The sequence below is a fragment of the Chiloscyllium punctatum genome, chromosome 13, assembly GCF_047496795.1.
Source record: "Chiloscyllium punctatum isolate Juve2018m chromosome 13, sChiPun1.3, whole genome shotgun sequence".
Classification (NCBI taxonomy): Eukaryota; Metazoa; Chordata; class Chondrichthyes; order Orectolobiformes; family Hemiscylliidae; genus Chiloscyllium; species Chiloscyllium punctatum.
In genome coordinates this window covers 32,388,129-32,460,217 of record NC_092751.1, presented here as the reverse complement: position 1 = coordinate 32,460,217, position 72,089 = coordinate 32,388,129, and positions in this window count along the sequence as shown.

Below are 72,089 nucleotides of genomic sequence, written 5' to 3'. Positions count from 1 at the left end.
ACACACACAGTGAGGGAGGGGGACACACACATAGCGAGAGGGGGATACACGCACACACACAGCGAGGGAGGGACACGCTCACACACAGCGAGGGAGGGACATGCTCACACACAGCGAGGGAGGGACACGCTCACACACAGCGAGGGAGGGGCACGCTCACACACAGCGAGGGGGGGATACAGGCACACAGTGAGGGGGATACACGCGCGCACACACAGCGAGGGAGGGACACGCTCACACACAGCAAGGGAGGGACACGCTCACACACAGCGAGGGGAGGACACACGCACACAGCGAGGGGGGACACGCACACAGCAAGGGAGGGCAACGCACACACACAGCGAGGGAGGGACACACGCACACACAGCGAAGGAGGGACACTCTCACTCACAGCGAGGGTGGGACACCCTCACACACAGCGAGGGTGGGGACACCCTCACACACAGCGAGGGTGGGGACACACGCACACACAGCGAGGGTGGGGACACACGCACACTGCGAAGGAGCGGTACACATTCACAGTGAAGGAGGGACACGCTCACAGACAGCGAAGGAGGGACACGCTCACACACAGCGAGGGAGGGACACACGCTCAGAGCGAGAGGGGATACGTGCGCACACACACACAGCGAGGGAAGGACACACACACACACACACACACACACAGTGAGGGAGGGACACGCTCACACAAAGCGAGGGAGGGACACACGCACACACAGCGAGGGAGGGACACGCTCACACACAGCGAAGGAGGGACACGCTCACTCTCAGCGAGGGAGGGACACACGCACACAGCGAGAGGGGATATACGTGCACACACACAGCGACGGAGGCACACACACACACAGTGAGGGAGGGGACACACACACAGCGAGGGGGGATACACGCTCACACAGCGAAGGAGGGACACACGCACACAGCGAGAGGGGATTCACGCGCACACACACAGCGAGGAAGGGACACACACACACATACACACACACACAGTGAGGGAGGGGGACACACACATAGAGAGAGGGGGACACACACATAGCGAGAGGGGGATACACGCGCGCACACACAGCGAGGGACGGACACGCTCACACACAGCGAGGGAGGGACACGCTCACACACAGCGAGGGAGGGACACGCTCACACACAGCGAGGGCGGGACACACACAAACAGTGAGGGAGGGGGACACACACACAGCGAAGGAGGGACATGCTCACAGACAGCGAAGGAGGGACACGCTCACACATAGCGAGGGGGACACACGCACACAGCGAGGGGGGGATACACGCTCACACAGAGCGATGGGGGGACACGCTCACAGACAGCGAGGGTGGGACACGCTCACACACAGGGAGGGGAGGACACATGCACACAGCGAGGGAGGGACACGCACACACACAGCGAAGGAGGGGGACATGCACACAGCGAAGGAGGGACACGCTCACACACAGCGAGGGGGGGATACAGGCACACAGTGAGGGGGGAGACACGCGCACACACAGCGAGGGAGGGATACACACACACAAACGGTGAGGGAGGGGAACACACACACAGCGAAGGAGGGACATGCTCACAGACAGCGAAGGAGGGACACGCTCACACACAGCGAGGGGGGACATGCTCACACACAGCGAGGGGGGATACACGCTCACACACAGCGACGGGGGGACATGCTCACAGACAGCGAGGGAGGGACACGCTCACACACAGCGAGGGGGGGACACATGCACACAGCGAGGGAGGGACACGCTCACACACAGCGGGGGGGGGACACGCTCACAGACAGCGAAGGAGGGACACGCTCACACACAGCGAGGGGGGGACACATGCACACAGCGAAGGAGGAACACGCTCACACACAGCGAGGGAGGGGGACACACTCACACACAGCGAGGTGGGGACACATGCACACAGCGAGGGAGGGACACGCACACACGCAGCGAGCGAGGGGGACACGCACACACACAGCGAGGGAGGGACACGCTCACAGACAGCGAGGGAGCGATACGCACACAGACAGCGAGGGGGGACACGCACACACACAGCGAGGGGGGACACGCTCACAGAGCGAGGGGGGGATACACGTACACAGCGAGGGGGGGACACGCGCACACACAGCGAGGGGGGGGACACACGCACACTGCGAAGGAGGGGTACACGCACACAGTGAAGGAGGGACACGCTCACAGACAGCGAAGGAGGGACACGCTCACAGACAGCGAAGGAGGGACACGCTCACACACAGCGAGGGAGGGACACACGCACACACAGCGAAGGAGGGACACACGCACACAGCGAGAGGGGATTCACGCGCACACACACAGCGAGGAAGGGACACACACACACATACACACACACACAGTGAGGGAGGGGGACACACACATAGAGGGAGGGGGACACACACAGCAAGGGGGGGACACGCGCACAGACGGAGAGGGAGGGACATGCCAACACACACAGCGAGGGAGGGACACGCTCACACACAGCGAAGGAGGGACACACTTACACACAGCAAAGGAGGGACACGCACACACAGTGAGGGAGGGACACGCTCACACACAGCGAGGGAGGGACACGCTCACACACAGCGAGGGTGGACACGCTCACACACAGCGAGGGAGGGACACGCTCACACACAGCGAGGGTGGGACACGCTCACACACAGCGAGGGTGTACACGCTCACACACAGAGAGGGTGGACACGCTCACACACACCGAGGGAGGGACACGCTCACACACAGCGAGGGTGGGACACGCTCACACACAGAGAGGGAGGGACACACACTTACACACAGCGAGGGAGGGACACGCACACACACAGCGAGGGAGGGACACACTTACACACAGCGAGGGAGGGACACGCTCACACAGCGAGAGGGGATACACGCGCACACACACAGCGAGGGAGGGGGACACACACACAGCGAGGGGGGATACACGCACACACACAGCGAGGGAGGGACACGCTCACACACAGCGAGGGAGGGACACGCTCACACACAGCGAGGAGGGACACACACACACAGCAAGGGAGGGACATGCACACACAGCGAGGGGGGGACACGCGCACAGACGGAGGGGGCGACACGCTCACACAGCGAGGGGGGAACACGCTCACACCGCGAGGGGGGGGACACGCGCACACAGCGAGGGGGGGACACGCGCACAGAGCGAGGGGGGGACACGCGCACACAGCGAGGGGGGGACACGCGCAGACAGCGAGGGGGGGACACACGCACATAGCGAAGGGGGGACACACGCACACAGCGAGGGGGGGACACACGCACACAGCGCGGGGGGGGACACACGCACACAGCGAGGGAGGGAAACGCTCACAAACAGCGAGGGGGTGCACATGCACACAGCGAGGGGGGGAAACACGCACACACACAGCAAGGGAGGGAGAACACGCTCACAGACAGCGAGGGAGGGATACGCGCAAACACAGCGAAGGAGGGACACGCTCGCACACAGTGAGGGGTGGACAAACGTACACAGTGAGGGGGGACACACTCACACAGCGAGGGAGGGACACGCTCACACACAGCGAGAGGGGACACGCGCACACAGTGAGGGGGGGACACGCACACAGTGAGGGGGGGACACGCACACACACTGCGAGGGAGGGACATGCACACACACAGCGAGGGAGGGACACGCTCACACACAGCGAGGGGTGACACACGCACACACAGCGAGGGAGGGATACGCACACACAGAGTGAGGGAGGGACACGCACACACAGAGCGAGGGAGGGACACGCACACACACAGCGAGGGAGGGACACGCACACACACAGCGAGGGAGGGACACGCACACACACAGCGAGGGAGGGACACGCACACACACAGCGAGGGAGGGACACGTGCACACACAGCGAGGGAGGGACACGCGCACACACAGCGAAGGGAGGGACACGCACACACACAGCGAGGTTGGGACACACGCACACACAGAGGGAGGGACATGCTCACACACAGCGAGGGAGGGACACGCTCACACACAGCGAAGGAGGGACACACACACACACAGAGGGAGGGACATGCTCACACACAGCGAGGGAGGGACACGCTCACACACAGCGAGGGTGTACACGCTCACACACAGCGAGGGAGGGACACGCTCACACACAGAGAGGGAGGGACACGCTCACACGTAGCGAGGGAGGGACACAGTCACACACAGTGAGGGAGGGACACACACACAGCGAGGGAGGGACACTCACACACAGCGAGAGGGGATACACGCGCACACACACAGCGAGGGAGGGAAAACACACACACACACACAGTGAGGGAGGGGGACACACACACAGCAAGGGGGGGATACACGCACACACACAGCGAGGGAGGGACACGTTCACACACAGCGAGGGAGGGACACGATTACAGACAGCGAGTGAGGGACACGCACACACACAGCGAGGGAGGGACACGCACACACACAGCGAGGGAGGGACACGCACACACACAGCGAGGGAGGGACACGCTCACACACGGCGAGGGAGGGACACACGCACACAGCGAGGGAGAGACACGCTCACACACAGCGATGGGGGGACACGCTCACACACAGCAAAGGAGGGACATGCACACATAGCGAGGGAGGGACACGCTCACACACAGCGAAGGAGGGACACGCTCACACACAGCAAAGGAGGGACACGCTCACACACAGAGAGGGAGGCACATGCTCACACACAGCGAGGGAGGGACACACTTACACACAGCAAAGGAGGGACACGCACACACAGCGAGGGAGGGACATGCTCACACACAGCGAGGGGGGGACACGCTCACACACAGAGAGGGAGGGACACGCTCACACACAGCGAGAGGGGATACACGCGCACACACACAGCGAGGGAGGGAAAACACACACACACACACACAGTGAGGGAGGGGGACACACACACAGCGAGGGGGGGGATACACGCGCACACACACAGCGAGGGAGGGACACGCTCACACACAGCGAGGGCGGGACACACTCACACACAGCGAAGGAGGGACACGCTCACACACAGAGAGGGAGGGACATGCTCACACACAGCGAGGGAGGGACACACTTACACACAGCAAAGGAGGGACACGCACACACAGCGAGGGAGGGACACGCTCACACACAGCGAGGGAGGGAGAACACGCTCACAGACAGCGAGGGAGGGACACGTGCAAACACAGCGAGGGAGGGACACGCTCACACACAGCGAGAGGGGACACGCGCACACAGCGAGGGGGGGACACGCACACAGTGAGGGGTGGGACACGCACACACACTGCGAGCGAGGGGGACACGCTCACACACAGCGAGGGGGGGGATACACACGCACACACACAGCGAAGGAGGGACACGCTCACACACAGCGAGGGAGGGACACACTCACACACAGCGAAGGAGGGACACGCTCACACACAGAGAGGGAGGGACATGCTCACACACAGCGAGGGAGGGACACACTTACACACTGCAAAGGAGGGACACGCACACACAGCGAGGGAGGGACACGCTCACACACAGCGAGGGAGGGAGAACACGCTCACAGACAGCGAGGGAGGGACACGCACAAACACAGCGAGGGAGGAACACGCTCACACACAGCGAGAGGGGACACGCGCACACAGCGAGGGGGGGACACGCACACAGTGAGGGGTGGGACACGCACACACATTGCGAGCGAGGGGGACACGCTCACACACAGCGAGGGGGGGACACGCTCACACACAGCGGGGGGGACACGCTCACACACAGCGAGAGGGCACACACGCACACAGCGAGGGGGGACACACGCACACAGCGAGGTGGGGGACACACGTACACAGCAAGGGGGGAGACACGCACACAGCGAGGGGGGACACGCACACAGCGAGGGGGCGCACGCTCACACACAGCGAGGGGGGGACACGCTCACACACAGCGAGGGGGGGACACGCTCACACACAGCGAGGGGGGGACACGCTCACACACAGCGAGGGGGGGACACGCTCACACACAGCGAGGGGGGGACACGCTCACACACAGCGAGAGGGCACACACGCACACAGCGAGGGGGACACACACGCACACACGTACACAGCGAGGGGGGACACACGCACACAGCGAGGGGGGACACGCACACAGCGAGGGGGCGCACGCTCACACACAGCGAGGGGGGACACGCTCACACACAGCGAGGGGGGGACACGCTCACACACAGCGAGGGGGGGACACGCTCACACACAGCGAGGGGGGGACACGCTCACACACAGCGAGGGGGGGACACGCTCACACACAGCGAAGGGGGACACACGCACACAGCGAGGGGGACACACACGCACACAGCGAGGGGGGGACACACGCACACAGCGAGGGGGTGACACACGCACACAGCGAGGGGGGGGACACACGCACACAGCGAGGGGGGGACACGTCACACACAGCGAGGGGGGGACACATCGCACACAGCGAGGGAGGGACACGCTCACACACAGCGAGGGAGGGACACGCACACACACAGCGAGGGAGGGACACGCACACACACAGCGAGGGGGGGACACGCTCACACACAGCGAGGGGGGACACACGCACACACAGCGAGGGAGGGACACGCACACACACAGCGAGGGAGGGACACGCACACACAGAGCGAGGGAGGGACACGCACACACAGAGCGAGGGAGGGACACGCACACACACAGCGAGGGAGGGACATGCACACACAGAGCAAGGGAGGGACACGCACACACACAGCGAGGGAGGGACACACGCACACACACAGCAAAGGGAGGGACACGTACACAGAGCGAGGTTGGGACACACGCACGCACAGCGAAGGGAGCGACACGCACACACACAGCGAAGGGAGGGACACACGCACACAGCAAGGGGGGACAACGCACACACACAGCGAAGGAGGGACACGCTCACACACAGCGAGGGAGGGACACGCTCACACACAGCGAGGGGGGGCACGTTCACACACAGCGAGGGGCGGCATGCTCCCACGTAGCGAGGAGAGACACACGCAAACAGCGAGGGGGAACACACGCACACAGCGAGGGGGGGACACATGAACACAGCGAGGGGGGACACAGGCAAACAGCGAGGGGGAACACATGCACACACACAGCGAGGGAGGGGGACACGCTCACACACAGCGATGGGGGAGCACGCACACAGCGAGGGAGAGACACACACACACAGCGAGGGAGGACACGCTCACACACAGCGAGGGAGGGACACGCTCACACACAGCGAGGAGGGGACACGCTCGCACACAGCAAGGGGGGGCATGCTCACACACAGCGAGGGAGAGACCCGCTCACACACAGCAAGGGGGGACATGCTCACACACAGCGAGGGAGGGACACGCTCACAAACAGCAAGGGGGGGACACGCTCACACTCAGCGAGGGGGGACACACGCACACAGCGAGGGGGGACACACGCACACAGCAAGTGGGGACACACGCACAGAGCGAGGGGGGACACACGCACACACAGCGAGGGAGGGACACGCACACACAGAGCGAGGGAGGGACACGCACACACAGAGCGAGGGAGGGACACGCACACACAGAGCGAGGGAGGGACACGCACACACACAGCGAGGGAGGGACACACGCACACACACAGCGAAGGGAGGGACACGCACACACACAGCGAGGGAGGGACACGCACACACACAGCGAGGGAGGGACACGCACACACACAGCGCGGTTGGGACACACGCACGCACAGCGAAGGGAGCAACACGCGCACACACATCGAAGGGAGGGACACGCACACACACAGCGAGGGAGGGACACACACACACAGCGAAAGGGGATACACGCGCACACACACAGCGAGGGAGGGAAAACACACACACACACACACACACACAGTGAGGGAGGGGGACACACACACAGCGAGGGGGGGATACACGCACACACACAGCGAGGGAGGGACACGCTCACACACAGCGAGGGAGGGACACACGCACACAGCGAGGGGGGGGCACGCACACACACAGCGAGCGAGGGGGACACGCACACAGTGAAGGAGGGACACGCTCACACACAGCGAGGGAGGGGGACACGCTCACAGACAGTGAGGGAGGGACAGGCTCACACACAGCGAGGGAGGGACACGCTCACACACAGCGAGGGAGGGGGACACACACACAGCGAGGGAGGGACAGGCTCACACACAGTGAGGGAGGGACACGCTAACACACAGCGAGGGGTGGACACGCACACACAGCGAGGGAGCGACATGCACACACAGCAAGGGGGGGACACGCGCACAGACGGAGAGGGAGGGACATGCTCACACACAGCGAGGGAGGGACACACTTACACACAGCGAAGGAGGGACACACTTACACACAGCAAAGGAGGGACACGCACACACAGTGAGGGAGGGACACGCTCACACACAGCGAGGGAGGGACACGCTCACACACAGCGAGGGAGGGACACGCTCACACACAGCTAGGGTGTACACGCTCACACACAGAGAGGGTGGACACGCTCACACACACCGAGGGAGGGACACGCTCACACACACCGAGGGAGGGACACGCTCACACACAGCGAGGGTGGGACACGCTCACACACAGAGAGGGAGGGACACACACTTACACACAGCGAGGGAGGGACACGCACACACACAGCGAGGGAGGGACACACTTACACACAGCGAGGGAGGGACACACACACACAGCGAGAGGGGATACACGCGCACACACACAGCGAGGGAGGGGGACACACACACAGCGAGGGGGGATACACGCACACACACAGCGAGGGAGGGACACGCTCACACACAGCGAGGGAGGGACACGCTCACACACAGCGAGGGAGGGACACACGCACTCAGTGAGGGGGGATACACGCGCGCACACACAGCGAGGAGGGACACACACACACAGCAAGGGAGGGACATGCACACACAGCGAGGGGGGGACACGCGCACAGACGGAGGGGGCGACACGCTCACACAGCGAGGGGGGAACACGCTCACACAGCGAGAGGGGGACACGCGCAGACAGCGAGGGGGGCACACACGCACACAGCGAGGGGGGGACACACGCACACAGCGAGGGGGGGACACACGCACACAGCGAGGGGGGGACACACGCACACAGCGAGGGAGGGAAACGCTCACAAACAGCGAGGGGGCGCACATGCACACAGCGAGGGGGGGAAACACGCACACACACAGCGAGGGAGGGAGAACACGCTCACAGACAGCGAGGGAGGGACACGCGCAAACACAGCGAAGGAGGGACACGCTCGCACACAGCGAGGGGGGACACACACAAACAGTGAGGGTAGGACAAACGTACACAGTGAGGGGGGACACACTCACACAGCGAGGGAGGGACACGCTCACACACAGCGAGAGGGGACACGCGCACACAGTGAGGGGGGGACACGCACACAGTGAGGGGGGGACACGCACACACACTGCGAGGGAGGGACATGCACACACACAGCGAGGGAGGGACACGCTCACACACAGCGAGGGGTGACACACGCACAGAGCGAGGGGGGACACACGCACACACAGCGAGGGAGGGACACGCACACACAGAGCGAGGGAGGGACACGCACACACAGAGCGAGGGAGGGACACGCACACACACAGCGAGGGAGGGACACGCACACACACAGCGAGGGAGGGACACGCACACACACAGCGAGGGAGGGACACGCACACACACAGCGAGGGAGGGACACGTGCACACACAGCGAGGGAGGGACACGCGCACACACAGCGAAGGGAGGGACACGCACACACACAGCGAGGTTGGGACACACGCACACACAGAGGGAGGGACATGCTCACACACAGCGAGGGAGGGACACGCTCACACACAGTGAAGGAGGGACACACACACACACAGAGGGAGGGACATGCTCACACACAGCGAGGGAGGGACACGCTCACACACAGCGAGGGTGTACACGCTCACACACAGCGAGGGAGGGACACGCTCACACGTAGCGAGGGAGGGACACAGTCACACACAGTGAGGGAGGGACACACACACAGCGAGGGAGGGACACGCACACACAGCGAGAGGGGATACACGCGCACACACACAGCGAGGGAGGGACACGCACACACACAGCGAGGGAGGGACACGCACACACAGAGCGAGGGAGGGACACGCACACACAGAGCGAGGGAGGGACACGCACACACACAGCGAGGGAGGGACATGCACACACAGAGCGAGGGAGGGACACGCACACACACAGCGAGGGAGGGACACACGCACACACACAGCAAAGGGAGGGACACGTACACACAGCGAGGTTGGGACACACGCACGCACAGCGAAGGGAGCGACACGCACACACACAGCGAAGGGAGGGACACACGCACACAGCAAGGGGGGACAACGCACACACACAGCGAAGGAGGGACACGCTCACACACAGCGAGGGAGGGACACGCTCACACACAGCGAGGGGGGGCACGTTCACACACAGCGAGGGGTGGCATGCTCACACACAGCGAGGGGAGACACACGCAAACAGCGAGGGGGAACACACGCACACAGCGAGGGGGGGACACATGCACACAGCGAGGGGGGACACAGGCAAACAGCGAGGGGGAACACATGCACACACACAGCGAGGGAGGGGGACACGCTCACACACAGCGATGGGGGAACACGCACACAGCGAGGGAGAGACACACACACACAGCGAGGGAGGACACGCTCACACACAGCGAGGGAGGGACACGCTCACACACAGCGAGGAGGGGACATGCTCACACACAGCGAGGGAGGGACACGCTCACAAACAGCAAGGGGGGGACACGCTCACACTCAGCGAGGGGGGACACACGCACACAGCGAGGGGGGACACACGCACACAGCAAGTGGGGACACACGCACAGAGCGAGGGGGGACACACGCACACACAGCGAGGGAGGGACACGCACACACACAGCGAGGGAGGGACACACGCACACACACAGCGAAGGGAGGGACACGCACACACACAGCGAGGGAGGGACACGCACACACACAGCGAGGGAGGAACACGCACACACACAGCGCGGTTGGGACACACGCACGCACAGCGAAGGGAGCAACACGCGCACACACAGCGAAGGGAGGGAAACGCACACACACAGCGAAGGGAGGGACACGCTCACACACAGCGAGGGTGGACACGCTCACACACAGCGAGGGAGGGACACGCTCACACACAGAGAGGGAGGGACACACTTACACGTTGCGAGGGAATGACACGCTCACACACAGCGAGGGAGGGACACACTTACACACAGCGAGGGAGGGACACGCGCACACAGCGAGGGAGGGACACACACATACAGCGAGAGGGGATACACGCGCACACACACAGCGAGGGAGGGAAAACACACACACACACACACACACAGTGAGGGAGGGGGACACACACACAGCGAGGGGGGGATACACGCACACACACAGCGAGGGAGGGACACGCTCACACACAGCGAGGGAGGGACACGCTCACACACAGCGAGGGAGGGACACGCTCACACACAGCGAGGGAGGGACACACGCACTCAGTGAGGGGGGATACACGCGCGCACACACAGCGAGGGAGGGACACACACACACAGCGAGGGGGGGACACGCGCACAGACGGAGGGGGGGACACGCTCACACAGCGAGGGGGGAACACGCTCACACCGCGAGGGGGGGACACGCACACACAGCGAGGGGGTGACACGCGCACACAGCGAGGGGGGGACACACGCACCCAGCGAGGGGGGGACGCGCAGACAGCGAGGGGGGGACAAACGCACACAGCGAGGGGGGGACACACGCACACACACAGCGAAGGGAGGGACACGCACACACACAGCGAGGGGGCGCACACGCACACAGCGAGGGGGGGGAAACACGCACACACACAGCGAGGGAGGGAGAACACGCTCACAGACAGCGAGGGAGGGACACGCGCAAACACAGCGAGGGGGGACACACACAAACAGTGAGGGGGGGACAAACGCACACACACAGCGAGGGAGGGGGACACGCTCACAGACAGCGAAGGAGGGACACGCTCACACACAGCGAGGGGGGGACACGCACACAGCGAGGGAGGGACACGCTCACACACAGCGAGGGGGGGACACGCTCACACAAAGCGAGGGGGGGACACGCTCACACACAGCGAGGGGGGGACACGCTCACACACAGCGAGGGGGGGGGACACGCTCACACACAGCGAGGGAGGGACACGCTCACACACAGCGAGGGGGGGGACACGCTCACACACAGCGAGGGAGTGACACGCTGACACACAGCGAGGGAGGGAGACGCTGACACACAGCGAAAGGAGGGACACGCACACACACAGCTAAGGGAGGGACACACGCACACAGCGAGGGGGGACAACGCACACACACAGCGAGGGAGGGACAAGCTCACACAGAGCGAGGGAGGGACACATGCACACACACAGCGAGGGAGGAACACGCACACACACAGCGAAGGGAGGGACACGCACACACACAGCGAGGGAGGGACATGCACACACACAGCGAAGGGAGGGACACGCACACACACAGCGAGGGAGGGACACACGCACACACACAGCGAAGGTAGGGACACGCACACACACAGCGAAGGGAGGGACATGCACACACACAGCGAAGGGAGGGACATGCACACACACAGCGAAGGGAGGGACACACGCACACAGCGAAGTTGGGACACACGCACACAAGGGAAGGGAGCGACACGCACACACACAGCGAAGGGAGGGACTTGCACACACACAGCGAGGGAGGGACACGCTCACACACAGCGAGGGGGGCACACATGCACACAGCGAGGGAGGGACACGCACAAACACAGCGAGCGAGGGGGACACGCACACAGCGAGGGAGGGACACGCTCACACACAGCGAGGGAGGGGGACACGCTCACACACAGCGAGGGAGGGGGACACGCACAAACACAGCGAGCGAGGGGGACACGCACACTGCGAGGGGGGGATACACGCACACAGCGAGGGGGGGACACGCACACACACAGCGAGCGAGGGGGACACGCACACAGTGAAGGAGGGACACGCTCACACACAGCGAGGGGGGACACAGGCACACAGCGAGGGGGGGACACACGCACACAGCGAGGGGGGGACACGCACACACACAGCGAGCGAGGGGGACACGCACACAGTGAAGGAGGGACACGCTCACACACAGCGAGGGAGGGGGACACGCTCACACACAGCGAGGGAGGGACACGCTCACGCACAGCGAGGGGGGACACACGCACACAGCGAGTGGGGGGGAGACACACGCACACAGCGAGGGGGGACACGCTCACAGACAGTGAGGGAGGGACACGCACACACACAGCGAGGGAGGGACATGCTCACGCACAGCGAGGGAGGGACACGCACACACACAGCGAGGGAGGGACACACGCACACACAGCGAAGGAGGGACACGCACACACACAGCGAAGGAGGGACACACTCACACACAGCGAAGGAGGGACACACTCACACACAGCGAGGGAGGGACACACTTACACACAGCGAGGGAGGGACACGCACACACAGCAAGGGAGGGACACACACACACAGCGAGAGGGGATACACGCGCACACACACAGCGAGGGAGGGAAAACACACACACAGTGAGGGAGGGGGACACACACACAGCGAGGGGGGGATACACACACACACACACACAGCGAGGGAGGGACAGGCTCACACACAGCGAGGGAGGGACACGCTCACACACAGCGAGGGAGGGACACACACACACAGCGAGGGAGGGACAGGCTCACACACAGCGAGGGAGGGACACGCTAACACACAGCGAGGGGTGGACGCGCACACACAGCGAGGGAGGGACATGCACACACAGCAAGGGGGGGACACGCGCACAGACGGAGAGGGAGGGACATGCTCACACACAGCGAGGGAGGGACACACTTACACACAGCGAAGGAGGGACACACTTACACACAGCAAAGGAGGGACACGCACACACAGTGAGGGAGGGACACGCTCACACACAGCGAGGGAGGGACACGCTCACACACAGCGAGGGGTGGACACGCACACACAGCGAGGGAGGGACATGCACACACAGCAAGGGGGGGACACGCGCACAGACGGAGAGGGAGGGACGTGCTCACACACAGCGAAGGAGGGACACACTTACACACAGCAAAGGAGGGACACGCACACACAGCGAGGGAGGGACACGCTCACACACAGCGAGGGTGGACACGCTCACACACAGCGAGGGAGGGACACGCTCACACACAGCGAGGGTGGGACACGCTCACACACAGCGAGGGTGGGACACGCTCACACACAGCTAGGGTGTACACGCTCACACACAGAGAGGGTGGACACGCTCACACACACCGAGGGAGGGACACGCTCACACACAGCGAGGGTGGGACACGCTCACACACAGAGAGGGAGGGACACACTTACACACAGCGAGGGAGGGACACGCACACACACAGCGAGGGAGGGACACACTTACACACAGCGAGGGAGGAACACACACACACAGCGAGAGGGGATACACGCGCACACACACAGCGAGGGAGGGGGACACACACACAGCGAGGGGGGATACACGCACACACACAGCGAGGGAGGGACACGCTCACAGACAGCGAAGGAGGGACACGCTCACACACAGCGATGGCGGAACACGCACACAGCGAGGGGGGACACGGACACAGCGAGGGAGGGACACGCTCACACACAGCGAGGGAGGGACACGCTCACACACAGCGAGGGAGGGACACGCTCACACACAGCGAGGGAGGGACACGCTCACACACAGCGAGAGAGGGACACGCTCACACACAGCAAGGGGGGGCATGCTCACACACAGCGGGGGGGGACAGGCTCACACACAGCGAGGGAGGGACACGCTCACACACAGCGAGGGAGGGACACGCTCACACACAGCGAGGGAGGGACACACGCACTCAGTGAGGGGGGATACACGCGCGCGCACACAGCGAGGAGGGACACACACACACAGCAAGGGAGGGACATGCACACACAGCAAGGGAGGGACACGCGCACAGACGGAGGGGGCGACACGCTCACACAGCGAGGGGGGAACACGCTCACACCGCGAGGGGGGGGACACGCGCACACAGCGAGGGGGGGACACGCGCACACAGCGAGGGGGGGACACGAGCACACAGCGAGTGGGGGACACGCGCACACAGCGAGGGGGGTGACGCGCAGACAGCGAGGGGGGGACACACGCACACAGCGAGGGGGGGACACACGCACACAGCGAGAGGGGGGAAACACGCACACAGCGAGGGGGGGACACACGCACACAGCGAGGGAGGGAAACGCTCACAAACAGCGAGGGGGCGCACATGCACACAGCGAGGGGGGGAAACATGCACACACACAGCGAGGGAGGGAGAACACGCTCACAGACAGCGAGGGAGGGACACGCGCAAACACAGCGAAGGAGGGACACGCTCGCACACAGCGAGGGGGGACACACACAAACAGTGAGGGGTGGACAAACGTACACAGTGAGGGGGGACACACTCACACAGCGAGGGAGGGACAGGCTCACACACAGCGAGAGGGGACACGCGCACACAGTGAGGGGGGGACACGCACACAGTGAGGGGGGGACACGCACACACACTGCGAGGGAGGGACATGCACACACACAGCGAGGGAGGGACACGCTCACACACAGCGAGGGGTGTCACACGCACAGAGCGAGGGGGGACACACGCACACACAGCGAGGGAGGGACACGCACACACAGAGCGAGGGAGGGACACGCACACACACAGCGAGGGAGGGACACGCACACACACAGCGAGGGAGGGACACGCACACACACAGCGAGGGAGGGACACGCACACACACAGCGAGGGAGGGACACGTGCACACACAGCGAGGGAGGGACACGCGCACACACAGCGAAGGGAGGGACACGCACACACACAGCGAGGGAGGGACACGCACACACAGAGCGAGGAAGGGACACGCACACACAGAGCGAGGGAGGGACACGCACACACACAGCGAGGGAGGGACACGCACACACACAGCGAGGGAGGGACACGCACACACAGCGAGGGAGGGACACGTGCACACACAGCGAGGGAGGGACACGCGCACACACAGCGAAGGGAGGGACACGCACACATACAGCAAGGTTGGGACACACGCACACAAGGGAAGGGAGCGACATGCACACACACAGCGAAGGGAGGGACATGCACACACACAGCGAAAGGAGGGACACACGCACACAGCGAGGGTGGACAACGCACACACACAGCGAAGGAGGGACACGCTCATACACAGCGAGGGGTGGGCACGTTCACACACAGCGAGGGGCGGCATGCTCACACACAGCGAGGGGGGACACACGCAAACAGCGAGGGGGAACACACGCACACAGCGAGGGGGGGACACACGCACACACACAGCGAGGGAGGGGGACCCGCTCACAGACAGCGATGGAGGGACACGCTCACACACAGCGATGGCGGAACACGCACACAGCGAGGGGGGACACGGACACAGCGAGGGAGGGACACGCTCACACACAGCGAGGGAGGGACACGCTCACACACAGCGAGGGAGGGACACGCTCACACACAGCGAGGGAGGGACACGCTCACACACAGCGAGAGAGGGACACGCTCACACACAGCAAGGGGGGGCATGCTCACACACAGCGGGGGGGGACAGGCTCACACACAGCGAGGGGGGACACACACGCACACAGCAAGGGGGGGACACGCACACACACAGCGAGCGAGGGGGACACGCACACAGCGAGGGAGGGACACGCTCACACACAGCGGTGGGGGGCACACGCTCACAGACAGCGAAGGAGAGACACACGCACACAGCGAGGGAGGGACACGCTCACACACAGCGACAGGGGGACACGTTCACAGACAGCGAGGGAGGGACACGCTCACACACAGTGAGGGAGGGACACGCTCACACACAGCGAGGGGGGCACACATGCACACAGCGAGGGAGGGACACGCTCACACACAGCGACAGGGGGACACGTTCACAGACAGCGAGGGAGGGACACGCTCACACACAGCGAGGGAGGGACACGCACACACACAGCGAGCGAGGGGGACACGCTCACACACTGCGAGGGGCGCCACGCTCACAGACAGCGAGGGAGGGACACGCTCACACACAGCGAGGGGGGGACACAGGCACACAGCGAGGGGGACACACACGCACACAGCAAGGGGGGGACACGCACACACACAGAGAGCGAGGGGGACACGCACACAGTGAAGTAGGGACACGCTCACACACAGCGAGGGAGGGGGACACGCTCACACACAGCGAGGGGAGACACACGCACACAGCGAGCGGGGGGGAGACACACGCACACAGCGAGGGGGGACACGCTCACAGACAGTGAGGGAGGGACACGCACAGACAGCGAGGGAGTGACACGCTCACAGACAGCGAGGGAGGGACACGCACACACACAGCGAGGGAGGGACACGCTTCCAGCCAGCGAGGGAGGGACACGCTCACACACAGAGAGGGAGGGACACGCTCACACACAGCGAAGGAGGGACACACTCACACACAGAGAGGGAGGGACATGCTCACACACAGCGAGGGAGGGACACGCTCACACACAGCGAAGGAGGGACATGCTCACACACAGCAAAGGAGGGACACGCACACACAGCGAGGGAGGGACACACTCACACACAGCGAGGGAGGGACACGCTCACACACAGCGATGGTGTACACGCTCACACACAGCGAGGGAGGGACACGCTCACACACAGAGAGGGAGGGACACGCTCACACGTAGCGAGGGAGGGACACGCTCACACACAGCGAGGGAGGGACACACACACAGCGAGGGAGGGACACGCTCACACACAGCGAAGGAGGGACACACACACACACAGAGGGAGGGACATGCTCACACACAGCGAGGGAGGGACACGCTCACACACAGCGAGGGTGTACACGCTCACACACAGCGAGGGAGGGACACGCTCACACACAGAGAGGGAGGGACACGCTCACACGTAGCGAGGGAGGGACACAGTCACACACAGTGAGGGTGGGGGACACACACAGCGAGGGAGGGACACGCACACACAGCGAGAGGGGATACACGCGCACACACACAGTGAGGGAGGGAAAACACACACACACACACAGTGAGGGAGGGGGACACACACACAGCAAGGGGGGGATACACGCACACACACAGCGAGGGAGGGACACGTTCACACACAGCGAGGGAGGGACACGATTACAGACAGCGAGTGAGGGACACGCACACACACAGCGAGGGAGGGACACGCACACACACAGCGAGGGAGGGACACGCACACACACAGCGAGGGAGGGACCCGCACACACACAGCGAGGGAGGGACACGCTCACACACGGCGAGGGAGGGACACATGCACACAGCGAGGGAGGGACACGCTCACACACAGCGATGGGGGGACACGCTCACACACAGCAAAGGAGGGACACGCTCACACACAGCAAAGGAGGGACACGCTCACACACAGCGAGGGAGGGACACACTTACACACAGCAAAGGAGGGACATGCACACACAGCGAGGGAGGGACACGCTCACACACAGCAAAGGAGGGACACGCTCACACACAGCAAAGGAGGGACACGCTCACACACAGAGAGGGAGGCACATGCTCACACACAGCGAGGGAGGGACACACTTACACACAGCGAGGGAGGGACACGCACACACAGCAAGGGAGGGACACACACACACAGCGAGAGGGGATACACGCGCACACACACAGCGAGGGAGGGAAAACACACACACAGTGAGGGAGGGGGACACACACACAGCGAGGGGGGGATACACACACACACACACAGCGAGGGAGGGACAGGCTCACACACAGCGAGGGAGGGACACGCTCACACACAGCGAGGGAGGGACACACACACACAGCGAGGGAGGGACAGGCTCACACACAGCGAGGGAGGGACACGCTAACACACAGCGAGGGGTGGACGCTACACACAGCGAGGGAGGGACATGCACACACAGCAAGGGGGGGACACGCGCACAGACGGAGAGGGAGGGACATGCTCACACACAGCGAGGGAGGGACACACTGACACACAGCGAAGGAGGGACACACTTACACACAGCAAAGGAGGGACACGCACACACAGTGAGGGAGGGACACGCTCACACACAGCGAGGGAGGGACACGCTCACACACAGCGAGGGTGGACACGCTCACACACAGCGAGGGAGGGACACGCTCACACACAGCGAGGGAGGGACACACTTACACACAGCGAGGGAGGGACACACACACACAGCGAGAGGGGATACACGCGCACACACACAGCGAGGGAGGGGGACACACACACAGCGAGGGGGGATACACGCACACACACAGCGAGGGAGGGACACGCTCACACACAGCGAGGGAGGGACACGCTCACACACTGCGAGGGAGGGACACACGCACTCAGTGAGGGGGGATACACGCGCGCACACACAGCGAGGAGGGACACGCACACACAGCGAGGAGGGACACACACACACAGCAAGGGAGGGACATGCACACACAGCGAGGGGGGGACACGCGCACAGACGGAGGGGGCGACACGCTCAAACAGCGAGGGGGGAACACGCTCACACCGCGAGGGGGGGTCACGCGCACACAGCGAGGGGGGGACACGCGCACACAGCGAGGGGGGGACACGCGCACACAGCGAGGGGGGGACACGCGCACACAGCGAGGGGGGTGACGCGCAGACAGCGAGGGGGGGACACACGCACACAGCAAGGGGGGGACACACGCACACAGCGAGGGGGGGACACACGCACACAGCGAGGGGGGGACACACGCACACAGCGAGGGAGGGAAACGCTCACAAACAGCGAGGGGGCGCACATGCACACAGCGAGGGGGGAAACACGCACACACACAGCGAGGGAGGGAGAACACGCTCACAGACAGCGAGGGAGGGACACGCGCAAACACAGCGAAGGAGGGACACGCTCGCACACAGCGAGGGGGGACACACACAAACAGTGAGGGGTGGACAAACGTACACAGTGAGGGGGGACACACTCACACAGCGAGGGAGGGACACGCTCACACACAGCGAGAGGGGACACGCGCCCACAGTGAGGGGGGGACACGCACACAGTGAGGGGGGGACACGCACACACACTGCGAGGGAGGGACACGCTCACACACAGCGAGGGGTGACACACGCACAGAGCGAGGGGGGACACACGCACACACAGCGAGGGAGGGACACGCACACACAGAGCGAGGGAGGGACACGCACACACAGAGCGAGGGAGGGACACGCACACACACAGCGAGGGAGGGACACGCACACACACAGCGAGGGAGGGACACGCACACACACAGCGAGGGAGGGACACGCGCACACACAGCGAGGGAGGGACACGTGCACACACAGCGAGGGAGGGACACGTGCACACACAGCGAGGGAGGGACACGCGCACACACAGCGAAGGGAGGGACACGCACACACACAGCGAGGTTGGGACACACGCACACAAGGGAAGGGAGCGACATGCACACACACAGCGAAGGGAGGGACATGCACACACACAGCGAAGGGAGGGACACACACACACAGCGAGGGTGGACAACGCACACACACAGCGAAGGAGGGACACGCTCATACACAGCGAGGGGTGGGCACGTTCACACACAGCGAGGGGCGGCATGCTCACACACAGCGAGGGGGGACACACGCAAACAGCGAGGGGGAACACACGCACACAGCGAGGGGGGGACACATGCACACAGCGAGGGGGGACACACGCAAACAGCGAGGGGGAACACACGCACACAGCGAGGGGGGGACACACGCACACACACAGCGAGGGAGGGGGACACGCTCACAGACAGCGAAGGAGGGACACGCTCACACACAGCGATGGCGGAACACGCACACAGCGAGGGGGGACACGGACACAGCGAGGGAGGGACACGCTCACACACAGCGAGGGAGGGACACGCTCACACACAGCGAGAGAGGGACACGCTCACACACAGCGAGGGGGGACACAGGCACACAGCGAGGGGGGGGCACACGCACACAGCAAGGGGGGGACACGCACACACACAGCGAGCGAGGGGGACACGCACACAGTGAAGGAGGGACACGCTCACACACAGCGAGGGAGGGGGACACGCTCACACACAGCGAGGGGAGACACACGCACACAGCGAGTGGGGGGGAGACACACGCACACAGCGAGGGGGGACACGCTCACAGACAGTGAGGGAGGGACACGCACAGACAGCGAGGGAGTGACACGCTCACAGACAGCGAGGGAGGGACACGCACACACACAGCGAGGGAGGGACACGCTTCCAGACAGCGAGGGAGGGACACGCACACACACAGCGAGGGAGGGACACGCACACACACAGCGAGGGAGGGACACGCACACACACAGCGAGGGAGGGACACGCTCACACACAGCGAAAGAGGGACATGCTCACACACAGCAAAGGAGGGACACACTCACACACAGAGAGGGAGGGACATGCTCACACACAGCGAGGGAGGGACACGCTCACACACAGCGAGGGAGGGACACGCTCACACACAGCGAAGGAGGGACACACTCACACACAGAGAGGGAGGGACATGCTCACACACAGCGAGGGAGGGACACGCTCACACACAGAGAGGGAGGGACACACTTACACACAGCAAAGGAGGGACACGCACACACAGCGAGGGAGGGACACGCTCACACACAGCGAGGGAGGGACACGCTCACACACAGCGATGGTGTACACGCTCACACACAGCGAGGGAGGGACACGCTCACACACAGAGAGGGAGGGACATGCTCACACGTAGCGAGGGAGGGACACGCTCACACACAGCGAGGGAGGGACACACACAGCGAGGGAGGGACACGCTCACACACAGCGAAGGAGGGACACACACACACACAGAGGGAGGGACATGCTCACACACAGCGAGGGAGGTACACGCTCACACACAGCGAGGGTGTACACGCTCACACACAGCGAGGGAGGGACACGCTCACACACAGAGAGGGAGGGACACGCTCACACGTAGCGAGGGAGGGACACAGTCACACACAGTGAGGGAGGGGGACACACACAGCGAGGGAGGGACACGCACACACAGCGAGAGGGGATACACGCGCACACACACAGTGAGGGAGGGAAAACACACACACACACACAGTGAGGGAGGGGGACACACACACAGCAAGGGGGGGATACACGCACACACACAGCGAGGGAGGGACACGTTCACACACAGCGAGGGAGGGACACGATTACAGACAGCGAGTGAGGGACACGCACACACACAGCGAGGGAGGGACACGCACACACACAGCGAGGGAGGGACACGCACACACACAGCGAGGGAGGGACCCGCACACACACAGCGAGGGAGGGACACGCTCACACACGGCGAGGGAGGGACACATGCACACAGCGAGGGAGGGACACGCTCACACACAGCGATGGGGGGACACGCTCACACACAGCAAAGGAGGGACACGCTCACACACAGCAAAGGAGGGACACGCTCACACACAGCAAAGGAGGGACATGCACACACAGCGAGGGAGGGACACGCTAACACACAGCGAAGGAGGGACACGCTCACACACAGCAAAGGAGGGACACGCTCACACACAGCAAAGGAGGGACACACTTACACACAGCAAAGGAGGGACATGCACACACAGCGAGGGAGGGACACGCTCACACACAGCGAAGGAGGGACACGCTCACACACAGCAAAGGAGGGACACGCTCACACACAGAGAGGGAGGCACATGCTCACACACAGCGAGGGAGGGACACACTTACACACAGCAAAGGAGGGACACGCACACACAGCGAGGGAGGGACATGCTCACACACAGCGAGGGGGGGACACGCTCACACACAGAGAGGGAGGGACACGCTCACACACAGCGAGAGGGGATACACGCGCACACACACAGCGAGGGAGGGAAAACACACAAACACACACACAGTGAGGGAGGGGGACACACACACAGCGAGGGGGGGGATACACGCGCACACACACAGCGAGGGAGGGACACGCTCACACACAGCGAGGGAGGGACACACTCACACACAGCGAAGGAGGGACACGCTCACACACAGCGAAGGAGGGACACGCTCACACACAGAGAGGGAGGGACATGCTCACACATAGCGAGGGAGGGACACACTTACACACAGCAAAGGAGGGACACGCACACACAGCGAGGGAGGGACACGCTCACACACAGCGAGGGAGGGAGAACACGCTCACAGACAGCGAGGGAGGGACACGCGCAAACACAGCGAGGGAGGGACACGCTCATACACAGCGAGAGGGGACACGCGCACACAGCGAGGGGGGGACACGCACACAGTGAGGGGTGGGACACGCACACACACTGCGAGCGAGGGGGGTCACGCTCACACACAGCGGGGTGGACACGCTCACACACAGCGAGAGGGCACACACGCACACAGCGAGGGGGGACACACGCACACAGCGAGGTGGGGGACACACGTACACAGCGAGGGGGGACACACGCACACAGCGAGGGGGGACACGCACACAGCGAGGGGACGCACGCTCACACACAGCGAGGGGGGGACACGCTCACACACAGCGAGGGGGGGACACGCTCACACACAGCGAGGGGGGGACACGCTCACACACAGCGAGAGGGCACACACGCACACAGCGAGGGGGACACACACGCACACACGTACACAGCGAGGGGGGACACACGCACACAGCGAGGGGGGACACGCACACAGCGAGGGGGCGCACGCTCACACACAGCGAGGGGGGGACACGCTCACACACAGCGAGGGGGGGACACGCTCACACACAGCGAGGGGGGGACACGCTCACACACAGCGAGGGGGGGACACGCTCACACACAGCGAGGGGGGGACACGCTCACACACAGCGAAAGGGGACACACGCACACAGCGAGGGGGACACACGCACACAGCGAGGGGGGGACACACGCACACAGCGAGGGGGTGACACACGCACACAGCGAGGGGGGGGACACACGCACACAGCGAGGGGGGGACACATCACACACAGCGAGGGGGGGACACATCGCACACAGCGAGGGAGGGACACACTCACACACAGCGAGGGAGGGACACATCACACACAGCGAGGGGGGGACACATCGCACACAGCGAGGGAGGGACATGCACACACACAGCGAGGGGGGGACACGCTCACACACAGCGAGGGGGGACACACGCACACACAGCGAGGGAGTGACACGCACACACACAGCGAGGGAGGGACACGCACACACAGAGCGAGGGAGGGACACGCACACACAGAGCGAGGGAGGGACACGCACACACACAGCGAGGGAGGGACATGCACACACAGAGCGAGGGAGGGACACGCACACACACAGCGAGGGAGGGACACACGCACACACACAGCAAAGGGAGGGACACGTACACACTGCGAGGTTGGAACACACGCACGCACAGCGATGGGAGCGACACGCACACACACAGCGAAGGGAGGGACACACGCACACAGCAAGGGGGGACAACGCACACACACAGCGAAGGAGGGACACGCTCACACACAGCGAGGGAGGGACACGCTCACACACAGCGAGGGGGGGCACGTTCACACACAGCGAGGGGCGGCATGCTCACACACAGCGAGGGGAGACACACGCAAACAGCGAGGGGGAACACACGCACACAGCGAGGGGGGGACACATGAACACAGCGAGGGGGGACACAGGCAAACAGCGAGGAGGAACACATGCACACACACAGCGAGGGAGGGGGACACGCTCACACACAGCGATGGGGGAACACGCACACAGCGAGGGAGAGACACACACACACAGCGAGGGAGGACACGCTCACACACAGCGAGGGAGGGACACGCTCACACACAGCGAGGAGGGGACACGCTCGCACACAGCAAGGGGGGGCATGCTCACACACAGCGAGGGAGAGACCCGCTCACACACAGCAAGGGGGGACATGCTCACACACAGCGAGGGAGGGACACGCTCACAAACAGCAAGGGGGGGACACGCTCACACTCAGCGAGGGGGGACACACGCACACAGCGAGGAGGGACACACGCACACAGCAAGTGGGGACACACGCACAGAGCGAGGGGGGACACACGCACACACAGCGAGGGAGGGACACGCACACACACAGCGAGGGAGGGACACGCACACACAGAGCGAGGGAGGGACACACGCACACACACAGCGAGGGAGGGACACACGCACACACACAGCGAAGGGAGGGACACGCACACACACAGCGAGGGAGGGACACGCACACACACAGCGAGGGAGGGACACGCACACACACAGCGCGGTTGGGACACACGCACGCACAGCGAAGGGAGCAACACGCGCACACACAGCGAAGGGAGGGACACGCACACACACAGCGAAGGGAGGGACACACACACACACATTGAGGGAGGGACACGCACACACACAGCGAAGGAGGGACACGCTCACACACTGCGAGGGGGGGGCACGTTCACACACAGCGAGGGGCGGCAAGTTCACACACAGCGAGGGGGGACACATGCAAACAGCGAGGGGGAACACACGCACACAGCGAGGGGGGGACACATACACACAGCGAGGGGGGACACATGCACACAGCGAGGGGGAACACACGCACAAAGCGAGGGGGGGACACACGCACACACACAGCGAAGGAGGGACACGCTCACACACAGCGATGGGGGAACACGCACACAGCGAGGGGGGTCACGCACACAGCGAGGGGGGGACACACGCACACACAGCGAAGGAGGGACACGCTCACACAGCGAGGGGGACACACACGCACACACAGCGAGGGGGGGACACACGCACACAGCGAGGGAGGGACACGCTCAAACACAGCGAGGGAGGGACACACGCACACAGCGAGGGAGGGACACGCTCAAACACAGCGAGGGAGGGACACACGCACACAGCGAGGGGTGGCACACACGCACACAGCGAGGGGGGGACACATCGCACACAGCGAGGGGGGGACTTGCACACACACAGCTGGGGGGACAAGCACACACACAGCGAGGGGGGACAAACACACACACAGCGAGGGGGAGACACACGCACACAGCGATAGGGGGGACACACAAACACAGCGAGGGGGGGACACACGCACACAGCGAGGGGGGGAACATGCACACAGCGAAGGGGGGGGACATGCTCACACACAGCGAAGGGGGGGACACGCTCACACACAGCGAGGGAGGGACACGCTGACACACAGCGAGGAAGGGACACGCTCGCACACAGCGATGGGGGACACACGCACACAGCGAGGGGGGGGGACACGCACACAGCGAAGGGGGGGGACACACACATACAGCGAAGGGGGGACACGCACACAGCGAGACGGAGACACACGCACACAGCGAGGGAGGGACACGCGTACACAGCGAGGGAGGGACACGCACACAGCGAGGGGCGACACACGTACACAGCGAGGGGGGGACACACGCACACAGCGAGGGGGGACACGTTCACACACAGCGAGCGGAGGACACGCTCACACACAGCGAAGGGACACACACGCACACAGCGGGGGGGGACACACGCACACAGCGAGGGAGGGACACGCACACAGCGAGGGGGGGACACACGCACACACAGCGAGGGGGGGACACACGCACACAGCGAGGGAGGGGGACACGCTCACAGACATCGAAGGAGGGACACTCTCACACACAGCGAGGGAGTGACACGCTCGCACACACAGCGAGGTGGGGACACACGCACACAGCGAGGGAGGGGGACACGCTCACAGACATCGAAGGAGGGACACGCTCTCACACAGCGAGGGAGGGACACACGCACACACAGCGAGGGGGCGACACACGCACACAGCGAAGGAGGGACACGCTCACACAGCGAGGGGGGACAAACGCACACACAGCGAGGGGGGGACACACGCACACAGCGAGGGAGGGACACTCTCAAACACAGCGAGGGAGGGACACACGCACACAGTGAGGGAGGGACACACGCACACAGCGAGGGGTGGCACACAGCGAGGGGGGGACACACGCACACAGCGAGGGTGGGTCACACGCACACAGCGAGGGGGGACACACGCACACAGCAAGTGGGGACACACGCACAGAGCGAGGGGGGACACACGCACAGAGCGAGGGGGGAACACACGCACACACAGCGAGGGAGGGACACGCACACACACAGCGAGGTAGGGACACGCACACACACAGCAAGGGAGGGACACGCTCACACACAGCGAGGGAGGGACACACGCACACAGCGGGGGGGGGACACATGCACACAGCGAGGGGGGACACACGTACACACACAGCGAGGGGAGTCACACGCACCCAGCGAGGCGGGGACACACACACACAGCGAGGGGGGGGACACGCGCACACAGCGAGGGGGGGAAACACGCACACAGCGAGGGAGGGACACGCACACACACAGCGAGGAGGGAGGAACACGCTCACAGACAGCGAAGGAGGGACACGCACACACACAGCGAGGGAGGGACACACGCACACTGCGAGGGGGGGCACACGCACACAGCTAGAGGGGGGACACACGCACACAGCTGGGGGCGGACACACGCACACAGCGAGGGAGGGACACGCACACACACAGCGAGGAGGGAGGAACACGCTCACAGACAGCGAAGGAGGGACACGCACACACACAGCGAGGGAGGGACACACGCACACTGCGAGGGGGGGCACACGCACACAGTGAGGGGGTGACACGCTCACAGACTGCGAAGGAGGGACACGCTCACAAACAGCGAGGGGAGACACATGCACACAGCGAGGGTGGGACACACTCACAGACAGCGAGGGAGGGACACGCTCACAAACAGCGAGGGGGGACACACGCACACAGCGAGGGGGGAAACACGCACAGAGCAAGGGGGGAGACACGCACACAGTGAGGGAGGGACACGCTCACACACAGCGAGGGGGGGACACGCTCACACACAGCGAGGGAGGGATACGCGCACACACAGCGAGGGAGGGACATGCACACACACAGCAAGGGAGGGACACGCTCACACAGCGAGGGAGGGACACGCTCACACACAGCGAGGGAGGGACACACGCACAAAGCGAGGGAGGGACACGCTCACAGACATCGAGGGGGGACACACGCACAAAGCGAGGGAGGGACACGCACACAGCGAGGGGGGACACAAGCACACAGCGAAGGGGGAGACACGCACACAGCGAGGGGGACACACACGCACACAGCGAGGGGGGGACACACGCACACACAGCGTGGGCGGGACACGCACACAGCGAGGGAGGGACACGCTCAAACACAGCGAGGGAGGGACACACGCACACAGCGAGGGGTGGCAAACACGCACACAGCGAGGGAGGGACACACGCACACAGCGAGGGGTGGCACACACACTCACACAGCGAGGGGGGGACACGCACACAGCGAGCGAGGGACACACGCACACAGCGAGGGGGGGACACACGCACACAGCGAGGGTGGGACACACGCACACAGTGAGGGAGGGACACACGCACACAGCGAGGGGTGGCACACAGCGAGGGGGGGACACACGCACACAGCGAGGGTGGGTCACACGCACACAGCGAGGGGGGACACACGCACACAGCAAGTGGGGACACACGCACAGAGCGAGGGGGGACACACGCACAGAGCGAGGGGGGAACACACGCACACACAGCGAGGGAGGGACACGCACACATACAGCGAGGTAGGGACACGCATACACACAGCGAGGGAGGGACACGCTCACACACAGCGAGGGAGGGACACACGCACACAGCGAGGGAGGGACACACGCACACAGCGGGGGGGGGACACATGCACACAGCGAGGGGGGACACACGTACACACACAGCGAGGGGAGTCACACGCACCCAGCGAGGCGGGGACACACACACACAGCGAGGGGGGGGACACGCGCACACAGCGAGGGGGGGGACACACGCACACAGCGAGAGGGGGGACACACGCACACAGCTGGGGGCGGACACACGCACACAGCGAGGGAGGGACACGCACACACACAGCGAGGAGGGAGGAACACGCTCACAGACAGCGAAGGAGGGACACGCACACACACAGCGAGGGAGGGACACACGCACACTGCGAGGGGGGGCACACGCACACAGTGAGGGGGTGACACGCTCACAGACTGCGAAGGAGGGACACGCTCACAAACAGCGAGGGGAGACACATGCACACAGCGAGGGTGGGACACACTCACAGACAGCGAGGGAGGGACACGCTCACAAACAGCGAGGGGGGACACACGCACACAGCGAGGGGGGAAACACGCACACAGCAAGGTGGGAGACACGCACACAGTGAGGGAGGGACACGCTCACACACAGCGAGGGGGGGACACGCTCACACACAGCGAGGGAGGGATATGCGCACACATAGCGAGGGAGGGACATGCACACACACAGCAAGGGAGGGACACGCTCACACACAGCGAGGGAGGGACACGCTCACACACAGCGAGGGAGGGACACACGCACAAAGCGAGGGAGGGACACGCTCACAGACATCGAGGGGGGACACACGCACAAAGCGACGGAGGGACACGCACACAGCGAGGGGGGACACACGCACACAGCGAAGGGGGGGGACACACACATACAGCGAAGGGGGGACACGCACACAGCGATGCGGAGACACACGCACACAGCGAGGGAGGGACACGCACACAGCGAGGGGGGGACACACGTACACAGCGAGGGAGGGACACGCACACAGCGAGGGGCGACACACGTACACAGCAAGGGGGGGACACACGCACATAGCGAGGGGGGACACGTTCACACACAGCGAGCGGAGGACACGCTCACACACAGCGAAGGGACACACACGCACACAGCGGGGGGGGACACACGCACACAGCGAGGGAGGGACACTCACACAGCGAGGGGGGGGCACACGCACTCACAGCGAGGGGGGGACACACGCACACAGCGAGGGAGGGGGACACGCTCACAGACATCGAAGGAGGGACACGCTCACACACAGCGAGGGAGGGACACGCACACAGCGAGGGGGGACACAAGCACACAGCGAAGGGGGAGACACGCACACAGCGAGGGGGACACACACGCACACAGCGGGGGGGGACACACGCACACACAGCGTGGGCGGGACACGCACACAGCGAGGGAGGGACACGCTCAAACACAGCGAGGGAGGGACACATGCACACAGCGAGGGAGGGACATACGCACACAGAGCGAGGGGGGGACACACGCACACAGTGAGGGAGGGACACGCTCAAACACAGCGAGGGAGGGACACACGCACACAGCGAGGGAGGGACACACGCACACAGCGAGGGGTGGCACACACGCACACAGCGAGGGTGGGACACACGCACACAGCAATGGGGGGGATTAACGCACACACAGCGAGGGAGGGACATGCACACACACAGCGAGGGAGGGACACGCTCACACATAGCGGGGGGGGGCACACGCACACACCGAGGGGGACACACACGCACACAGCGAGGGGGGTACTCACACACACACAGCGAGGGAGGGACATGCACACACACAGCGAGGGGGGGCACACGCAAACACCGAGGGGGGGACTCACGCACACAGCGAGGGAGGACACACGTACACACACAGCGAGGGGGGACACACGCACACACACAGCGAGGGGGGACACACGCACCCAGCGAGGGGGGGACACACGCACACAGCCATGGGGGGGACAGGCACACACACAGCGAGGGGGGGACAGACACGCACACAGCGAGGGAGGGGGACATGCTCACAGACAGCGAAGGAGGGACACGCTCACACACAGCGAGGGGGTATACACGCAAACAGCGAGTGGGGTATACAAGCACACAGCGAGTAGGCGGACACACGCACACAGCGGGGGGGGACACACGCTCACAGCGAAGGGGGAGACACGCACACAGCGAGGGGGACACACAGGCACACAGCGAGGGGGACACACAGGCACACAGCGAGGGGGACACACACGCACAAAGCGAGGGGGGGGACACACGCACACAGCGAGGGGGGGACACACGCACACAGCGAGGGGGGACACAAGCACAAAGCGAGGGGGGGACACAAGCACAAAGCGAGGAGGGGGACACACGCAAACAGCGAGGGGGGGACATGCACACACACAGCAAGGGGGAGCAGCACACACACAGCGAGGGGGGGACAAACACACACACAGCGAGGGGGGGACACACGCACACAGCGAGGGGGGACACACGAACACAGCGAGGGGGGGACACATGCACACAGCGAGGGGGGACACACGCACACAGTGAAGGAGGGACACGCACACACACAGCGAGGGGGTACACACACAAACAGCGAGGGGGTTACACATGCACACAGCGAGCGGGGAAACACGTACACAGCGAAGGAGGGACACGCTCACAGACAGCGAAGGAGGGACACGCTCACACACAGCGAGGGAGGGACACGCTCACACACAGCGAGGGAGGGACATACGCACACAGAGCGAGGGGGGGACACACGCACACAGTGAGGGAGGGACACGCTCACACACAGCGAGGGAGGGACACGCTCACACACAGCGAGGGAGGGACACACGCACAAAGAGAGGGAGGGACACGCTCACAGACATCGAGGGGGGACACACGCACAAAGCGACGGAGGGACACGCACACAGCGAGGGGGGACACACGCACACAGCGAAGGGGGGGGACACACACATACAGCGAAGGGGGGACACGCACACAGCGATGCGGAGACACACGCACACAGCGAGGGAGGGACACGCACACAGCGAGGGGGGGGACACACGTACACAGCGAGGGAGGGACACGCACACAGCGAGGGGCGACACACGTACACAGCAAGGGGGGGACACACGCACATAGCGAGGGGGGACACGTTCACACACAGCGAGCGGAGGACACGCTCACACACAGCGAAGGGACACACACGCACACAGCGGGGGGGGACACACGCACACAGCGAGGGAGGGACACGCACACAGCGAGGGGGGGGCACACGCACACACAGCGAGCGGGGAAACACGTACACAGCGAAGGAGGGACACGCTCACAGACAGCGAAGGAGGGACACGCTCACACACAGCGAGGGAGGGACACGCTCACACACAGCGAGGGAGGGACATACGCACACAGAGCGAGGGGGGGACACACGCACACAGTGAGGGAGGGACACGCTCAAACACAGCGAGGGAGGGAAACACGCACACAGCGAGGGAGGGATACACGCACACAGCGAGGGGTGGCACACACGCACACAGCGAGGGGGGACAAACGCACACAGCAAGGGGGGGATTAACGCACACACAGTGAGGGAGGGACATGCACACACACAGCGAGGGAGGGACACGCTCACACACAGCGAAGGAGGGACACGCTCAGACACAGTGAGGGGGTGACACACGCACACAGCGAGGGCGGGGACACACGCACACACCAAGGGAGGGACACGCTCACACACAGCAAGGGGGACACACGCACACAGCAAGGGGGGGCACATGCACACAGCGAAGGGGGGGACACACGCACACAGCGAGGGGGGGAACATGCACACAGTGAAGTGGGGGACACGCTCACACACAGCGAGGGAGGGACACGCTGACACACAGCGAGGAATGGACACGCTCGCACACAGCGAGGGGGGACACACGCACACAGCGAGGGGGGACACACGCACACAGCGAGGGGGGACACACGCACACAGCGAAGGGGGGGGACACACACATACAGCGAAGGGGGGGGACGCACACAGCGATGCGGAGACACACGCACACAGCGAGGGAGGGACACGCACACAGCGAGGGGGGGACACACGTACACAGCGAGGGAGGGACACGCACACAGCGAGGGGCGACACACGTACACAGCGAGGGGGGGACACGCACATAGCGAGGGGGGACACGTTCACACACAGCGAGCGGAGGACACGCTCACACACAGCGAAGGGACACACACGCACACAGCGGGGGGGGACACACGCACACAGCGAGGGAGGGACACGCACACAGCGTGGGGGGGGCACACGCACACACAGCGAGGGGGGGACACACGCACACAGCGAGGGAGGGGGACACGCTCACAGACATCGAAGGAGGGACACGCTCACACACAGCGAGGGAGGGACACGCACACAGCGAGGGGGGACACAAGCACACAGCGAAGGGGGAGACACGCACACAGCGAGGGGGACACACACGCACACAGCGAGGGGGGGACACACGCACACACAGCGTGGGCGGGACACGCACACAGCGAGGGAGGGACACGCTCAAACACAGCGAGGGAGGGACACATGCACACAGCGAGGGGTGGCAAACACGCACACAGCGAGGGAGGGACACACGCACACAGCGAGGGGGGACACACGCACACAGCGAGGGGGGAAACACGCACACAGCAAGGTGGGAGACACGCACACAGTGAGGGAGGGACACGCTCACACACAGCGAGGGGGGGACACGCTCACACACAGCGAGGGAGGGATACGCGCACACACAGCGAGGGAGGGACATGCACACACACACAGCAAGGGAGGGACACGCTCACACACAGCGAGGGAGGGACACGCTAACACACAGCGAGGGAGGGACACACGCACAAAGCGAGGGAGGGACACGCTCACAGACATCGAGGGGGGACACACGCACAAAGCGACGGAGGGACACGCACACACGCACACAGCGAAGTGGGGGGACACACACATACAGCGAAGGGGGGACACGCACACAGCGATGCGGAGACACACGCACACAGCGAGGGAGGGACACGCACACAGCGAGGGGGGGACACACGTACACAGCGAGGGAGGGACACGCACACAGCGAGGGGCGACACACGTACACAGCGAGGGGGGGACACACGCACATAGCGAGGGGGGACACGTTCACACACAGCGAGCGGAGGACACGCTCACACACAGCGAAGGGACACACACGCACACAGCGGGGGGGGACACACGCACACAGCGAGGGAGGGACACGCACACAGCGAGGGGGGGCACACGCACACACAGCGAGGGGGGGACACACGCACACAGCGAGGGAGGGGGACACGCTCACAGACATCGAAGGAGGGACACGCTCACACACAGCGAGGGAGGGACACGCACACAGCGAGGGGGGACACAAGCACACAGCGAGGGGGACACACACGCACACAGCGAGGGGGGGACACACGCACACACAGCGTGGGCGGGACACGCACACAGCGAGGGAGGGACACGCTCAAACACAGCGAGGGAGGGACACATGCACACAGCGAGGGAGGGACACGCTCGCACACAGCGAGGGGGGACACACGTACACAGCGAAGGAGGGACACGCTCACACACAGCGAGGGAGGGACACGCTCAACACAGCGAGGGAGGGACACGCTCACACACAGCGAGGGAGGGACATACGCACACAGAGCGAGGGGGGGACACACGCACACAGTGAGGGAGGGACACGCTCAAACACAGCGAGGGAGGGACACACGCACACAGCGAGGGAGGGACACACGCACACAGCGAGGGAGGGACACACGCACACAGCGGGGGGGGGACACACGCACACAGCAATGGGGGGGATTAACGCACACACAGCGAGGGAGGGACATGCACACACACAGCGAGGGAGGTACACGCTCACACATAGCGGGGGGGGCACACGCACACACCGAGGGGGACACACACGCACACAGCGAGGGGGGGACTCACACACACACAGCGAGGGAGGGACATGCACACACACAGCGAGGGGGGGCACACGCAAACACCGAGGGGGGGTACACACGCACACAGCGAGGGGGGGGACAGGCACACACACAGCGAGGGGGGGACAGGCACGCACACAGCGAGGGAGGGGGACATGCTCACAGACAGCGAAGGAGGGACACGCTCACACACAGCGAGGGGGTATACACGCAAACAGCGAGTGGGGTATACAAGCACACAGCGAGTAGGCGGACACACGCACACAGCGGGGGGGGACACACGCTCACAGCGAAGGGGGAGACACGCACACAGCGAGGGGGACACACAGGCACACAGCGAGGGGGACACACAGGCACACAGCGAGGGGGACACACACGCACAAAGCGAGGGGGGGGACACACGCACACAGCGAGGGGGGGACACACGCACACAGCGAGGGGGGACACAAGCACAAAGCGAGGGGGGGACACAAGCACAAAGCGAGGAGGGGGACACACGCACACAGCGAGGGGGGGACATGCACACACACAGCAAGGGGGAGCAGCACACACACAGCGAGGGGGGGACAAACACACACACAGCGAGGGGGGGACACACGCACACAGCGAGGGGGGGACACGAACACAGCGAGGGGGGGGGACACATGCACACAGCGAGGGGGGACACACGCACACAGTGAGGGAGGGACACGCACACACACAGCGAGGGGGTACACACACAAACAGCGAGGGGGTTACACATGCACACAGCGAGCGGGGAAACACGTACACAGCGAAGGAGGGACACGCTCACAGACAGCGAAGGAGGGACACGCTCACACACAGCGAGGGAGGGACACGCTCACACACAGCGAGGGAGGGACATACGCACACAGAGCGAGGGGGGGACACACGCACACAGTGAGGGAGGGACACGCTCAAACACAGCGAGGGAGGGAAACACGCACACAGCGAGGGAGGGATACACGCACACAGCGAGGGGTGGCACACACGCACACAGCGAGGGGGGGACACACGCACACAGCAAGGGGGGGATTAACGCACACACAGTGAGGGAGGGACATGCACACACACAGCGAGGGAGGGACACGCTCACACACAGCGAAGGAGGGACACGCTCAGACACAGTGAGGGGGTGACACACGCACACAGCGAGGGCGGGGACACACGCACACACCAAGGGAGGGACACGCTCACACACAGCAAGGGGGACACACGCACACAGCAAGGGGGGGCACATGCACACAGCGAAGTGGGGGACACGCTCACACACAGCGAGGGAGAGACACGCTGACACACAGCGAGGAATGGACACGCTCGCACACAGCGACGGGGGACACACGCACACAGCGAGGGGGGACACACGCACACAGCGAAGGGGGGGACACACACATACAGCGAAGGGGGGGGACGCACACAGCGATGCGGAGACACACGCACACAGCGAGGGAGGGACACGCACACAGCGAGGGGGGGACACACGTACACAGCGAGGGAGGGACACGCCCACAGCGAGGGGCGACACACGTACACAGCGAGGGGGGGACACACGCACATAGCGAGGGGGGACACGTTCACACACAGCGAGCGGAGGACACGCTCACACACAGCGAAGGGACACACACGCACACAGCGGGGGGGGACACACGCACACAGCGAGGGAGGGACACGCACACAGCGAGGGGGGGGCACACGCACACACAGCGAGGGGGGGACACACGCAGACAGCGAGGGAGGGGGACACGCTCACAGACATCGAAGGAGGGACACGCTCACACACAGCGAGGGAGGGACACGCACACAGCGAGGGGGGACACAAGCACACAGCGAGGGGGACACACACGCACACAGCGAGGGGGGGACACACGCACACACAGCGTGGGCGGGACACGCACACAGCGAGGGAGGGACACGCTCAAACACAGCGAGGGAGGGACACATGCACACAGCGAGGGAGGGACACGCTCGCACACAGCGAGGGGGGGACACACGTACACAGCGAAGGAGGGACACGCTCACACACAGCGAGGGAGGGACACGCTCAACACAGCGAGGGAGGGACACGCTCACACACAGCGAGGGAGGGACATACGCACACAGAGCGAGGGGGGGACACACGCACACAGTGAGGGAGGGACACGCTCAAACACAGCGAGGGAGGGACACACGCACACAGCGAGGGAGGGACACACGCACACAGCGAGGGGTGGCACACACGCACACAGCGAGGGTGGGACACACGCACACAGCAATGGGGGGGATTAACGCACACACAGCGAGGGAGGGACATGCACACACACAGCGAGGGAGGGACACGCTCACACATAGCGGGGGGGGGCACACGCACACACCGAGGGGGACACACACGCACACAGCGAGGGGGGGACTCACACACACACAGCGAGGGAGGGACATGCACACACACAGCGAGGGGGGGCACACGCAAACACCGAGGGGGGGTACACACGCACACAGCGAGGGGGGGACTCACGCACACAGCGAGGGAGGACACACGTACACACACAGCGAGGGGGGACACACGCACACACACAGCGAGGGGGGACACACGCACCCAGCGAGGGGGGGACACACGCACACAGCGATGGGGGGGACAGGCACACACACAGCGAGGGGGGGACAGGCACGCACACAGCGAGGGAGGGGGACATGCTCACAGACAGCGAAGGAGGGACACGCTCACACACAGCGAGGGGGTATACACGCAAACAGCGAGTGGGGTATACAAGCACACAGCGAGTAGGCGGACACACGCACACAGCGGGGGGGGACACACGCTCACAGCGAAGGGGGAGACACGCACACAGCGAGGGGGACACACAGGCACACAGCGAGGGGGACACACAGGCACACAGCGAGGGGGACACACACGCACAAAGCGAGGGGGGGGACACACGCACACAGCGAGGGGGGGACACACGCACACAGCGAGGGGGGACACAAGCACAAAGCGAGGGGGGGACACAAGCACAAAGCGAGGAGGGGGACACACGCACACAGCGAGGGGGGGACATGCACACACACAGCAAGGGGGAGCAGCACACACACAGCGAGGGGGGGACAAACACACACACAGCGAGGGGGGGACACACGCACACAGCGAGGGGGGGGACACGAACACAGCGAGGGGGGGGGACACATGCACACAGCGAGGGGGGACACACGCACACAGTGAGGGAGGGACACGCACACACACAGCGAGGGGGTACACACACAAACAGCGAGGGGGTTACACATGCACACAGCGAGCGGGGAAACACGTACACAGCGAAGGAGGGACACGCTCACAGACAGCGAAGGAGGGACACGCTCACACACAGCGAGGGAGGGACACGCTCACACACAGCGAGGGAGGGACATACGCACACAGAGCGAGATGGGGACACACGCACACAGTGAGGGAGGGACACGCTCAAACACAGCGAGGGAGGGAAACACGCACACAGCGAGGGAGGGATACACGCACACAGCGAGGGGTGGCACACACGCACACAGCGAGGGGGGGACACACGCACACAGCAAGGGGGGGATTAACGCACACACAGTGAGGGAGGGACATGCACACACACAGCGAGGGAGGGACACGCTCACACACAGCGAAGGAGGGACACGCTCAGACACAGTGAGGGGGTGACACACGCACACAGCGAGGGCGGGGACACACGCACACACCAAGGGAGGGACACGCTCACACACAGCAAGGGGGACACACGCACACAGCAAGGGGGGGCACATGCACACAGCGAAGGGGGGGACACACGCACACAGCGAGGGGGGGAACATGCACACAGCGAAGTGGGGGACACGCTCACACACAGCGAGGGAGGGACACGCTGACACACAGCGAGGAATGGACACGCTCGCACACAGCGACGGGGGACACACACACACAGCGAGGGGGGACACACGCACACAGCGAAGGGGGGGGACACACACATACAGCGAAGGGGGGGGACGCACACAGCGATGCGGAGACACACGAACACAGCGAGGGAGGGACACGCACACAGCGAGGGGGGGACACACGTACACAGCGAGGGAGGGACACGCACACAGCGAGGGGCGACACACGTACACAGCGAGGGGGGGACACGCACATAGCGAGGGGGGACACGTTCACACACAGCGAGCGGAGGACACGCTCACACACAGCGAAGGGACACACACGCACACAGCGGGGGGGGACACACGCACACAGCGAGGGAGGGACACGCACACAGCGAGGGGGGGGCACACGCACACACAGCGAGGGGGGGACACACGCACACAGCGAGGGAGGGGGACACGCTCACAGACATCGAAGGAGGGACACGCTCACACACAGCGAGGGAGGGACACGCACACAGCGAGGGGGGACACAAGCACACAGCGAAGGGGGAGACACGCACACAGCGAGGGGGACGCACACGCACACAGCGAGGGGGGGACACACGCACACACAGCGTGGGCGGGACACGCACACAGCGAGGGAGGGACACGCTCAAACACAGCGAGGGAGGGACACATGCACACAGCGAGGGGTGGCAAACACGCACACAGCGAGGGAGGGACACACGCACACAGCGAGGGGGGACACACGCACACAGCGAGGGGGGAAACACGCACACAGCAAGGTGGGAGACACGCACACAGTGAGGGAGGGACACGCTCACACACAGCGAGGGGGGGACACGCTCACACACAGCGAGGGAGGGATACGCGCACACACAGCGAGGGAGGGACATGCACACACACAGCAAGGGAGGGACACGCTCACACACAGCGAGGGAGGGACACGCTCACACACAGCGAGGGAGGGACACACGCACAAAGCGAGGGAGGGACACGCTCACAGACATCGAGGGGGGACACACGCACAAAGCGACGGAGGGACACGCACACACGCACACAGCGAAGGGGGGGGACACACACATACAGCGAAGGGGGGACACGCACACAGCGATGCGGAGACACACGCACACAGCGAGGGAGGGACACGCACACAGCGAGGGGGGGACACACGTACACAGCGAGGGAGGGACACGCACACAGCGAGGGGCGACACACGTACACAGCGAGGGGGGGACACACGCACATAGCGAGGGGGGACACGTTCACACACAGCGAGCGGAGGACACGCTCACACACAGCGAAGGGACACACACGCACACAGCGGGGGGGGACACACGCACACAGCGAGGGAGGGACACGCACACAGCGAGGGGGGGGCACACGCACACACAGCGAGGGGGGGACACACGCACACAGCGAGGGAGGGGGACACGCTCACAGACATCGAAGGAGGGACACGCTCACACACAGCGAGGGAGGGACATGCACACAGCGAGGGGGGACACAAGCACACTGTGAAGGGGGAGACACGCACACAGCGAGGGAGGGACACTCTCAAACACAGCGAGGGAGGGACACACGCACACAGTGAGGGAGGGACACACGCACACAGCGAGGGGTGGCACACAGCGAGGGGGGGACACACGCACACAGCGAGTGTGGGTCACACGCACACAGCGAGGGGGGACACACGCACACAGCAAGTGGGGACACACGCACAGAGCGAGGGGGGACACACGCACAGAGCGAGGGGGGAACACACGCACACACAGCGAGGGAGGGACACGAACACACACAGCGAGGTAGGGACACGCACACACACAGCAAGGGAGGGACACGCTCACACACAGCGAGGGAGGGACACACGCACACAGCGAGGGAGGGACACACCCACACAGCGGGGGGGGACACATGCACACAGCGAGGGGGGACACACGTACACACACAGCGAGGGGAGTCACACGCACCCAGCGAGGCGGGGACACACACACACAGCGAGGGGGGGGACACGCGCACACAGCGAGGGGGGGACACACGCACACAGCTAGAGGGGGGACACACGCACACAGCTGGGGGCGGACACACGCACACAGCGAGGGAGGGACACGCACACACACAGCGAGGAGGGAGGAACACGCTCACAGACAGCGAAGGAGGGACACGCACACACACAGCGAGGGAGGGACACACGCACACTGCGAGGGGGGGCACACGCACACAGTGAGGGGGTGACACGCTCACAGACTGCGAAGGAGGGACACGCTCACAAACAGCGAGGGGAGACACATGCACACAGCGAGGGTGGGACACACTCACAGACAGCGAGGGAGGGACACGCTCACAAACAGCGAGGGGGGACACACGCACACAGCGAGGGGGGAAACACGCACAGAGCAAGGGGGGAGACACGCACACAGTGAGGGAGGGACACGCTCACACACAGCGAGGGGGACACACGCTCACACACAGCGAGGGAGGGATACGCGCACACACAGCGAGGGAGGGACATGCACACACACACCAAGGGAGGGACACGCTCACACACAGCGAGGGAGGGACACGCTCACACACAGCGAGGGAGGGACACACGCACAAAGCGAGGGAGGGACACGCTCACAGACATCGAGGGGTGACACACGCACAAAGCGAGGGAGGGACACGCACACAGCGAGGGGGGACACAAGCACACAGCGAAGGGGGAGACACGCACACAGCGAGGGGGACACACACGCACACAGCGAGGGGGGGACACACGCACACACAGCGTGGGCGGGACACGCACACAGCGAGGGAGGGACACGCTCAAACACAGCGAGGGAGGGACACACGCACACAGCGAGGGGTGGCAAACACGCACACAGCGAGGGAGGGACACACGCACACAGCGAGGGGTGGCACACACACTCACACAGCGAGGGGGGGACACGCACACAGCGAGCGAGGGACACACGCACACAGCGAGGGGGGGACACACGCACACAGCGAGGGTGGGACACACGCACACAGTGAGGGAGGGACACACGCACACAGCGAGGGGTGGCACACAGCGAGTGGGGGACACACGCACACAGCGAGGGTGGGTCACACGCACACAGCGAGGGGGGACACACGCACACAGCAAGTGGGGACACACGCACAGAGCGAGGGGGGACACACGCACAGAGCGAGGGGGGAACACACGCACACACAGCGAGGGAGGGACACGCACACACACAGCGAGGTAGGGACACGCACACACACAGCGAGGGAGGGACACGCTCACACACAGCGAGGGAGGGACACACGCACACAGCGAGGGAGGGACACACCCACACAGCGGGGGGGGGACACATGCACACAGCGAGGGGGGACACACGTACACACACAGCGAGGGGAGTCACACGCACCCAGCGAGGCGGGGACACACACACACAGCGAGGGGGGGGACACGCGCACACAGCGAGGGGGGGACACACGCACACAGCTAGAGGGGGGACACACGCACACAGCTGGGGGCGGACACACGCACACAGCGAGGGAGGGACACGCACACACACAGCGAGGAGGGAGGAACACGCTCACAGACAGCGAAGGAGGGACACGCACACACACAGTGAGGGAGGGACACACGCACACTGCGAGGGGGGGCACACGCACACAGTGAGGGGGTGACACGCTCACAGACTGCGAAGGAGGGACACGCTCACAAACAGCGAGGGGAGACACATGCACACAGCGAGGGTGGGACACACTCACAGACAGCGAGGGAGGGACACGCTCACAAACAGCGAGGGGGGACACACGCACACAGCGAGGGGGGAAACACGCACACAGCAAGGTGGGAGACACGCACACAGTGAGGGAGGGACACGCTCACACACAGCGAGGGGGGGACACGCTCACACACAGCGAGGGAGGGATACGCGCACACACAGCGAGGGAGGGACATGCACACACACAGCAAGGGAGGGACACGCTCACACACAGCGAGGGAGGGACACGCTCACACACAGCGAGGGAGGGACACACGCACAAAGCGAGGGAGGGACACGCTCACAGACATCGAGGGGGGACACACGCACAAAGCGACGGAGGGACACGCACACAGCGAGGGGGGACACACGCACACAGCGAAGGGGGGGGACACACACATACAGCGAAGGGGGGACACGCACACAGCGATGCGGAGACACACGCACACAGCGAGGGAGGGACACGCACACAGCGAGGGGGGGACACACGTACACAGCGAGGGAGGGACACGCACACAGCGAGGGGCGACACACGTACACAGCAAGGGGGGGACACACGCACATAGCGAGGGGGGACACGTTCACACACAGCGAGCGGAGGACACGCTCACACACAGCGAAGGGACACACACGCACACAGCGGGGGGGGACACACGCACACAGCGAGGGAGGGACACGCACACAGCGAGGGGGGGGCACACGCACACACAGCGAGGGGGGACACACGCACACAGCGAGGGAGGGGGACACGCTCACAGACATCGAAGGAGGGACACGCTCACACACAGCGAGGGAGGGACACGCACACAGCGAGGGGGGACACAAGCACACAGCGAAGGGGGAGACACGCACACAGCGAGGGGGACACACACGCACACAGCGAGGGGGGGACACACGCACACACAGCGTGGGCGGGACACGCACACAGCGAGGGAGGGACACGCTCAAACACAGCGAGGGAGGGACACATGCACACAGCGAGGGAGGGACACGCTCGCACACAGCGAGGGGGGGACACACGTACACAGCGACGGAAAGAAACACGCACACAGCGAGGGGTGGCACACACGCACACAGCGAGGGTGGGACACACGCACACAGCAATGGGGGGGATTAACGCACACACAGCGAGGGAGGGACATGCACACACACAGCGAGGGAGGGAAACGCTCACACATAGCGGGGGGGGGCACACGCACACACCGAGGGGGACACACACGCACACAGCGAGGGGGGGACTCACACACACAGCGAGGGGGGGACAGGCACGCACACAGCGAGGGAGGGGGACATGCTCACAGACAGCGAAGGAGGGACACGCTCACACACAGCGAGGGGGTATACACGCAAACAGCGAGTGGGGTATACAAGCACACAGCGAGTAGGCGGACACACGCACACAGCGGGGGGACACACACGCTCACAGCGAAGGGGGAGACACGCACACAGCGAGGGGGACACACAGGCACACAGCGAGGGGGACACACAGGCACACAGCGAGGGGGACACACACGCACAAAGCGAGGGGGGGGACACACGCACACAGCGAGGGGGGGACACACGCACACAGCGAGGGGGGACACAAGCACAAAGCGAGGGGGGGACACAAGCACAAAGCGAGGAGGGGGACACACGCACACAGCGAGGGGGGGACATGCACACACACAGCAAGGGGGAGCAGCACACACACAGCGAGGGGGGGACAAACACACACACAGCGAGGGGGGGACACACGCACACAGCGAGGGGGGACACACGAACACAGCGAGGGGGGGGACACATGCACACAGCGAGGGGGGACACACGCACACAGTGAGGGAGGGACACGCACACACACAGCGAGGGGGTACACACACAAACAGCGAGGGGGTTACACATGCACACAGCGAGCGGGGAAACACGTACACAGCGAAGGAGGGACACGCTCACAGACAGCGAAGGAGGGACACGCTCACACACAGCGAGGGAGGGACACGCTCACACACAGCGAGGGAGGGACATACGCACACAGAGCGAGGGGGACACACACGCACACAGTGAGGGAGGGACTCGCTCAAACACAGCGAGGGAGGGAAACACGCACACAGCGAGGGAGGGATACACGCACACAGCGAGGGGTGGCACACACGCACACAGCGAGGGGGGACACACGCACACAGCAAGGGGGGGATTAACGCACACACAGTGAGGGAGGGACATGCACACACACAGCGAGGGAGGGACACGCTCACACACAGCGAAGGAGGGACACGCTCAGACACAGTGAGGGGGTGACACACGCACACAGCGAGGGCGGGGACACACGCACACACCAAGGGAGGGACACGCTCACACACAGCAAGGGGGACACACGCACACAGCAAGGGGGGGCACATGCACACAGCGAAGGGGGGGACACACGCACACAGCGAGGGGGGGAACATGCACACAGCGAAGTGGGTGACACGCTCACACACAGCGAGGGAGGGACACGCTGACACACAGCGAGGAATGGACACGCTCGCACACAGCGACGGGCGACACACGCACACAGCGAAGGGGGGGACACACACATACAGCGAAGGGGGGACACGCACACAGCGATGCGGAGACACACGCACACAGCGAGGGAGGGACACGCACACAGCGAGGGGGGGACACACGTACACAGCGAGGGAGGGACACGCACACAGCGAGGGGCGACACACGTACACAGCGAGGGGGGGACACGCACATAGCGAGGGGGGACACGTTCACACACAGCGAGCGGAGGACACGCTCACACACAGCGAAGGGACACACACGCACACAGCGGGGGGGGACACACGCACACAGCGAGGGAGGGACACGCACACAGCGAGGGGGGGGCACACGCACACACAGCGAGGGGGGGACACACGCACACAGCGAGGGAGGGGGACACGCTCACAGACATCGAAGGAGGGACACGCTCACACACAGCGAGGGAGGGACACGCACACAGCGAGGGGGGACACAAGCACACAGCGAAGGGGGAGACACGCACACAGCGAGGGGGACACACACGCACACAGCGAGGGGGGGACACACGCACACACAGCGTGGGCGGGACACGCACACAGCGAGGGAGGGACACGCTCAAACACAGCGAGGGAGGGACACATGCACACAGCGAGGGGTGGCAAACACGCACACAGCGAGGGAGGGACACACGCACACAGCGAGGGGGGACACACGCACACAGCGAGGGGGGAAACACGCACACAGCAAGGTGGGAGACACGCACACAGTGAGGGAGGGACACGCTCACACACAGCGAGGGGGGGACACGCTCACACACAGCGAGGGAGGGATACGCGCACACACAGCGAGGGAGGGACATGCACACACACAGCAAGGGAGGGACACGCTCACACACAGCGAGGGAGGGACACGCTCACACACAGCGAGGGAGGGACACACGCACAAAGCGAGGGAGGGACACGCTCACAGACATCGAGGGGGGACACACGCACAAAGCGACGGAGGGACACGCACACACGCACACAGCGAAGGGGGGGGACACACACATACAGCGAAGGGGGGACACGCACACAGCGATGCGGAGACACACGCACACAGCGAGGGAGGGACACGCACACAGCGAGGGGGGGACACACGTACACAGCGAGGGAGGGACACGCACACAGCGAGGGGCGACACACGTACACAGCGAGGGGGGGACACACGCACATAGCGAGGGGGGACACGTTCACACACAGCGAGCGGAGGACACGCTCACACACAGCGAAGGGACACACACGCACACAGCGGGGGGGGACACACGCACACAGCGAGGGAGGGACACGCACACAGCGAGGGGGGGGCACACGCACACACAGCGAGGGGGGGACACACGCACACAGCGAGGGAGGGGGACACGCTCACAGACATCGAAGGAGGGACACGCTCACACACAGCGACGGAGGGACACGCACACAGCGAGGGGGGACACAAGCACACAGTGAAGGGGGAGACACGCACACAGCGAGGGGGACACACACGCACACTGCGAGGGGGGGACACACGCACACACAGCGTGGGCGGGACACGCACACAGCGAGGGAGGGACACGCTCAAACACAGCGAGGGAGGGACACATGCACACAGCGAGGGAGGGACACGCTCGCACACAGCGAGGGGGGGACACACGTACACAGCGAGGGAGGGACACGCTCACACACAGCGAGGGAGGGACATACGCACACAGAGCGAGGGGGGGACACACGCACACAGTGAGGGAGGGACACGCTCAAACACAGCGAGGGAGGGACACACGCACACAGCGAGGGAGGGACACACGCACACAGCGAGGGGTGGCACACACGCACACAGCGAGGGTGGGACACACGCACACAGCAATGGGGGGGATTAACGCACACACAGCGAGGGAGGGACATGCACACACACAGCGAGGGAGGGACACGCTCACACATAGCGGGGGGGGCACACGCACACACCGAGGGGGACACACACGCACACAGCGAGGGGGGGACTCACACACACACAGCGAGGGAGGGACATGCACACACACAGCGAGGGGGGGCACACGCAAACACCGAGGGGGGGTACACACGCACACAGCGAGGGGGGGACTCACGCACACAGCGAGGGAGGACACACGTACACACACAGCGAGGGGGGACACACGCACACACACAGCGAGGGGGGACACACGCACCCAGCGAGGGGGGGACACACGCACACAGCGATGGGGGGGACAGGCACACACACAGCGAGGGGGGGACAGGCACGCACACAGCGAGGGAGGGGGACATGCTCACAGACAGCGAAGGAGGGACACGCTCACACACAGCGAGGGGGTATACACGCAAACAGCGAGTGGGGTATACAAGCACACAGCGAGTAGGCGGACACACGCACACAGCGGGGGGGGACACACGCTCACAGCGAAGGGGGAGACACGCACACAGCGAGGGGGACACACAGGCACACAGCGAGGGGGACACACAGCCACACAGCGAGGGGGACACACACGCACAAAGCGAGGGGGGGGACACACGCACACAGCGAGGGGGGGACACACGCACACAGCGAGGGGGGACACAAGCACAAAGCGAGGGGGGGACACAAGCACAAAGCGAGGAGTGGGACACACGCACACAGCGAGGGGGGGACATGCACACACACAGCAAGGGGGAGCAGCACACACACAGCGAGGGGGGGACAAACACACACACAGCGAGGGGGGGACACACGCACACAGCGAGGGGGGGGACACGAACACAGCGGGGGGGGGACACATGCACACAGCGAGGGGGGACACACGCACACAGTGAGGGAGGGACACGCACACACACAGCGAGGGGGTACACACACAAACAGCGAGGGGGTTACACATGCACACAGCGAGCGGGGAAACACGTACACAGCGAAGGAGGGACACGCTCACAGACAGCGAAGGAGGGACACGCTCACACACAGCGAGGGAGGGACACGCTCACACACAGCGAGGGAGGGACATACGCACACAGAGCGAGGGGGGGACACACGCACACAGTGAGGGAGGGACACGCTCAAACACAGCGAGGGAGGGAAACACGCACACAGCGAGGGAGGGATACACGCACACAGCGAGGGGTGGCACACACGCACACAGCGAGGGGGGGACACACGCACACAGCAAGGGGGGGATTAACGCACACACAGTGAGGGAGGGACATGCACACACACAGCGAGGGAGGGACACGCTCACACACAGCGAAGGAGGGACACGCTCAGACACAGTGAGGGGGTGACACACGCACACAGCGAGGGCGGGGACACACGCACACACCAAGGGAGGGACACGCTCACACACAGCAAGGGGGACACACGCACACAGCAAGGGGGGGCACATGCACTCAGCGAAGGGGGGGGCACACGCACACAGCGAGGGGGGGAACATGCACACAGCGAAGTGGGGGACACGCTCACACACAGCGAGGGAGGGACACGCTGACACACAGCGAGGAATGGACACGCTCGCACACAGCGACGGGGGACACACGCACACAGCGAGGGGGGACACACGCACACAGCGAAGGGGGGGGACACACACATACAGCGAAGGGGGGACACGCACACAGCGATGCGGAGACACACGCACACAGCGAGGGAGGGACACGCACACAGCGAGGGGGGGACACACGTACACAGCGAGGGAGGGACACGCACACAGCGAGGGGCGACACACGTACACAGCGAGGGGGACACACACGCACATAGCGAGGGGGGACACGTTCACACACAGCGAGCGGAGGACACGCTCACACACAGCGAAGGGACACACACGCACACAGCGTGGGGGGACACACGCACACAGCGAGGGAGGGACACGCACACAGCGAGGGGGGGCACACGCACACACAGCGAGGGGGGGACACACGCACACAGCGAGGGAGGGGGACACGCTCACAGACATCGAAGGAGGGACACGCTCACACACAGCGAGGGAGGGACACGCACACAGCGAGGGGGGACACAAGCACACAGCGAAGGGGGAGACACGCACACAGCGAGGGGGACACACACGCACACAGCGAGGGGGGGACACACGCACACACAGCGTGGGCGGGACACGCACACAGCGAGGGAGGGACACGCTCAAACACAGCGAGGGAGGGACACATGCACACAGCGAGGGGTGGCAAACACGCACACAGCGAGGGAGGGACACACGCACACAGCGAGGGGTGGCACACACACACACAGCGAGGGGGGGACACGCACACAGCGAGCGAGGGACACACGCACACAGCGAGGGGGGGACACACGCACACAGCGAGGGTGGGTCACACGCACACAGCAAGGGGGGGACACATGCACACAGCGAGGGTGGGTCACACGCACACAGCAAGGGGGGGACACGCTCACAGACAGCGAAGGAGGGAAACGCTCACACAGCGAGGGAGGGACACGCACACACACAGCGAGGGGGGGACACACGTACACAGCGAAGGAGGGACACGCTCACACACAGCGAGGGAGGGACACGCTCAACACAGCGAGGGAGGGACACGCTCACACACAGCGAGGGAGGGACACGCTCAACACAGCGTGGGGGGGACACACGCACACAGCGAGGGAGGGACACGCTCGCACACAGCGAGGGGGGGACACACGTACACAGCGAAGGAGGGACACGCTCACACACAGCGAGGGAGGGACACGCTCAACACAGCGAGGGAGGGACACGCTCACACACAGCGAGGGAGGGACATACGCACACAGAGCGAGGGGGGGACACACGCACACAGTGAGGGAGGGACACGCTCAAACACAGCGAGGGAGGGACACACGCACACAGCGAGGGAGGGACACACGCACACAGCGAGGGGTGGCACACACGCACACAGCGAGGGTGGGACACACGCACACAGCAATGGGGGGGATTAACGCACACACAGCGAGGGAGGGACATGCACACACACAGCGAGGGAGGGACACGCTCACACATAGCGGGGGGGGGCACACGCACACACCGAGGGGGACACACACGCACACAGCGAGGGGGGGACTCACACACACACAGCGAGGGAGGGATATGCACACACACAGCGAGGGGGGGCACACGCAAACACCGAGGGGGGGTACACACGCACACAGCGAGGGGGGGGACTCACGCACACAGCGAGGGAGGACACACGTACACACACAGCGAGGGGGGACACACGCACACACACAGCGAGGGGGGACACACGCACCCAGCGAGGGGGGGACACACGCACACAGCGATGGGGGGGACAGGCACACACACAGCGAGGGGGGGACAGGCACACACACAGCGAGGGGGACACACGCACACAGCGAGGGAGGGGGACATGCTCACAGACAGCGAAGGAGGGACACGCTCACACACAGCGAGGGGGTATACACGCAAACAGCGAGTGGGGTATCCAAGCACACAGCGAGTAGGCGGACACACGCACACAGCGGGGGGGGACACACGCTCACAGCGAAGGGGGAGACACGCACACAGCGAGGGGGACACACAGGCACACAGCGAGGGGGACACACAGGCACACAGCGAGGGGGACACACACGCACAAAGCGAGGGGGGGGACACACGCACACAGCGAGGGGGGGACACACGCACACAGCGAGGGGGGACACAAGCACAAAGCGAGGGGGGGACACAAGCACAAAGCGAGGAGGGGGACACACGCACACAGCGAGGGGGGAACATGCACACACACAGCAAGGGGGAGCAGCACACACACAGCGAGGGGGGACAAACACACACACAGCGAGGGGGGGACACACGCACACAGCGAGGGGGGACACACGAACACAGCGAGGGGGGGGACACATGCACACAGCGAGGGGGGACACACGCACACAGTGAGGGAGGGACACGCACACACACAGCGAGGGGGTACACACACAAACAGCGAGGGGGTTACACATGCACACAGCGAGCGGGGAAACACGTACACAGCGAAGGAGGGACACGCTCACAGACAGCGAAGGAGGGACACGCTCACACACAGCGAGGGAGGGACACGCTCACACACAGCGAGGGAGGGACATACGCACACAGAGCGAGGGGGGGACACACGCACACAGTGAGGGAGGGACACGCTCAAACACAGCGAGGGAGGGAAACACGCACACAGCGAGGGAGGGATACACGCACACAGCGAGGGGTGGCACACACGCACACAGCGAGGGGGGGACACACGCACACAGCAAGGGGGGGATTAACGCACACACAGTGAGGGAGGGACATGCACACACACAGCGAGGGAGGGACACGCTCACACACAGCGAAGGAGGGACACGCTCAGACACAGTGAGGGGGTGACACACGCACACAGCGAGGGCGGGGACACACGCACACACCAAGGGAGGGACACGCTCACACACAGCGAGGGGGACACACGCACACAGCGAAGGGGGGGACACACGCACACAGCGAGGGGGGGAACATGCACACAGCGAAGTGGGGGACACGCTCACACACAGCGAGGGAGGGACACGCTGACAAACAGCGAGGAATGGACACGCTCGCACACAGCGACGGGGGACACACGCACACAGCGAGGGGGTACACACGCACACAGCGAAGGGGGGGGACACACACATACAGCGAAGGGGGGACACGCACACAGCGATGCGGAGACACACGCACACAGTGAGGGAGGGACACGCACACAGCGAGGGGGGGACACACGTACACAGCGAGGGAGGGACACGCACACAGCGAGGGGCGACACACGTACACAGCGAGGGGGGGACACACGCACATAGCGAGGGGGGACACGTTCACACACAGCGAGCGGAGGACACGCTCACACACAGCGAAGGGACACACACGCACACAGCGGGGGGGGACACACGCACACAGCGAGGGAGGGACACGCACACAGCGAGGGGGGGGCACACGCACACACAGCGAGGGGGGGACACACGCACACAGCGAGGGAGGGGGACACGCTCACAGACATCGAAGGAGGGACACGCTCACACACAGCGAGGGAGGGACACGCACACAGCGAGGGGGGACACAAGCACACAGCGAAGGGGGAGACACGCACACAGCGAGGGGGACACACACGCACACAGCGAGGGGGGGACACACGCACACACAGCGTGGGCGGGACACGCACACAGCGAGGGAGGGACACGCTCAAAAACACAGCGAGGGAGGGACACATGCACACAGCGAGGGGTGGCAAACACGCACACAGTGAGGGAGGGACACACGCACACAGCGAGGGGTGGCACACACACACACAGCGAGGGGGGGACACGCACACAGCGAGCGAGGGACACACGCACACAGCGAGGGGGGGACACACGCACACAGCGAGGGTGGGTCACACGCACACAGCAAGGGGGGGACACATGCACACAGCGAGGGTGGGTCACACGCACACAGCAAGGGGGGGACACATGCACACAGACAGCGAAGGAGGGAAACGCTCACACAGCGAGGGAGGGACACGTACACACACAGCGAGGGGGGGACACACGTATACAGCGAAGGAGGGACACGCTCACACACAGCGAGGGAGGGACACGCTCAACACAGCGAGGGAGGGACATGCTCACACACAGCGAGGGAGGGACACGCTTAACACAGCGTGGGGGGGACACACGCACACAGCGAGGGAGGGACACGCTCGCACACAGCGAGGGGGGGACACACGTACACAGCGAAGGAGGGACACGCTCACACACAGCGAGGGAGGGACACGCTCAACACAGCGAGGGAGGGACACGCTCACACACAGCGAGGGAGGGACATACGCACACAGAGCGAGGGGGGGACACACGCACACAGTGAGGGAGGGACACGCTCAAACACAGCGAGGGAGGGACACACGCACACAGCGAGGGAGGGACACACGCACACAGCGAGGGGGGGACTCACACACACACAGCGAGGGAGGGACATGCACACACACAGCGAGGGGAGGCACACGCAAACACCGAGGGGGGGTACACACGCACACAGCGAGGGGGGGACTCACGCACACAGCGAGGGAGGACACACATACACACACAGCGAGGGGGGACACACGCACACACACAGCGAGGGGGGACACACGCACCCAGCGAGGGGGGGACACATGCACACAGCGATGGGGGGGACAGGCACACACACAGCGAGGGGGGGACAGGCACACACACAGCGAGGGGTACACACGCACACAGCGAGGGATGGGGACATGCTCACAGACAGCGAAGGAGGGACACGCTCACACACAGCGAGGGGGTATACACGCAAACAGCGAGTGGGGTATACAAGCACACAGCGAGTAGGCGGACACACGCACAGAGCGGGGGGGGACACACGCTCACAGCGAAGGGGGAGACACGCACACAGCGAGGGGGACACACAGGCACACAGCGAGGGGGACACACAGGCACACAGCGAGGGGGACACACACGCACAAAGCGAGGGGGGGGACACACGCACACAGCGAGGGGGGGACACACGCACACAGCGAGGGGGGACACAAGCACAAAGCGAGGGGGGGACACAAGCACAAAGCGAGGAGGGGGACACACGCACACAGCGAGGGGGGGACATGCACACACACAGCAAGGGGGAGCTGCACACACACAGCGAGGGGGGGACAAACACACACACAGCGAGGGGGGGACACACGCACACAGCGAGGGGGGACACACGAACACAGCAAGGGGGGGATTAACGCACACACAGTGAGGGAGGGACACGCTCAAACACAGCGAGGGAGGGAAACACGCACACAGCGAGGGAGGGATACACGCACACAGCGAGGGGTGGCACACACGCACACAGCGAGGGGGACACACACGCACACAGCAAGGGGGGGATTAACGCACACACAGTGAGGGAGGGACATGCACACACACAGCGAGGGAGGGACACGCTCACACATAGCGGGGGGGGCACACGCACTCACCGAGGGGGGGGGCACACGCACACAGCGAGGGAGGGACACGCTCAAACACAGCGAGGGAGGGACACACGCACACAGCGAGGGAGGGACACACGCACACAGCGAGGGGTGGCACACACGCACACAGCGAGGGGGGGACACATCGCACACAGCGAGGGGGGGACTTGCACACACACAGCTGGGGGGACAAGCATACACACAGCGAGGGGGGGACAAACACACACACAGCGAGGGGGAGACACACGCACACAGCGATAGGGGGGACACACAAACACAGCGAGGGGGGGACACACGCACACAGCGAGGGGGGACACACGCACACACACAGCCACGGAGGGACACCCACACACACAGCGAGGGAGGGAGGGACACGCTCACACAGAGCGAGGGAGGGGGGGACATGCTCACAGACAGCGAGGGAGGGATACGCTCGCACACAGCGAGGGGGTGACACACGCACACAGCGAAGGAGGGACACGCTCAGACACAGTGAGGGGGTGACACACGCACACAGCGAGGGGGGACACACGCACACACCAAGGGAGGGACACGCTCACACACAGCGAGGGGGACACACGCACACAGCAAGGGGGGGCACATGCACACAGCGAAGGGGGGGACACACGCACACAGCGAGGGGGGGAACATGCACACAGCGAAGGGGGGGACACGCTCACACACAGCGAAGGAGGGACACGCTCAGACACAGTGAGGGGGTGACACACGCACACAGCGAGGGCGGGGACACACGCACACAGCGAGGGGGGACACACGCACACAGCGAAGGGGGGGGACACACACATACAGCGAAGGGGGGACACGCACACAGCGATGCGGAGACACACGCACACAGCGAGGGAGGGACACGCACACAGCGAGGGGGGGACACACGTACACAGCGAGGGAGGGACACGCACACAGCGAGGGGCGACACACGTACACAGCGAAGGGGGGACACACGCACATAGCGAGGGGGGACACGTTCACACACAGCGAGCGGAGGACACGCTCACACACAGCGAAGGGACACACACGCACACAGTGGGGGGGGACACACGCACACAGCGAGGGAGGGACACGCACACAGCGAGGGGGGGCACATGCACACAGCGAAGGGGGGACACACGCACATAGCGAGGGGGGACACGTTCACACACAGCGAGCGGAGGACACGCTCACACACAGCGAAGGGACACACACGCACACAGTGGGGGGGGACACACGCACACAGCGAGGGAGGGACACGCACACAGCGAGGGGGGGGCACACGCACACACAGCGAGGGGGGGACACACGCACACAGCGAGGGAGGGGGACACGCTCACAGACATCGAAGGAGGGACACGCTCACACACAGCGAGGGAGGGACACGCTCGCACACACAGCGAGGTGGGGACACACGCACACAGCAAGGGAGGGGGACACGCTCACAGACATAGAAGGAGGGACACGCTCTCACACAGCGAGGGAGGGACACACGCACACACAGCGAGGGGGGGACACACGCACACAGCGAAGGAGGGACATGCTCACACAGCGAGGGGGGACACACGCACACACAGCGAGGGGGGGACACACGCACACAGCGAGGGAGGGACACGCTCAAACACAGCGAGGGAGGGACACACGCACACAGTGAGGGAGGGACACACGCACACAGCGAGGGGTGGCACACAGCGAGGGGGGGACACACGCACACAGCGAGGGTGGGTCACACGCACACAGCGGGGGGGGGACACATGCACACAGCGAGGGGGGACACACGTACACACACAGCGAGGGGAGTCACACGCACCCAGCGAGGCGGGGACACACACACACAGCGAGGGGGGGGACACGCGCACACAGCGAGGGGGGGACACACGCACACAGCAAGAGGGGGGACACACGCACACAGCGAGAGGGGGGACACACGCACACAGCTGGGGGCGGACACACGCACACAGCGAGGGAGGGACACGCACACATACAGCGAGGAGGGAGGAACACGCTCACAGACAGCGAAGGAGGGACACGCACACACACAGCGAGGGGGGGCACACGCACACATTGAGGGGGGACACGCTCACAGACTGCGAAGGAGGGACACGCTCACAAACAGCGAGGGGAGACACACGCACACAGCGAGGGTGGGACACACTCACAGACAGCGAGGGAGGGACACGCTCACAAACAGCGAGGGGGGACACACGCACACAGCGAGGGGGGAAACACGCACACAGCAAGGGGGGAGACACGCACACAGTGAGGGAGGGACACGCTCACACACAGCGAGGGGGGTACACGCTCACACACAGCGAGGGAGGGATACGCGCACACACAGCGAGGGAGGGACATGCACATACACAGCAAGGGAGGGACACGCTCACACACAGCGAGGGAGGGACACGCTCACACACAGCGAGGGAGGGACACACGCAGAAAGCGAGGGAGGGACACGCTCACAGACATCGAGGGGGGACACACGCACAAAGCGAGGGAGGGACACGCACACAGCGAGGGGGGACACAAGCACACAGCGAAGGGGGAGACACGCTCACAGCGAGGGGGTCACACACGCACACAGCGAGGGGGGGACACACGCACACACAGCGTGGGCGGGACACGCACACAGCGAGGGAGGGACACGCTCAAACACAGCGAGGGAGGGACACACGCACACAGCGAGGGGTGGCAAACACGCACACAGCGAGGGAGGGACACACGCACACAGCGAGGGGTGGCACACACACACACAGCGAGGGGGGGGCACGCACACAGCGAGGGAGGGACACACGCACACAGCGAGGGGGGGACACACGCACACAGCGAGGGGGGGACACACGCACACAGCAAGGGGGGGACACATGCACACAGCGAGGGTGGGTCACACGCACACAGCAAGGGGGGGACACGCTCACAGACAGCGAAGGAGGGAAACGCTCACACAGCGAGGGAGGGACACGCACACACACAGCGAGGGGGGGACACACGTACACAGCGAAGGAGGGACACGCTCACACACCGCGAGGGAGGGACACGCTCAACACAGCGAGGGAGGGACATGCTCACACACAGCGAGGGAGGGACACGCTCAACACAGCGTGGGGGGGACACATGCACACAGCGAGGGAGGGACACGCTCGCACACAGCGAGGGGGGACACACGTACACAGCGAAGGAGGGACACGCTCACACACAGCGAGGGAGGGACACGCTCAACACAGCGAGGGAGGGACACGCTCACACACAGCGAGGGAGGGACATACGCACACAGAGCGAGGGGGGGACACACGCACACAGTGAGGGAGGGACACGCTCAAACACAGCGAGGGAGGGACACACGCACACAGCGAGGGAGGGACACACGCACACAGCGAGGGAGGGACACACGCACACAGCGGGGGGGGACACATGCACACAGCGAGGGGGGACACACGTACACACACAGCGAGGGGAGTCACACGCACCCAGCGAGGCGGGGACACACACACACAGCGAGGGGGGGGACACGCGCACACAGCGAGGGGGGGACACACGCACACAGCGAGAGGGGGGACACACGCACACAGCTGGGGGCGGACACACGCACACAGCGAGGGAGGGACACGCACACATACAGCGAGGAGGGAGGAACACGCTCACAGACAGCGAAGGAGGGACACGCACACACACAGCGAGGGGGGGCACACGCACACATTGAGGGGGGACACGCTCACAGATTGCGAAGTAGGGACACGCTCACAAACAGCGAGGGGAGACACACGCACACAGCGAGGGTGGGACACACTCACAGACAGCGAGGGAGGGACACGCTCACAAACAGCGAGGGGGGACACACGCACACAGCGAGGGGGGAAACACGCACACAGCAAGGGGGGAGACACGCACACAGCGAGGGAGGGACACGCTCGCACACAGCGAGGGGGGACACACGTACACAGCGAAGGAGGGACACGCTCACACACAGCGAGGGAGGGACACGCTCAACACAGCGAGGGAGGGACACGCTCACACACAGCGAGGGAGGGACATACGCACACAGAGCGAGGGGGGGACACACGCACACAGTGAGGGAGGGACACGCTCAAACACAGCGAGGGAGGGACACACGCACACAGCGAGGGAGGGACACACGCACACAGCGAGGGGTGGCACACACGCACACAGTGAGGGGGGGACACACGCACACAGCAAGGGGGGGATTAACGCACACACAGCGAGGGAGGGACATGCACACACACAGCGAGGGAGGGACACGCTCACACATAGCGGGGGGGGCACACGCACACACCGAGGGGGACACACACGCACACAGCGAGGGGGGGACTCACGCACACACAGCGAGGGAGGGACATGCACACACACAGCGAGGGGGGGCACACGCAAACACCGAGGGGGGGTACACACGCACACAGCGAGGGGGGGACTCACGCACACAGCGAGGGGGGACACACGTACACACACAGCGAGGGGGGACACACGCACACACACAGCGAGGGGGGACACACGCACCCAGCGAGGGGGGGACACACGCACACAACCATGGGGGGGACAGGCACACACACAGCGAGGGGGGGACAGGCACACACACAGCGAGGGGGTATACACGCAAACAGCGAGTGGGGTATACAAGCACACAGCGAGTAGGCGGACACACGCACACAGCGGGGGGGGACACACAGGCACACAGCGAGGGGGACACACACGCACAAAGCGAGGGGGGGACACACGCACACAGCGAGGGGGGGACACACGCACACAGCGAGGGGGGACACAAGCACAAAGCGAGGAGGGGGACACACGCACACAGCGAGGGGGGGACATGCACACACACAGCAAGGGGGAGCAGCACACACACAGCGAAGGGGGGGACAAACACACACACAGCGAGGGGGGGACACACGCACACAGCGAGGGGGGACACACAAACACAGCGAGGTGGGGGACACATGCACACAGCGAGGGTGGACACACGCCCACAGTGAGGGAGGGACACGCACACACACAGCGAGGGGGTACACACACAAACAGCGAGGGGGTTACACATGCACACAGCGAGCGGGGAAACACGTACACAGCGAAGGAGGGACACGCTCACAGACAGCGAAGGAGGGACATGCTCACACACAGCGAGGGAGGGACACGCTCACACACAGCGAGGGAGGGACATACGCACACAGAGCGAGGGGGGGACAGACGCACACAGTGAGGGAGGGACACGCTCAAACACAGCGAGGGAGGGACACACGCACACAGCGAGGGAGGGATACACGCACACAGCGAGGGGTGGCACACACGCACACAGCGAGGGGGGGACACACGCACACAGCGAGGGGGGGACACACGCACACAGCAAGGGGGGGATTAACGCACACACAGCGAGGGAGGGACATGCACACCCACAGCGAGGGAGGGACACACTCACACATAGCGGGGGGGGCACACGCACACACCGAGGGGGGGGCACACGCACACAGCGAGGGAGGGACACGCTCAAACACAGCGAGGGAGGGACACACGCACACAGCGAGGGAGGGACACACGCACACAGCGAGGGGTGGCACACACGCACACAGCGAGGGGGGGACACATCGCACACAGCGAGGGGGGGACTTGCACACACACAGCTGGGGGGACAAGCATACACACAGCGAGGGGGGGACAAACACACACACAGCGAGGGGGAGACACACGCACACAGCGATAGGGGGGACACACAAACACAGCGAGGGGGGGACACACGCACACAGCGAGGGGGGACACACGCACACACACAGCCACGGAGGGACACCCACACACACAGCGAGGGAGGGAGGGACACGCTCACAGACAGCGAGGGAGGGATACGCTCGCACACAGCGAGGGGGGACACTCGTACACAGCGAAGGAGGGACACGCTCAGACACAGTGAGGGGGTGACACACGCACACAGCGAGGGGGGACACACGCACACACCAAGGGAGGGACACGCTCACACACAGCGAGGGGGACACACGCACACAGCAAGGGGGGGCACATGCACACAGCGAAGGGGGGGACACACGCACACAGCGAGGGGGGGAACATGCACACAGCGAAGGGGGGGACACGCTCACACACAGCGAAGGAGGGACACGCTCAGACACAGTGAGGGGGTGACACACGCACACAGCGAGGGCGGGGACACACGCACACAGCGAGGGGGGACACACGCACACAGCGAAGGGGGGGGACACACACATACAGCGAAGGGGGGACACGCACACAGCGATGCGGAGACACACGCACACAGCGAGGGAGGGACACGCACACAGCGAGGGGGGACACACGTACACAGCGAGGGAGGGACACGCACACAGCGAGGGGCGACACACGTACACAGCGAGGGGGGGACACACGCACATAGCGAGGGGGGACACGTTCACACACAGCGAGCGGAGGACACGCTCACACACAGCGAAGGGACACACACGCACACAGTGGGGGGGGACACACGCACACAGCGAGGGAGGGACACGCACACAGCGAGGGGGGGGCACACGCACACACAGCGAGGGGGGGACACACGCACACAGCGAGGGAGGGGGACACGCTCACAGACATCGAAGGAGGGACACGCTCACACACAGCGAGGGAGCGACACGCTCGCACACACAGCGAGGTGGGGACACACGCACACAGCGAAGGAGGGACACGCTCACACAGCGAGGGGGGACACACGCACACACAGCGAGGGGGGGACACACGCACACAGCGAGGGAGGGACACGCTCAAACACAGCGAGGGAGGGACACACGCACACAGTGAGGGAGGGACACACGCACACAGCGAGGGGTGGCACACAGCGAGGGGGGGACACACGCACACAGCGAGGGTGGGTCACACGCACACAGCGAGGGGGGACACACGCACACAGCAAGTGGGGACACACGCACAGAGCGAGGGGGGACACACGCACAGAGCGAGGGGGGAACACACGCACACACAGCGAGGGAGGGACACGCACACACACAGCGAGGTAGGGACACGCACACACACAGCGAGGGAGGGACACGCTCACACACAGCGAGGGAGGGACACACGCACACAGCGACGGAGGGACACACGCACACAGCGGGGGGGGGACACATGCACACAGCGAGGGGGGACACACGTACACACACAGCGAGGGGAGTCACACGCACCCAGCGAGGCGGGGACACACACACACAGCAAGGGGGGGGACACGCGCACACAGCGAGGGGGGGACACACGCACACAGCGAGGGAGGGACACGCACACATACAGCGAGGAGGGAGGAACACGCTCACAGACAGCGAAGGAGGGACACGCACACACACAGCGAGGGGGGGGACACGCGCACACAGCGAGGGGGGGACACACGCACACAGCAAGAGGGGGGACACACGCACACAGCGAGAGGGGGGACACACGCACACAGCTGGGGGCGGACACACGCACACAGCGAGGGAGGGACACGCACACATACAGCGAGGAGGGAGGAACACGCTCACAGACAGCGAAGGAGGGACACGCACACACACAGCGAGGGGGGGCACACGCACACATTGAGGGGGGACACGCTCACAGACTGCGAAGGAGGGACACGCTCACAAACAGCGAGGGGAGACACACGCACACAGCGAGGGTGGGACACACTCACAGACAGCGAGGGAGGGACACGCTCACAAACAGCGAGGGGGGACACACGCACACAGCGAGGGGGGAAACACGCACACAGCAAGGGGGGAGACACGCACACAGTGAGGGAGGGACACGCTCACACACAGCGAGGGGGGTACACGCTCACACACAGCGAGGGAGGGATACGCGCACACACAGCGAGGGAGGGACATGCACATACACAGCAAGGGAGGGACACGCTCACACACAGCGAGGGAGGGACACGCTCACACACAGCGAGGGAGGGACACACGCAGAAAGCGAGGGAGGGACACGCTCACAGACATCGAGGGGGGACACACGCACAAAGCGAGGGAGGGACACGCACACAGCGAGGGGGGACACAAGCACACAGCGAAGGGGGAGACACGCTCACAGCGAGGGGGTCACACACGCACACAGCGAGGGGGGGACACACGCACACACAGCGTGGGCGGGACACGCACACAGCGAGGGAGGGACACGCTCAAACACAGCGAGGGAGGGACACACGCACACAGCGAGGGGTGGCAAACACGCACAGAGCGAGGGAGGGACACACGCACACAGCGAGGGGTGGCACACACACACACAGCGAGGGGGGGGCACGCACACAGCGAGGGAGGGACACACGCACACAGCGAGGGGGGGACACACGCACACAGCGAGGGGGGGACACACGCACACAGCAAGGGGGGGACACATGCACACAGCGAGGGTGGGTCACACGCACACAGCAAGGGGGGGACACGCTCACAGACAGCGAAGGAGGGAAACGCTCACACAGCGAGGGAGGGACACGCACACACACAGCGAGGGGGGGACACACGTACACAGCGAAGGAGGGACACGCTCACACACCGCGAGGGAGGGACACGCTCAACACAGCGAGGGAGGGACATGCTCACACACAGCGAGGGAGGGACACGCTCAACACAGCGTGGGGGGGACACATGCACACAGCGAGGGAGGGACACGCTCGCACACAGCGAGGGGGGACACACGTACACAGCGAAGGAGGGACACACTCACACACAGCGAGGGAGGGACACGCTCAACACAGCGAGGGAGGGACACGCTCACACACAGCGAGGGAGGGACATACGCACACAGAGCGAGGGGGGGACACACGCACACAGTGAGGGAGGGACACGCTCAAACACAGCGAGGGAGGGACACACGCACACAGCGAGGGAGGGACACACGCACACAGCGAGGGAGGGACACACGCACACAGCGGGGGGGGGACACATGCACACAGCGAGGGGGGACACACGTACACACACAGCGAGGGGAGTCACACGCACCCAGCGAGGCGGGGACACACACACACAGCGAGGGGGGGGACACGCGCACACAGCGAGGGGGGGACACACGCACACAGCGAGAGGGGGGACACACGCACACAGCTGGGGGCGGACACACGCACACAGCGAGGGAGGGACACGCACACATACAGCGAGGAGGGAGGAACACGCTCACAGACAGCGAAGGAGGGACACGCACACACACAGCGAGGGGGGGCACACGCACACATTGAGGGGGGACACGCTCACAGATTGCGAAGTAGGGACACGCTCACAAACAGCGAGGGGAGACACACGCACACAGCGAGGGTGGGACACACTCACAGACAGCGAGGGAGGGACACGCTCACAAACAGCGAGGGGGGACACACGCACACAGCGAGGGGGGAAACACGCACACAGCAAGGGGGGAGACACGCACACAGCGAGGGAGGGACACGCTCGCACACAGCGAGGGGGGACACACGTACACAGCGAAGGAGGGACACGCTCACACACAGCGAGGGAGGGACACGCTCAACACAGCGAGGGAGGGACACGCTCACACACAGCGAGGGAGGGACATACGCACACAGAGCGAGGGGGGGACACACGCACACAGTGAGGGAGGGACACGCTCAAACACAGCGAGGGAGGGACACACGCACACAGCGAGGGAGGGACACACGCACACAGCGAGGGGTGGCACACACGCACACAGTGAGGGGGGGACACACGCACACAGCAAGGGGGGGGCACACGCACACACCGAGGGGGACACACACGCACACAGCGAGGGGGGGACTCACGCACACACAGCGAGGGAGGGACATGCACACACACAGCGAGGGGGGGCACACGCAAACACCGAGGGGGGGTACACACGCACACAGCGAGGGGGGGACTCACGCACACAGCGAGGGGGGACACACGTACACACACAGCGAGGGGGGACACACGCACACACACAGCGAGGGGGGACACACGCACCCAGCGAGGGGGGGACACACGCACACAGCCATGGGGGGGACAGGCACACACACAGCGAGGGGGGGACAGGCACACACACAGCGAGGGGGTATACACGCAAACAGCGAGTGGGGTATACAAGCACACAGCGAGGGAGGGACATGCACACACACAGCGAGGGAGGGACACGCTCACACATAGCGGGGGGGGCACACGCACACACCGAGGGGGACACACACGCACACAGCGAGGGGGGGACTCACGCACACACAGCGAGGGAGGGACATGCACACACACAGCGAGGGGGGGCACACGCAAACACCGAGGGGGGGTACACACGCACACAGCGAGGGGGGGACTCACGCACACAGCGAGGGGGGACACACGTACACACACAGCGAGGGGGGACACACGCACACACACAGCGAGGGGGGACACACGCACCCAGCGAGGGGGGGACACACGCACACAGCCATGGGGGGGACAGGCACACACACAGCGAGGGGGGGACAGGCACACACACAGCGAGGGGGTATACACGCAAACAGCGAGTGGGGTATACAAGCACACAGCGAGTAGGCGGACACACGCACACAGCGGGGGGGGACACACGCTCACAGCGAGGGGGACACACAGGCACACAGCGAGGGGGACACACAGGCACACAGCGAGGGGGACACACACGCACAAAGCGAGGGGGGGACACACGCACACAGCGAGGGGGGGACACACGCACACAGCGAGGGGGGACACAAGCACAAAGCGAGGAGGGGGACACACGCACACAGCGAGGGGGGGACATGCACACACACAGCAAGGGGGAGCAGCACACACACAGCGAAGGGAGGGACAAACACACACACAGCGAGGGGGGGACACACGCACACAGCGAGGGGGGACACACAAACACAGCGAGGTGGGGGACACATGCACACAGCGAGGGTGGACACACGCCCACAGTGAGGGAGGGACACGCACACACACAGCGAGGGGGTACACACACAAACAGCGAGGGGGTTACACATGCACACAGCGAGCGGGGAAACACGTACACAGCGAAGGAGGGACACGCTCACAGACAGCGAAGGAGGGACATGCTCACACACAGCGAGGGAGGGACACGCTCACACACAGCGAGGGAGGGACATACGCACACAGAGCGAGGGGGGGACAGACGCACACAGTGAGGGAGGGACACGCTCAAACACAGCGAGGGAGGGACACACGCACACAGCGAGGGAGGGATACACGCACACAGCGAGGGGTGGCACACACGCACACAGCGAGGGGGGGACACACGCACACAGCGAGGGGGGGACACACGCACACAGCAAGGGGGGGATTAACGCACACACAGCGAGGGAGGGACATGCACACCCACAGCGAGGGAGGGACACACTCACACATAGCGGGGGGGGCACACGCACACACCGAGGGGGGGGCACACGCACACAGCGAGGGAGGGACACGCTCAAACACAGCGAGGGAGGGACACACGCACACAGCGAGGGAGGGACACACGCACACAGCGAGGGGTGGCACACACGCACACAGCGAGGGGGGGACACATCGCACACAGCGAGGGGGGGACTTGCACACACACAGCTGGGGGGACATGCATACACACAGCGAGGGGGGGACAAACACACACACAGCGAGGGGGAGACACACGCACACAGCGATAGGGGGGACACACAAACACAGCGAGGGGGGGACACACGCACACAGCGAGGGGGGACACACGCACACACACAGCCACGGAGGGACACCCACACACACAGCGAGGGAGGGAGGGACACGCTCACAGACAGCGAGGGAGGGATACGCTCGCACACAGCGAGGGGGGACACACGTACACAGCGAAGGAGGGACACGCTCAGACACAGTGAGGGGGTGACACACGCACACAGCGAGGGCGGGGACACACGCACACACCAAGGGAGGGACACGCTCACACACAGCGAGGGGGACACACGCACACAGCAAGGGGGGGCACATGCACAAAGCGAAGGGGGGGACACACGCACACAGCGAGGGGGGGATCATGCACACAGCGAAGGGGGGGACACGCTCACACACAGCGAGGGAGGGACACGCTGACACACAGCGAGGAAGGGACACGCTCGCACACAGCGAGGGGGGGACACACGCACACAGCGAAGGGGGGGACACACACATACAGCGAAGGGGGGACACGCACACAGCGAGGCGGAGACACACGCACACAGCGAGGGAGGGACACGCAAACAGCGAGGGGCGACACACGTACACAGCGAGGGGGGTACACACGCACACAGCGAGGGGGCACACGCTCACACACAGCGAAGGGACACACACGCACACAGCGGGGGGGACACACGCACACAGCGAGGGAGGGACACGCACACAGCGAGGGGGGGACACACGCACACACAGCGAGGGGGGGACACACGCACACAGCGAGGGAGGGGGACACGCTCACAGACATCGAAGGAGGGACACGCTCACACACAGCGAGGGAGGGACACGCTCGCACACACAGCGAGGTGGGGACACACGCACACAGCGAGGGAGGGGGACACGCTCACAGACATCGAAGGAGGGACACGCTCTCACACAGCGAGGGAGGGACACACGCACACACAGCGAGGGGGGGACACACGCACACAGCGAAGGAGGGATACGCTCACACAGCGAGGGGGGACACACGCACACACAGCGAGGGGAGGACACACGCACACAGCGAGGGAGGGACACGCTCAAACACAGCGAGGGAGGGACACACGCACACAGTGAGGGAGGGACACACGCACACAGCGAGGGGTGGCACACAGCGAGGGGGGGACACACGCACACAGCGAGGGTGGGTCACACGCACACAGCGAGGGGGGACACACGCACACAGCGAGTGGGGACACACGCACAGAGCGAGGGGGGAACACACGCACACACAGCGAGGGAGGGACACGCACACACACAGCGAGGTAGGGACACGCACACTCACAGCGAGGGGGGGACACACGCACACAGCGAAGGAGGGACACGCTCACACAGCGAGGGGGGACACACGCACACACAGCGAGGGGGGGACACACGCACACAGCGAGGGAGGGACACGCTCAAACACAGCGAGGGAGGGACACACGCACACAGTGAGGGAGGGACACACGCACACAGCGAGGGGTGGCACACAGCAAGGGGGGACACACGCACACAGCGAGGGAGGGACACGCTCACAGACATCGAGGGGGGACACACGCACAAAGCGAGGGAGGGACACGCACACAGCGAGGGGGGACACAAGCACACAGCGAAGGGGGAGACACGCACACAGCGAGGGGGAGACACACGCACACAGCGAGGGGGGGACACTCGCACACACAGCGTGGGCGGGACACGCACACAGCGAGGGAGGGACACGCTCAAACACAGCAAGGGAGGGACACACGCACACAGCGAGGGGTGGCAAACACGCACACAGCGAGGGAGGGACACACGCACACAGTGAGGGGTGGCACACACACACACAGCGAGGGGGGGACACGCACACAGCGAGGGAGGGACACACGCACACAGCGAGGGGGGGACACACGCACACAGCGAGGGTGGGTCACACGCACACAGCAAGCGGGGGACACGCTCACAGACAGCGAAGGAGGGAAACGCTCACACACAGCGAGGGAGGGACACGCACACACAGCGAGGGGGGGACACACGTACACAGCGAAGGAGGGACACGCTCACACACAGCGAGGGAGGGACATGCTCACACACAGCGAGGGAGGGACACGCTCAACACAGCGTGGGGGGGACACACGCACACAGCGAGGGAGGGACACGCTCGCACACAGCGAGGGGGGACACACGTACACAGCGAAGGAGGGACACGCTCACACACAGCGAGGGAGGGACACGCTCAACACAGCGAGGGAGGGACACGCTCACACACAGCGAGGGAGGGACATACGCACACAGAGCGAGGGGGGGACACACGCACACAGTGAGGGAGGGACACGCTCAAACACAGCGAGGGAGGGACACACACACACAGCGAGGGAGGGACACACGCACACAGCGAGGGGTGGCACACACGCACACAGTGAGGGGGGGACACACGCACACAGCAAGGGGGGGGCACACGCACACACCGAGGGGGACACACACGCACACAGCGAGGGGGGGACTCACGCACACACAGCGAGGGAGGGACATGCACACACACAGCGAGGGGGGGCACACGCAAACACCGAGGGGGGGTACACACGCACACAGCGAGGGGGGGACTCACGCACACAGCGAGGGGGGACACACGTACACACACAGCGAGGGGGGACACACGCACACACACAGCGAGGGGGGACACACGCACCCAGCGAGGGGGGGACACACGCACACAGCCATGGGGGGGACAGGCACACACACAGCGAGGGGGGGACAGGCACACACACAGCGAGGGGGTATACACGCAAACAGCGAGTGGGGTATACAAGCACACAGCGAGGGAGGGACATGCACACACACAGCGAGGGAGGGACACGCTCACACATAGCGGGGGGGGCACACGCACACACCGAGGGGGACACACACGCACACAGCGAGGGGGGGACTCACGCACACACAGCGAGGGAGGGACATGCACACACACAGCGAGGGGGGGCACACGCAAACACCGAGGGGGGGTACACACGCACACAGCGAGGGGGGGACTCACGCACACAGCGAGGGGGGACACACGTACACACACAGCGAGGGGGGACACACGCACACACACAGCGAGGGGGGACACACGCACCCAGCGAGGGGGGGACACACGCACACAGCCATGGGGGGGACAGGCACACACACAGCGAGGGGGGGACAGGCACACACACAGCGAGGGGGTATACACGCAAACAGCGAGTGGGGTATACAAGCACACAGCGAGTAGGCGGACACACGCACACAGCGGGGGGGGACACACGCTCACAGCGAGGGGGACACACAGGCACACAGCGAGGGGGACACACAGGCACACAGCGAGGGGGACACACACGCACAAAGCGAGGGGGGGACACACGCACACAGCGAGGGGGGGACACACGCACACAGCGAGGGGGGACACAAGCACAAAGCGAGGAGGGGGACACACGCACACAGCGAGGGGGGGACATGCACACACACAGCAAGGGGGAGCAGCACACACACAGCGAAGGGAGGGACAAACACACACACAGCGAGGGGGGGACACACGCACACAGCGAGGGGGGACACACAAACACAGCGAGGTGGGGGACACATGCACACAGCGAGGGTGGACACACGCCCACAGTGAGGGAGGGACACGCACACACACAGCGAGGGGGTACACACACAAACAGCGAGGGGGTTACACATGCACACAGCGAGCGGGGAAACACGTACACAGCGAAGGAGGGACACGCTCACAGACAGCGAAGGAGGGACATGCTCACACACAGCGAGGGAGGGACACGCTCACACACAGCGAGGGAGGGACATACGCACACAGAGCGAGGGGGGGACAGACGCACACAGTGAGGGAGGGACACGCTCAAACACAGCGAGGGAGGGACACACGCACACAGCGAGGGAGGGATACACGCACACAGCGAGGGGTGGCACACACGCACACAGCGAGGGGGGGACACACGCACACAGCGAGGGGGGGACACACGCACACAGCAAGGGGGGGATTAACGCACACACAGCGAGGGAGGGACATGCACACCCACAGCGAGGGAGGGACACACTCACACATAGCGGGGGGGGCACACGCACACACCGAGGGGGGGGCACACGCACACAGCGAGGGAGGGACACGCTCAAACACAGCGAGGGAGGGACACACGCACACAGCGAGGGAGGGACACACGCACACAGCGAGGGGTGGCACACACGCACACAGCGAGGGGGGGACACATCGCACACAGCGAGGGGGGGACTTGCACACACACAGCTGGGGGGACATGCATACACACAGCGAGGGGGGGACAAACACACACACAGCGAGGGGGAGACACACGCACACAGCGATAGGGGGGACACACAAACACAGCGAGGGGGGGACACACGCACACAGCGAGGGGGGACACACGCACACACACAGCCACGGAGGGACACCCACACACACAGCGAGGGAGGGAGGGACACGCTCACAGACAGCGAGGGAGGGATACGCTCGCACACAGCGAGGGGGGACACACGTACACAGCGAAGGAGGGACACGCTCAGACACAGTGAGGGGGTGACACACGCACACAGCGAGGGCGGGGACACACGCACACACCAAGGGAGGGACACGCTCACACACAGCGAGGGGGACACACGCACACAGCAAGGGGGGGCACATGCACAAAGCGAAGGGGGGGACACACGCACACAGCGAGGGGGGGATCATGCACACAGCGAAGGGGGGGACACGCTCACACACAGCGAGGGAGGGACACGCTGACACACAGCGAGGAAGGGACACGCTCGCACACAGCGAGGGGGGGACACACGCACACAGCGAAGGGGGGGACACACACATACAGCGAAGGGGGGACACGCACACAGCGAGGCGGAGACACACGCACACAGCGAGGGAGGGACACGCAAACAGCGAGGGGCGACACACGTACACAGCGAGGGGGGTACACACGCACACAGCGAGGGGGCACACGCTCACACACAGCGAAGGGACACACACGCACACAGCGGGGGGGACACACGCACACAGCGAGGGAGGGACACGCACACAGCGAGGGGGGGACACACGCACACACAGCGAGGGGGGGACACACGCACACAGCGAGGGAGGGGGACACGCTCACAGACATCGAAGGAGGGACACGCTCACACACAGCGAGGGAGGGACACGCTCGCACACACAGCGAGGTGGGGACACACGCACACAGCGAGGGAGGGGGACACGCTCACAGACATCGAAGGAGGGACACGCTCTCACACAGCGAGGGAGGGACACACGCACACACAGCGAGGGGGGGACACACGCACACAGCGAAGGAGGGATACGCTCACACAGCGAGGGGGGACACACGCACACACAGCGAGGGGAGGACACACGCACACAGCGAGGGAGGGACACGCTCAAACACAGCGAGGGAGGGACACACGCACACAGTGAGGGAGGGACACACGCACACAGCGAGGGGTGGCACACAGCGAGGGGGGGACACACGCACACAGCGAGGGTGGGTCACACGCACACAGCGAGGGGGGACACACGCACACAGCGAGTGGGGACACACGCACAGAGCGAGGGGGGAACACACGCACACACAGCGAGGGAGGGACACGCACACACACAGCGAGGTAGGGACACGCACACTCACAGCGAGGGGGGGACACACGCACACAGCGAAGGAGGGACACGCTCACACAGCGAGGGGGGACACACGCACACACAGCGAGGGGGGGACACACGCACACAGCGAGGGAGGGACACGCTCAAACACAGCGAGGGAGGGACACACGCACACAGTGAGGGAGGGACACACGCACACAGCGAGGGGTGGCACACAGCAAGGGGGGACACACGCACACAGCGAGGGAGGGACACGCTCACAGACATCGAGGGGGGACACACGCACAAAGCGAGGGAGGGACACGCACACAGCGAGGGGGGACACAAGCACACAGCGAAGGGGGAGACACGCACACAGCGAGGGGGAGACACACGCACACAGCGAGGGGGGGACACTCGCACACACAGCGTGGGCGGGACACGCACACAGCGAGGGAGGGACACGCTCAAACACAGCAAGGGAGGGACACACGCACACAGCGAGGGGTGGCAAACACGCACACAGCGAGGGAGGGACACACGCACACAGTGAGGGGTGGCACACACACACACAGCGAGGGGGGGACACGCACACAGCGAGGGAGGGACACACGCACACAGCGAGGGGGGGACACACGCACACAGCGAGGGTGGGTCACACGCACACAGCAAGCGGGGGACACGCTCACAGACAGCGAAGGAGGGAAACGCTCACACACAGCGAGGGAGGGACACGCACACACAGCGAGGGGGGGACACACGTACACAGCAAAGGAGGGACACGCTCACACACAGCGAGGGAGGGACATGCTCACACACAGCGAGGGAGGGACACGCTCAACACAGCGTGGGGGGGACACACGCACACAGCGAGGGAGGGACACGCTCGCACACAGCGAGGGGGGACACACGTACACAGTGAAGGAGGGACACGCTCACACACAGCGAGGGAGGGACACGCTCAACACAGCGAGGGAGGGACACGCTCACACACAGCGAGGGAGGGACATACGCACACAGAGCGAGGGGGGACACACGCACACAGTGAGGGAGGGACACGCTCAAACACAGCGAGGGAGGGACACACGCACACAGCGAGGGGTGGCACACACGCACACAGCGAGGGGGGGACACACGCACACAGCAAGGGGGGGATTAACGCACACACAGCGAGGGAGGGACATGCACACACACAGCG